At 41.5% G+C, this 72,089-nt stretch overlaps 2 protein-coding genes across 3 annotated transcripts; both read left to right on the plus strand.

The window, feature by feature from the left end:
• The first annotated feature begins 22,148 nt into the window (after window positions 1-22,148).
• Window positions 22,149-33,552, plus strand: IFRD1 (interferon related developmental regulator 1). Of its 2 annotated transcripts, XM_082280594.1 has the most exons (12): window positions 22,149-22,455; window positions 24,166-24,270; window positions 25,218-25,299; window positions 25,717-25,841; window positions 26,142-26,299; window positions 27,656-27,706; window positions 27,801-27,979; window positions 28,083-28,191; window positions 30,154-30,288; window positions 30,983-31,111; window positions 32,020-32,115; window positions 32,859-33,552. In XM_082280594.1, exons 1-12 carry the CDS (start codon window positions 22,410-22,412, stop codon window positions 32,946-32,948), a joined length of 1,305 nt encoding a protein of 434 aa, XP_082136720.1. In that variant the 5' UTR covers window positions 22,149-22,409; the 3' UTR covers window positions 32,949-33,552. The 2 variants fall into 2 exon arrangements, with proteins under 2 accessions (XP_082136720.1, XP_082136721.1); XM_082280595.1 differs by lacking the exon at window positions 27,656-27,706.
• Window positions 33,553-35,718: 2,166 nt separating this feature from the next.
• LSMEM1 (leucine rich single-pass membrane protein 1) lies at window positions 35,719-43,593 on the plus strand (the record flags this gene model as incomplete). Its single annotated transcript, XM_082279893.1, has 4 exons — window positions 35,719-35,815; window positions 38,285-38,416; window positions 41,485-41,622; window positions 43,406-43,593. The coding sequence occupies exons 2-4, from the start codon at window positions 38,290-38,292 to the stop codon at window positions 43,591-43,593; spliced, it is 453 nt and encodes a 150-aa protein (XP_082136019.1). The 5' UTR covers window positions 35,719-35,815; window positions 38,285-38,289.
• Between the last annotated feature and the right edge of the window lie 28,496 nt (window positions 43,594-72,089).

The raw sequence follows: 72,089 nt of genomic DNA on the forward strand, positions 1-72,089 counted from the left end.
GGAGGTGCGGCGCTGCTGCACGAACAGCATGCGCGCACTGGCACAACGGGCAGCACACGCAGAGCTCCGAACCCGACAGAGCATATGCTGCCTCTTGGGCTGCCAAAAATATAGAGACATGAGAAGAAGATAAAGCACCACAGTTAGGAATTAGGGAAAACATGATGTACAGAAATGAGGGAAAGAGTAAGGGAGACAGCAGAAATCTGGCCAGTGTTAGATGAGAGAGAGTGCAGAGACTGTGAGCAGGCAACCAGGATGATCATGTGTGGGAGGATGTGCGGGGACATTTGAAATGGTCTGTAGGAACTAAACTTTGTCCATAGAACAACCACTTGGAATTAATTCTTGTGTGTTGATGTAACTGCGCACCTGGGAAAACTGCTGGATTGGAAAACATGGCAACCCTGATCCCTTCTTTAGATGGAAGAGAGGTATAACAGAGTCAACAGCAAAACAACATTTGCCCCATTTGTAAGAAATACATTCAAGGAAGGGTGAGCCTTGCCTCCTGGGGTCAGTGCTAAAATTACTGAGCAGTATAAGTGCAATGGAAACATTTTGGAAAGTGCTCTGACCCTCACTTGCACTACCCTCGAATATGTGTGCTTCCAGCATTCCTCCCATTCCCTGTGCACACACACAGCTCACTGAAGTGCTTTGTTCAGGCTGTGATCCACCTACAAATGCTCCCAGGCATCTGCCTCTGACAAAGATATGGGGAGTTTTCCCACAGGTATGTCTGCCATTTATAGTGGTTATGAAAAGACAAATAAACAATAAATATTTAATATTTTCTGTGCACCTTCATTCTCACCCGTTCTTTGAGAAAGCAGTAAGTCTGATGTTCACTGCTGTAAGCAGCCTTGAATCACACCCGCCCACCACCATGGCTGTCACAGTGCATTTCCTGTGCCATTCCTGCTCATCCCGTCATTCCCCATGAATTCTTCATTAGGTCACAGCTGACTCTAATGAGTGCTAATTCTTCTCTTGTCCACACCTTCTTAATGTGACACATGAACTAGGAAGGCCATAAGTGGAGCGAAGAGAAGTCCATCGTTGGTTATCTTATTCTGAATAGCAGTGATATCATATACAAAGTGAGTCCAAATTTGACCATGGTTATTCTTGAGCAGTTTCATGAAAGCCAGTTGTATTTCACATGGCATTTGATAGTGTGATTAAAAAATAGAGATTTAAAGGTAAAAATTACTTAGTTCATTGAGTGGCGTAGGGGTTCCTACAGAACATTTTATTGAGGACCATTACTTTACTCCACAAAGCAAAGAAAATAGCTCTGCTAAAAGGTTAGGTTTTACATTTCTGGGGTTTGCATTCATTTAGAGATGAAAATATTTTTTGAGCATAAATTACTATCTCCAGGGAGTGCCATGCACTGCCAAATCATTTTTGATCCCAAAATAATTTGGTCTGATCATATGGAAACCATTCTTAACATCCAGAAACCTGGATGCCATATAGGCAGGCTGCCAGCCAGGGTAAACCAAAGATACTCTGTCCTTGGAGTGGGAAAGGTACACGGTTCGCACAAACTCTTAGAAAAAAAAATCAGCATCAGGAAGTATCTTGGCCAAGAGGAACTTGGCAGAGCAGTATTTTAGCTTTGCTGAGGGACTGTGTATGCCCATTGAAACAGTAACATCTGTGGAGGAAGGGCAGAGCACCGGGATACAATGCAGTTTTATGGCAGCACTGCTTAGTCAGGGAAAGGGACTCCAAAGGGAGCTGATGCAGCCAGCTGGCTGGCTGATGAATGGAGTAACGATTGTGGAAGAGATAAAAAAGCTATCAAGTGCTCCATCTTTCCCATAATGAATTTCTGAGGATTAGTGAAGCTTGCAGTTGAAGTATGTAGGTGTGATGTCAGGAAATACTGAGTGGTTTTTGCATCTTTAAATTATTAAAAATTAATTTGAACTCACAAGCAAGCCAAAGCAATGACAAAACTCTAAAGAATCTGAAATTCAGCATGAAGGAAGGGAATACAGACAGAATACTGTGCTTTTGTTCTCAAAATGAGAGAAGAAATTTAATGTATTTTCTATTGGTATGATGGATTCCCACTGGATTCAGCTGTGCACCTCATGGAGTTGCTCTCTATGCAGAGCACAGAAAAGCCTATTTTTTGGCAGTGAAATGTGTTGAGTATGCAACAAAAATAGCACCTAAAGATATTTATTTATTTATTGCTCAGGTCACTGAATTTCTTATTTTGTCTTTACTAAACTCTAGGAGATTTATTAATTTATCTTTCATTTACCACAGTTACCGAACAACAGCAATTATACGGGCGCTCTCAGGTGATCAGTTCCAAAAGTGTTAATTAAAAGCATTTCTAATCTTGTACCTCTCCTTGAACTTTCATGGGTAATTGCCATTGTTAAAGCATTAAGCATTTACCTGCTTAAACCTCAAAATGTTCTCTTTTTTCCTTCTCTGAAAGAGCCCTTCAAACAGCAGAGAAATTACTTCAGCAAAACCATAAAATTGATTGCAGAGTCATTATGTCAAATGTCTACCAAAACACAGAGAAATATAATTATTTTTTTAATGTTTTCTAATATCATCATGGGTGTTACATCGGTACTACAACAACGAGCAAGGCAGTTCCAGGGAGCATTGAAATTTCCATCTGGCAATGGTGCTTCTGATGTGTATTATCTTTTAAGATGCTTTCCTGGCATCTACCAGCTGCCTTCAGGAAAATTTATATGCTATTTTAGTTTGTTTAATTTCTCTTCCGTGCTAATGTGCCTTTGTTATTGCCGTGTGGAGTTCATTAATTGCGCCAGTAGATGGCAGCAATGGAAACCACTTTGTGCCCTCCATTCATAAAGGATCTTTTGTGCTGAGCGACAACATGATTATCAAGCAACGTTTAAAAATTGTTTTGAAAAACCAAGAAAAGCAGTCTTCACAGCTGTAGACACTGAAAGTTATGAAAAAAAGGAACTATGAAACGTGAAAGGAACTATGGGGTCCCTTCCCAGGATTGGAAGGTCATTTTTTCAACACCTAAGTTGCAAAGGCCACAGATGGACGTGAACATATAAAACTGTTGGAAGGCATGACTTTCCCTGACTACCATAACCAAAAAAGTCTAAAGTAGCTTTAATTCATTTGATCTTCATGGCAAGGAACAAAAAGCATTTGAGTCTGGAGCAGGAGAGGACTGGGGAAAGTCTGGAAAAAAATCATTAAGATCAGAGATGGCACTTGGGGCTGCTGGACTTCAACCCACATGTCTGATTTGGTGAGAAGAGGCACAGGGAGCAAGCTTCTTATCTAGTCGTTCTTATAAAACAGGCGAAGGGACACGCAGAGCCAGATAGAGCATCTACTTAGGAGAAATGAGTGTTTACACAGGCAAATTACCATACATATTTCCCACAGGACACAAGCATTATTAGACCTGTTACAAACTTTGTCAGCAACCACCAAGGAAGAAAAGAATCTTATTTACCCTTCTAAATACAGACCAGTCTTCAGGGCAATACAGCTGCTAAATTTACTGGCATGGATGCCTATGATACAGCCAGGATTTATCAAGCGTAATAAATGCAAAACTGTCTCAGCTTCGGTTACAAGCTTTTGTTCCCAGCATATTATTTATTTATTGCCCAAAATTAAGAGCATATGGGGAAAATGAGCTTCCCCACCAGGGGATAATGTTTGTGTGCTGTTGAGCAGAAGGAGTAGTGGTGATGCCATGAAGATATTTTGCCTTTTCTTTTATACCCCTCTTATACCTTTTTACAGCTTCTGTATTCCTAGTGCTTTTTGTCTACATTCTTGGACTTGTTTGTCAAGCTGAGAGACTCAACATTTTAGAGGCTTTGTAGGTAGGGGTTAGTGTGCCCCAGACCCCAAGGTCCTCTCCAGAACACATTCTGTAAGCTAAGATAGAACCATCCAGGGGAAGGCTCCTTGGAGAGGGGGGCTCACTTGAGCCTCTCATTGGGGAATCTTTGATAGATATGCTAATTAGTAAAGCCTATAATGTTATACCCAATCTTTTGGGGTGGGTATTTTTTGTGGGGTGCATTTTGGTGCATTTGACCTGGACGTGTGCACCTGAGGATCCTTAAAATAAATACCAAGGTAAAATCCCTTTTCCCCTTCTAGCCATGTTTGACTCTTGATTTTAAGACCAGGAAAAGGCATCAGTGGAGGTGGGGGCTGTGGCAAAGTCCCAGTTCTGCTCTGGTCCATGTTTATCAGCACAGCTAGGACAACCCTGGGCACGTGTCCCCATGAAGGGTTAGGAAGCAAAGGCTGCCAGTTATGTGCTCTCCTAAAAAGGAACTGGAGTGGTGAGAAAAGACACAGCTCCTTGTCATGTTTCTTGTTGACTTTGGGGCTGTAAGTTGTCTTGCTGCCTTTGTGAATTAACAGGAACTCCCATCCTGGAGAAACATGTGCTTTCATCATCAGTGTATCCTAACAGAAAAGTCTGTAACACTTAAAGATTTGGCTAATTGCTTGTTTTAATGAGACAGATAATAAAGTAAATCATGTTTATGGAAATCAATCTGTCCTGCATCTCACTCTTTCCATTAGTGAGAAATTAGTTGTGACTACTGGAAACAAATGATGTTCTGAGGTTTTATGGGGCTTGCTTGAGTTAAAAAGGCTAATATTGCCAGGAGGAATACATGGGTTTTGTAGCTACAAGCCACTTCAATCATGGTGGAGACTTCCAAGCAATTTTGCCTTCTGTAAATTAAAGACCCACAGCCCTCAGGGTGAAGGGAGCTTTATTGCAAGAAAATCTCACTTATACTTCTCAGAAATGTCCCCTGTGCAACACAGGCCAGTGATTATTTTGATGTAAAGCAGCATGGTTTAAAAGAAATGCAGATCAAAAGAAGCCTCCTTTAGTTATATAAAAACATGTAATTATGAGGTTAGTTGATTTTCAGTACAAAAGATCACGACCTCTGGGGTTTGTTCATAGTTGAATATACTTTGTGACTGAGAGCACAAGAAGAACATGGACTTTTACACCTCTAATTGTTCCTGTGGTTAGTTTGTATGAGAAGCACCCTCTCTTAAACACCTCAAATGCGATTATGTCCTATTACTACCTGTGTTAAAAAATTTATTACAAGGTACGGTAAGTATTCATCCTACGTGGGTCTGTAATACTCTAATATGTAAATGTGTTTCTCTTCCTTATTTCTAGCTCCTCAACTGCATCAAAAGGCAACATGATTTATATTTTCAGTATGTTATCCTACTGGTCTTAGGTGCTTTTAATAAAAAATGGAAGGGAAGGTACATGTAGCACTACTGGTATGTTGTTGATCTATAGGGTATGCCTCATTCCTCCAGCCCTAATTATATAACATATAAATAGACTAGAGAGATTTAAAGATATTTTAATAATCCTAGGTACAATTATAAATAGAAAAATTCTGTGATGCAGGAAAACAGTGTCTAACTGCCCTCTGAGCAGATTTTCTTAACGCTAACCAAAAAGGCCTGCAGAGGTATGGTATCACACAGAAGCACGGAGGTCCTGGGCAGCAGCATCCGTGAGGGGCCTGCTCTGGCTTTTTTGCTTTTCTGGCTTTGCCCTGCAGGAGGAGGAAATTGCAGTTGGAGGCTTGTGAGCTCCACCCCTCTCCCTGCTTCAGTGTGGGTGCTGGCTGCCTTTTAAAGCAGCAACACAGAGCATTTCTGTGAGCCTCCTTTAAAAATGAGATGCCCTCTGAAATGCCTGAACTTAGAAGCAGATTTATTATGCAGGCTGGAATAGTGATTAGCTCTCACCAGTGTCACCAGGCACAAGGGAGCTTTCTTCAGATTCAGTAATGAAATCTAACGTCAACAACCACCACCAACCAAAAAAACCACACCAACAAAAAATACACAAATGGAAAACAACCTGATAGCATGACCTTGTCCTGCCTTGCCACTTGATCAACTTTCATAACCACAGCAGTAATATCTTACACAATACAACAGTGCATTGTGTTGTATTCTATCTTGCAGTATCTTATCTTTTCCATTATAGCTTTGCTCATACTGTTTTCAGACCTGACCCCACTGTCTCTGTCCTAGGAGTAGCAGGGAGACTAGTGGAGCGGAGCTGTTAGATGCAAGGACACCCCTTACCAGGCCTGATCCTGACCCTGCCACACATGCAGGCTGACGTCCCAACCCTGCTTTAGGCTGTCACCATCCCCATGCACGTGCCTGAAGGCTGGGAGTAGGGCTGCCAAAAAGTCAGTCAAGGTCTGAACAGGGCTTTAGTGCTGACCTTTTGTAGATGAGGATTCAGGTTGTAATGACATTACTGGCAGGTGTGGTGAGGTGCTGGCATCAGTCTGACTGGTTTAGGATGCTGACCTCAAGGCAGAGGAATGCTGCCGGCACTACACATTGTGATTACCACCTAAACGAGGCAGCTCATGAGGCACCACATCTCTGAATATTTCCACTGTGTCTCTGCTACACTATGCACAACACTTTCATCACAGGGCATTTTGAACCCCGCAGGGATGGGGGTGCCATCCCTCCACGCCACTGCCTGCAGGGACAGCTGTCAGAGGTGATGGCACGGAGGCCACAGGGGAATCTCGGAGTCTGCAGGCACATCATCTGTTTGAGAGATGCCATGTTCATGTTCCTCAGTGCATGGTGAGGGTCCAGCAGGCACTATGTTCAGTATGTTTCTCTATGAGGAGGCAAGCTGCTGGAGGCAGAAGATCTCCCTGTGGAGTCACACATGTGCAAATACTCAATTATGAAACTGATGCAGGGACACATTTTGTTTTCTTCTTCTTTTTTTTTTTTTTTTTTTTTAACAGAGTTTCCTTTTTCTGTTTCTGTCTTAAGGTTCTTCTGCTGGTAATAATCAGGAAGACAGCATGTTTTTTACCCACAGTCCCCAAACGAAATTTGGTATTTCTGACAGCAAACACGTTTGTATTTTCCAAAAGTTTCTCTTGGGGATGGATATTTACACAACACTTCTCATGATAAAATTCTGCTTGAAAAAATTGCTCACATGCCGTAGAAAAACCTTGAAAGGATGGGGACAGCAGGTGCCCAACAAGATTAAGAGTTTGTATTTCTGTGTCTTCAGGTCTGAAACATGCTTGAGAGCAGGTAAGATTTGTGTGGCAGATAGGCGCGTCAGTGCAGTGGGGGTGCTGAGCATGGATCCAGACCAAGGTGACAAAGCTAGGACGTGGTGTAGGCAACTGACGTGGCAAAAGCATTGTGGCTTGTCACGTGTCACTGAGTAGCTGGTTGTGAAAGACACTGTTTGAACAAACTTTGTGTACATTTCCATGTCAGTACCTGTCTGTCCAGATTCTTAATTTTAAAATGCACCTCTTAAGCATATTTGAATGAGTCATTATTTTTGGCCAGCATTGACAGTAACTGGAAAATCTGAACATTATTGCACTGTACATCCCCTGCACTCCATAGATTGCACAGCAGTTTTTTATATGGGTTGCATCCTACTTCTGCTCTGTCCACACCCTCGTTTCTCTATTTCCATCTGAGAGGACTCTTGTTTTGTCACAAAGAGCTCTCCAACTCCTGCTGGATACATACTTTCCTCCCCTTGGTGCAAAAGCCGTTCTGTATAGTTACTCTTTGAGCAAATGGTGACACTTAGCATTTGCAACTTGGTTCTGTTAATTTTTATACATCAGTGCTTGAAATGGCAACGCAGCTTTTGAGTCCTCATCTTTGGGAGCTGAAGCCAGGGCCCACAAAAATCCTTCATACCCATGTCTGCTTATTTATGTTTGCCTGTAGTAAGGTAACTGTACAACATGGCATACAATCATTGACAGAGTATTGCAAGAAAATTACAGACATCCTTGGGTGTTGCAGCGCTAGGTTTGGTTTAGCAAGCTGCCGCTTTCCTGTACAGCACAGCTGGGCTGCTTAGGGCAGGGCAGACATTCTGCCCTCCCGTAGTCCTTTTGGACTTCCCTGAGCTCCTACTCCGGCTAGCTGGGCTCTGCAACACAGTGACAGCAAAGGAGCCAAGAAGGGTCTCTCCATCAGGAACCTTTCTTGTTTCATGTTGGTTCGCTGGTTCCCAGAGGCAGAGAGACCCTGTGATCCGGAAACAGGGGGGTTTTCTCAGATCGCCGGGGCGTACATGGGCACAGTTGGGGTACAGGAACCAATAGGGAGAACCAGAGGGAGTGGCCAGGACTAGGGGCAAGGGAAAGTGGGGGGGAACAATATGGGATAAGAAAAGCAGTGGGTGAACAGACTTAGGCAGGAATTGCCTGATTTTGAGACCAGTCAACCAAAAAGCAGTAGTTGGAGCTTCTAGTCAGCACGTCCCGCACTTCCAACAGCAGTTGGAACAGCCCACCTCTGAGAAAATAAGTTGATGAAATTATTGAGAATATCCCAAATCTTCAAGGTGTTCAAATAAGCCTGTGAAAGAGAAGGGGAGCAGGATGAAAGGGAGGAAACTCGTGGTGGCCATTGTAAGGGAAAAGGAAACAAGGGACACTGAACCACTTGAGGAAGGAAAAGCGTACTCAGATGTGGGTGGGATACAAGCCCTGGAGTGAGGGAGGGCTTGGAGACAGTGAACAGAGAGATGAGAAGGGAGTCACACAGTCATCCGGTGGGGAAGAGAAAGGCAGGAATTCAGAAGCATCTGGGATGTGCCAGGATTTTGATCTTGAGGTAACCATAAGGCATACAGCCTGGTACTTCCATGCTTTGACTTCAGTAGAATAAAAGCCATGAAGCTATCATCTCTCTTGATACCACAGAAAAAGACCAGCTCTCCTTTCCTGGGAAATGACCCTTTCCAATTCTCTCCCTGTCTTGTTTAATCAGCTCTCTGTAAGCCAGCAGCTGAAACAATCTTTTCCCTCCAACAATGAACCACTCTTCATATTTTCAGGTTTTGGTGTAAAGAGAAGCATGAAGTCTATATATCATTCAGAGTGTAGATCACGAGCTTTGGCAGGTCCCAGCAGCTTCGCTGTGACTTGCAGTGAGAAATCACCTTTCATATAAGCAGCAATTAAATAATGATCTTTCAAATAAGCAGCAGTTGCCAATGATGGAATGGAAAAAGAGCTGCAATTGCATGGTAGACAATAACAGCCTTATTGTTACATTCCCCTCCATTTCAAGAAAAAAAAATATGATTAAGAAACAACACCTTTCAACACTCACTATTTGGGCAGCCTGGCAAATGTATAAGCAACAAGTGGGTGACTGTGCAACACAAAAATGTGGACTTCTGACAGGAATTTCTAGCTCTTGAGAGGAAGCAGCCTAATGCTGACACTAATTACCAGGACACCAGAAACAAGGGGTTGTTAATGGAACTTAAAATTGCCATGTAAATTGGAAGGTGGTGCCTTTATAAAGGAGGTTTTAAATATTGCCTAGGAAGAACTGACTATGAAGTCCAGGCTGACAGAAATACAGTAAAAATTAATAACCCATGGTGAAAGATCATGGATTTCAGGATTAAAAAAAAATTCAGGTGTCAGATAGGGAGTTACTGAACTCTACCCCATGGGGAGGAAGGAAGAAAATACAATACAAATTTCAGGCCTGTTTAAAATAAACATAATAGCAAACTATTTCACACAGGGTACTTCTGATTGACAGAGGGGTGGGAAAGCTATCAATGACAGTTAGGAGAATTCATCTGGAATACTGGTCATCTATGTTCAAGAAGGAATTGCCATGGGAACCCGTGCAGAGAAAGACTTCAAGACTAGGCAGGAGACAAAAACCAACAGCACTGAAGTCTAGATTCATGCTGTCCAACTTCAGGCACTTCCCAAAGATACATAAAATAGGAGCACTGTCACCAGGGTCTCCTGTAGTCAACGGAAGGAGATGGGCCTCTCCAGTCATTCAGCCTTCCTAAGTTCTGACTTGGTTTCTAAATTAGATGATTTATTTAAATACGCTAACTACAAAGGAAGCATATTGCTCTAGGGAATTTGCATGGCACCCTGAAAAACAGAGGGTCAGAAAAAAACCAGCTGCTCCCAGAACTGTAAACACCACAGAAGAGGTCAAGGTGAGGTTTAGCAGCAAGACAAACTGATACATGCTAGGCATAAATAAACTTTCTTGATAAACAGAAGGCTGACCTTTGGAAATAGCTTTCCATATGCAGATGGGGGAATAAGAAACTTGCCTAGAATTAAATGGCACCTGAATGAATTCAGTTAAGAGGTTATATGATGAACATACCTGAAAGAACAAACATTTGGACTGGCAGATACAAAAAGTTCCTTTCTCATCTGTTTCAATATGCTGTTTTATTTGGATTTTTTCTTACTGAATACAAACAGGACTAATCCTTTATACTGGCATAAAAGGGACTTCTTGTAAAATCACATGTGTTTTGAAAAAGAATTATTGGAAGGTACCGCCCCCTTGTCATTCTCTGTTGGGTGGAGTCGCGGGAGACAAGCACTCAAGGCATGATGTTCAGCAAGTCTCGATTTATTTTTCAAAACTACACTTACTTATAGTACCTTTAATTAGCTCATACATATTGCAAAAGTTGAGCTCCTCATTGGTGGGAGCTATTCCGTGGGATCTACAAACACGGTGGTCTTATCTTTCTCTTCCATATGGTTTCTGTCTTCTTTCTTATCTGAATGCACACTGTTATTTATGCAACCTCTTGCTCAAGGACTCAGTGTCTGCATCTTTTCTAAGCCTCCTGTGTTATCATGACCTTTGCTCTTTAGCCATTCTTCAGAAAGACTCTCAACACTTCCCCTGTTTTCTTTTTGCATGATCATAGTCATATTGACTGACTTCGAAATTAAATTTTTTACACATGACATTATACAGCTAAGCATAAGTAAACCAAGCAAAACAATTATTAGCAACAACATTAAGGATTTAATCACACTTTTCATCCATCCTTCTAAGCCCATCCACTCTGTAAGTCCTTCTAATCCGAAAAATCCGGAGTCTTTTTTTATTTTTTGGGAGTGTTCAATCAAATTCTTAATTTCGGCGTGGATGGACTTAGAATGATCCTCAAGATCCATACAGCACATTCCTTCAAAGTCTTCACAGCCATGGCCGTGGGCTAAGAGTAGAAAATCTATAGCTGCTCTATTCTGAAGCAGGGCGTGTTGGACTGAACTCAGATCTTCTGCAAGTTCAGACAACACTCGGCTGGTACCGTTTGCCTGTTTAACTACCCAACATGCCAGTTTTTCTAAGTGACGATGGGCTCGTGCCGCAGCTGCACCAGGAACAAAAAGGGAGGTAAAAAGCACTTCTGATTTGCTCCATAGCGTGAGGTCATCCTGACATTCAGGTGTTATAGTTTCTGTTAAAGACCTCTGCCATTGTGTTCGGTGTGTAGCATTAGGATGGTGCTGTGGAAGTGCAAGACTCAGTTGGCCAAAGGTACAGGGCCCACCTACAGGCCTGGATGGAATACCTGACCAGGCACGATTCCCACAAATTAGGAAAAACCCTCTGGGTAACTTTCGAGGGAAAAACGTTCCAGGGGCTGCAAGAGATCGATTTCTCACGGTAATGTTGCACCATTCTAAATCCCACTGTGAAGCATTGCCAATAGGATAAATCAAGGTGGGGTTGGATTCATTCAGTCGACAGCCATTAAGGCTGCCCTCTTGGCATAAATTACGTGAACTATTAATATAAATACAGGCTGTAGCGTTAAGAGAATCAACTAGTTCTATCTCTTGTGGCTCAGGGCCCACCGGGAGTTTATCATCCCAGCTATCATACTTCAGTAGGCCAGCGGTAATATTCATTGTGGATTTTAATGGTCTAATAATTTTGAACTGGTTCTGGGTCTCGATTACGAAGTTACGCCATGTATTATCTGTTAGTGGTACTCCAACTAAGCATGTCAAAAATGGGGTACTGGGTGTGGCTAAGGAGGCACAGAATGTTGTGGTGTTCAATTCACGTGCCAAGGAGACCCAGATATTATCTCTAGGGTCAAACACCTTAGGAGGATAGGAAAGGGGGTGACCCATTACTGAGCCTGCGATTAGCAGCACGATGCTTAAACCGCCGGCAAACATGATCCCACTTTCTTGGGTCAACTTGCCACTGAATGGGGACCCCGATATTTGGTTGGCACGAGGATTGCAAAATTACAGAGTAGCTATCGGCTAAGATCTTTTTTGCTAAATGCTGTACTGACCACTCTAATTCTCTTAGCCGCAGATCTTCAAGATTTTCAACTAATTGCAAACTGTCAATGATATTTTTGCCTGTGAGTTGTACTAATGCTCCTTGAGCCGTCTCACGGTGCCAGTGAAAACTGCAAGACTGACACCAAAACCCTTCTGATAGATGTTGCTGGTGGACCCACCACTGTAAATTACAGCCTCCGCAAAGCAATCTTACCCACGCCTTATGATTGTTACAATTACATGCAAAGCAAGCAGATTGGCAAAAGCGCAAAAAGTGTCTCTGCAAATGTGGGAGGAGATAACCCTCTATCTCCTGTTCAGAGTCCACAAGGAAGGTAATGCAAAACCGCTGCTCAACTTCCTGCAGGATCTGTGAGATCTTCCTCTGTACCCTTCTTTTCTTCTTCTGTTGTGGGTTGCTCATCAGTGACAACAGGCTTAGTCTATTTGGCCGGAACCCATAGGGGACCTGTCGGAGTGGACACACATAAGTAACCTCTTCCCCAGTACAAGGTTTTTACAGGATCCTGCCAAAGTCCCGTCTTGGGGTCTTTGTAGCGCACCCAAGGCATGGGCGTCGGGGGTTGAGGATAGGTTCCAAGGTGATGGACTCTGCCTGATGCAGCAGGAGACAACGCTTCCGTGGGCGGGAGGTGAGATCAATAGTGAGTAAGGTCAGAGATCCAGTAGAGCCAGGACTTGGCTGACACCTAGGTGCATCACAAACAGGCGGAATGCTTGAAGCCAGATGTGGTAATGGTACTAGTTGTGCTAACTTTTGTCCTGCCGGGATCTTAACGGGAGGATAATCGGTATGTGCTAAAATAAAAATTTCTCTAGCGGAGTCAGCATCAACAAGACCAGTCTCTACTAGGAGTCCCATTGTAATTGCAGATGAATGACTTACAATAAGTCCTCCCATAGCTTGGCCATTAATGTACACAGGTCCGATGACACCAGTGGGAATGCGATGGATTTCTGATGTTAGCAACTCGGTATCTACTGAGGCTGCCAGGTCCAGGCCGAGACTTCCGCTTGTCGCTGGGCGGGGACAGGTAGAGGTGCTGGAGCGGTTACTTGTGTCGTCGCGCGGCCGCTGTTCGCGCTGGGTCGCTAAATTCTTGCGGCTGTACATTCGCGACGAATATGACCGAGTGTCCCACAGCGATAACACTTCATGCGGCCACCTGGAGCTGGGCGGGGACGTGCTGCTGCCGCTTGGAGAGGAGCAAGGGCTGCCATTACCTGATTTTGAGAGCTAATAGCCTGTTCTTTAAGCCCTTCACCTAATTTTGCTAAGGCTTGTGCTAAGAACAGCTGAGAGCCAGTGGGCATGGTAGCAGCCTTTTCTAGGAGCTGCTGGACAGTCCAATCCCCTGGGGTGGAAGTAATGAGGGCACGGGTGGCTTGATTGCCATTTTGTAAAAGGCATTGCTTAAGTAACGGGTCATGCATATGCTCTTGAACCCCAGCTTTTGAGATGGCTTCCATAACTTTGTCAACAAAAGAGCCTAAAGATTCCTCTCTGCCTTGCTTAATGTTCATATACATAGGGATCCCACCCGGGGCTCGGACTTTATCCATAGCTTTCTTAGCAACTGCTATAGCTTCCCGCAATTTAGCAGGGCCTAGTGCAGCCTGAGCCTCAACCCTCATATGTTGACCCTGTCCTAGTAGTTCATCTACAGTGATATCTGCTAACGGATCTCCCTGGGGTCTAGCGAGATCTGCACTAACAGCTGCCTCCTCCCTCCAGCGAGCCTCAAAAAGCAGTCGCTGATGCGGGGTATACATGAGCTTAGTAATGCCTTTAATGTCAGCAGGAAGAAGGGTAAAAGCGTTAAAAATATAATCAAGCATCTGTTTAACTGGTTCACTGGTGACACCGTAATTCCCCACCGTTGCTCGTAGCTGAGCTAACAGCTTCCAGTCGAGGTTAGTAACTTGCGCAATATTGCTTCCCTGTGGATTAGGAACAAACAGAACAGGGAAAGCCAAGCTTTCCTGGGCAGCCGCTAGCATCTCTGCATCGCCTTTATGCAAACCGTCACGAGCGAGAGCTGCCCACAGCTCTCTATGACCCTTGGCCATGGCCTCCGCGAGGTCAGAATCCGCCCCAGGGACAGGCTCATGGCTTAGGAAAGGGTTTTGCGAACGAGAGCGATCCGGAGGAACAGACGGCTGCGGCGGCGGCGGCTGCTGCGGCTGCCGCGGCTGCTGCGAGGGGGACGGGGGCGGGGACTGCAGGGGAGGATCAGGGGGCGCAGAGGGTGAGTGTGAAGCCGGGCCGGAGGCAAATGCCTCAGGCGGAACCTCGACTGTAGCAAAGGTGGGGGGGTTAGGGGCAGCGGAGTAAAGGGAAGCAGCAGAATCGTAATTACGGTTTTTATCATGGACTGCCTTAATTTTTTTCTGCTGCCCTTTACTCTGCTTGTACCATTAAAAGTTCATTATAAACAACTCTCCATAGTTTAGCTATCTTTTTAGCTGGCTTATCGTCATCTAAGACAAGATCCCAAAGTTTATCACTATACGCGCGCCACTGACTTAATTCATGAATGGAGTGGGGGTCAGTGAAAAAACCGTAAGAGCGCGCATGCGTTAAAAGAGCGGGGAGGTCTTTATCAAGATCAATCCCTTTAAAATTACGCTTAAGTAAAAAAGCCTTGAAAAGTTCCTGTGCTGCTTGCCTTTCCATACTTACGTCGGTACCGTTGCTAGCCCCTCCAGGCTTCGGCAGCACGTATCGGCGAGCCCGCCTGTGCGGTCGCTCGGGCGCGGAGGAAATCGTTGCAGTATACGAGACCTCTTTCGCCGTCCGTCTAGCTGCGGGACCCGACCCCAACGCAACTCCCCCGTCACATAAGGCTAGGGCAACTTCTCCTGTTCGGGCGCCAGATGTTGGGTGGAGTCGCGGGAGACAAGCACTCAAGGCATGATGTTCAGCAAGTCTCGATTTATTTTTCAAAACTACACTTACTTATAGTACCTTTAATTAGCTCATACATATTGCAAAAGTTGAGCTCCTCATTGGTGGGAGCTATTCCGTGGGATCTACAAACACGGTGGTCTTATCTTTCTCTTCCATATGGTTTCTGTCTTCTTTCTTATCTGAATGCACACTGTTATTTATGCAACCTCTTGCTCAAGGACTCAGTGTCTGCATCTTTTCTAAGCCTCCTGTGTTATCATGACCTTTGCTCTTTAGCCATTCTTCAGAAAGACTCTCAACAATTCTCTATCTGCATCAAGGGGAAGGACTGGAAAGTCTGTTTCCTGGGACCAGAATTGCTCAAGACCAAAACCAAGAACAGCTACAGCTGAGCAGCTGACCTACACTCAGCAAACTGAGAAAAATGCTTCCTGCCCAAGGCAAGGGAGGCCAGCTCTCCTAAGTGATGGGCAAATACTGGGCAAGGTGCTGTTCAGAAGGAACAGAAATGCTATCAGCAGGTTCCTAGTTGTCACTGGCACAGGTAGTGTGTGCAGTAGGGTGTACAGCTGATGGCAAGTTAGGCAAGCCAGCATCTTTCCACTTTATGGTTGTTGCAGCAACAGAAACTCATTGTCCATGGAGCAGCCCCACGTACAACCTGAAGTGCTTGAACCACACAGTTAAAAGTGTCCAGCAAATACAAACGCGGACTATCGATCGCAGCTGTGTATTGCCAAAAGGGTGGGAGAGCACAGCCAAGGGCCTGGCAAACAGATAGAAGAGGACATGGGAATGCAAGCATAGAAGGATTTTGGCAGGAGCATTGGCAGAAATGAGACTGGAGCATTGTCTCCTGCTATTTAACCCTTCCTAATTTTCAGTGGAATGAGCCTCTATGCAAATTGCCAAAAAATAATGTGGCAGAAACAGAGATATATCAGATTCTTCTACACTGATATTGGCTAACCAGTTGGGTCAACAGCATTCTAATGCAATAGTAACATGTGCTAAGAGAAACAAGATGTATACTCCTGATTATTGTATTGCATGCTGGGGAATGGCTGTGTCACAGTCCCCTAATTCTCTGCAACCCTGGTATTTTGAAAATAATTTGGAAGGATAGAAGTAATTTTGAATTTTATGTTTAAATCTGAGCCTGTGTCTAAAATTATATATATATTTCATTTCAGAATAGCAGAAAGTAGTGATTTTCCTGGGTAATACTTAGCATTAAGTTAGTGGTTGATATTAGGAAACACAAAATTTTGCAAAAGGCAGAGAACCAAGTGAAGCAAGACACAAAGTGACAACATACAAGGCCTTAAGAGGCATGACATACATGATTTTATGACACAGTTTTACAATAGCAATTACATTTATTATTCTAAATCGTTTGTTTGCTAAAGCTTGCCCCACAAGAAACAATAGAGACAAATATAGAGTCATATACATTTTTTATTTAAAAAAATGTGCTAATCCTTATTCCAACAAAATCTTGTTAGCTATTGCAAAATGTTTGCAAGGGCTTTATGTTTGACAGAGTCTTATCTTTCTTTTTCCATGGGGTCACAGTTGCTCTGTAATGCCGTTACTGTTCAGGCTAATGTTTGTGGTCAGTTGCTATTGGCAGTGACAGTCGAAGTTCAGGTAACCAAATTTAGACATGAAATTAATAATGGCATATGTACCAGAGATCTTAAGTATGCATTGTTTCTTCATGACTTACCAGGAAAAATTCTTACTGAGATCCAAGAAAGCTTGGCATGAATAAATCATATATATGGAGTGAAGGATCTGCCTTCAATGGAGGTAAAAATGGAGGTAAGTGTACACAATGGAGGTAAAAATGGAGGTAAGTGTCAGTATAATCTGGATAAAAGGAGACAAAATATCTGGAGTATGAATGTAGCTGGAACCCCTGGCTGTGGAAAGCCTGGGTAGTGTGCCACTGAGGATGTGCTCAGCTGCATAAATACACAGTGTTTCCTAAAGTCCACATATTCTCTACTGCAGAAATTGTTAATTTAAAAAGGATTGGAATTTGACCACAATATATGCCTCTAGCACCATATATATAATATAAACAGTACCAAGGCTGTGGAGATTTTTCTGTGACCACTAAGAACTTGCCTGATTTGCACAGTCACGCCTCTGTCTCAGCAGGCAGACTTGCTAAATCCATCTGCTCACCATAAACAATTGAACTTCTTTCCTGACTGCTTTCTTTTCCCTTCAAAATGTCCTCTGTGTGTCCATACACACAGGGCTGCTGAAATTAGAGAAAAAAGTATGACCTGTTTATGTGTCACCTTACAGCTTTGGACTTCAGCCACCTATAGACACCATGACCTCCCCTCAGTGTCTGAAGTTAATCCTTCAACTAAGACCAAAACTCCCTCAGGAACTAATAATAGTGACTCTAGTAGTGAGCCTGCCATCACATTTATTTTATTCTGGACTTGGGGTTCTTGGACGTGCTTGGACCACAACTGGCCAGGCTTCCAAAATATAAACAAGAAGACAAGAGGTAAATAATGTAAGAAATCTGAAAGGACCTCCAACACGGATGCTGTGTATTTTTTACTACAGTGTAATACTCCTGAAATATCAGGAACTGCTTAGGCCTCCAATATGTATTCCAGCATTCAAAGCGAAAAAAAGCTGCAGCTCTTGGCTACTGCTCTCCATTAAAAATTCATGTCACTTGCAATTGCTATCTCAGAAATAAGAGGAGTTCTGTGGGAACTGATCAGATACATCTTGCATGTATACCCAGAAGTACATGCCTTCATCTGAGCACCTTCCCAGTGAAGACCTCACATGAGCTTTCCCTTCTAAGTCTTAGTTTTTCTTCCACGACACAAGACCAGGTGCCCTACCTATGCAAAGGAAATGAATGAGTTTCTTTTGCCTGCAGTCAAGTCAGCCCCCAAGCAAGCATTCCACTGTAGCAACAGTAGCCAGAATTGAGGGGGCTGTGGCTGTAATTTATCACAGCAATTTATTTTGGGCAGTGTGACTACATGTCAGTGCTGACAGCATTTGTAGCATTAAGTGTTCCAGAGAGAGGACCATGGCACTGCTAGCAGGCACACACTCTGAAGGCCTGTCAGTTCTGGTAGGTCACTAAAAACACAGACATTTTGCAGTATTTGTTCAGGGAATGCCTTAGCATGGCTCATTTTTCAGGTTTGCATGAGCCTGGGATCCTCTTCTGGGTTCAAAGACAGTCATGTCCTAAGGACCAGCAGAAAGGAAAAAGAAAATCCAAAGAATTTTGTATGCAAAGATAACAGGAGCATTGTGTCAAACGAGGAGGAAAATACAGACATATGAATCAAGGATCCATATGATTCCCTCAATTCTGACTTCTTTACAGCATTTAACAGTGTACAGAGAATACGTCTGGCCATACCTTCAGTTGGTCGTAAATTATCATTGTTTACACATCTTTAAAATAAACTCTGGCATACAAATCCTAAACCACATAAACTGAGTCAGTCACACATGTATGTCCCTCAGCTGGGTGGAGTTCTTAATTAGACCTTTTCTTGGGGCCTTAGTCAGCATTAAGCTGCCTGTGCTCAAAGGCAGCTCTGCCAAGGTGCAGCTGAGTGACCTTGGATTAGACTGCTACGTGAGAAAGAGCTGTAAGGAGTGAGGGCCACTTACTTTGCTCAAAAGCGGTGCCTACATTGAAGAACTCTCCTCATTTCTTGCCTGAACTATGTCACGGGTATGACTCTGCCTGGCCACACACACTGATCCAGACTTTGACCCACCTGAGCTGATCTTGGATCCTTCCCATCACTGTGGGCTTGTCTGATGATGACCAGACTGGTGGCTGGTTGGTCCTGGTTATTGTCATTGAACCTGATCTGATCCTGACTCACTGACTTGACTTTTCTGGCTTGACCTCAGATCTCCTTGTCACTATGTTCACTGGGATTGTCACTGGTGATCTGTACTCTTGGCTGAACTTCTAGTCACCACTAGAACTGCTTTGCTATTCTTGTTTGGGTGCTGTGGTACTTGCTAGTGAAGCCACTGCCATGCATGCCTTACTATCACACTCCACTCCCAGCTTGCCTTGCAACTACATAAAACACTTTTCTCCAAAAGATGTCACCTCTCACCTACCCCTGGTATCATCGGTGCCAGAGGGACTGTGACACCCCTGACACCAGCAGTTCCAGCACAAGCCAGACAATAGGAACACAGATTGCCGGCACCATGTCACTCTGCATTTAGCCAAAGATTTTTGTTAGAAATCTGTCTTGAGCCAGCCTACTGGCGCCATGCATTCCTGCCAATAGGATAAATCAGGAGAGTGGGCAAGAAGTCAGCAATTGAGACAAAGAGTCTGTTCTGTCACAGACAGACAGCAAAACTGAGCAGTGTAACACAACTCCTCTTGTGTGACCTCACTTTACTGTTGGTCAAATAACCAGGGAATCTCAGTAACCTGGAGACATCGTATTTCACAAGCCCCAGTAAAATGCAAAGTGGTCACAAACCCAAAGTAAGCCGCAAGTTCTCTGTTTTTGTCACCTTTTGTAACTTATTTTAATTGTCTAAGTCTGGCAACAGCGTTTCATATTTTAGATGCTAATTTTCCCACCTCATCTGCAGCATTCCCTCCTCTCCCTCTCCAGGGCGAGATCTCTCCTAGCGAGAACATCTTCAAGCATACAAGGGCTACGACACTTAATTCTTCAAACTCCACCATGAGGTACCACTGGTGTTGCACCTGAGCTGCCACACGGACAGGCATAGTTCGGCATGTTATTCAGACTGTCATATCTGCAAGGATTTCAGCACTAAACCCAATCCTTGCTGGCAGCCTCAGACAGCAGTTGTGAGACAGGACTATCAGCAGGAAGGCAGCAATTTCAATTCAGTCGAGGCCAGTCAGCCTGCACCCCCTGAGATCAATCTGTATATTAAAAGGGTGAACGTACAGGAAATTGTCAGGACATGGCTGCTCTCACTCAGGTGGTGTTGGCATCTTGCAGCTCAAATACTCCCACCATACAAGTTTGCTTGGCTCCTATTGGGTGCTGCAGCATGTCCAGTGCTGCTCCCTTGTTCTAATATTGCCTTATGTACTCAAGAGTAGTTATGCCTTCTGCATTTAATTGCCACTCCTCTGCCGACTTACCTGGAAGGCTGTCCTTTGTTCTAACATTTCATCCTGAAGGAGAAAAACTACTGCCCTTGAGACATTTGTGTTGTCCTGTATAGATGCAGTATATACTGACTTCTGTCTTTTCTCTGCTCTTCTTAAACAGGATGCCTGAACAGCCTTCTCAGAAATTTGAACCTCCCATGCCCAAAGAATTGTTAGCCAGGAGCCTCATGCTGCGCGGCAGTGCAAAACATTGGGCTCAGGTAGAGCCAGCTACCATTTTCTAGAAATAGACACTTCCAGCATTTCCCAACCCAGAATGCACAAATGGGTCACTAAATACTTTGTTGTTTATGTAGCATATATAGAGAATTGTTATGAATGTTTACCTTTCTGGAAGTCAGTGTAAATACATTTTGTACACAACAGAATTCCAACAGTGTAATCACTATTGTGTGTTATGTAACCTTTCAGCACGTTCTGCAAAACTGCCATCCCTTCCTCAAACACTGCAGTTCTGATATGGCGTATCAGTGAGCATTCACAAACATTCACTGCTCAGAAACATAAACCAATCTGTTTGGTGGACAGGAAAGCTATTGTATTTCTATTAATTTAGTTAGTTAGTTAGTTGACATTTAGCAGAGAACATTAAAAAAAATCAATTTTGCATTAAAAAACATAAAATACAAGTCTCTAAATTGGAAGATGCAATTGACAAAACCCATTTCTGCATGTGGAAGAAAATCTGCTATGAAAGAATAAAGCATCTATCCTACATATCTGTTTTTAAGCGAGAGGCACACTGCGGTTCTGGGCTCCTCAGTACAAGAAAGACAAGGAGCTACTGGAGAGGGTCCAGCAGACACCCACAAAGACCATTTGGGGTCTGGAGAATCTCTTTTATGAGGGGAGACTGGAAGCTGGGCCTGTTTAGTCTAGAGAACACTGAGAGGGATAACATTAATGCATATAAATATCTCAAAGGTGGGTGCCAAGAGGATGGTGCCAGGCTCTTTCCAGTGGTGCCCAGTGACAGGACGAGGAGCAGAGCCCATACACTAACACTTAAGAAGCTCCCCTTCAACACGAGGAAACACTTTACAGTGGCAGAGCACTGGAAAAAGCTGCGCAGGGAGAGATCATGGATTCACCCTCTCTGGAGACATTCAATCCCCACCTGGACACGCTCCTGTGCCACCCGCTCCAGGTGACCCTGCCTTGGCAGGGGGCTTGGACTGGATGATCTCCAGAGGTCCCTTCCAAACCAAACCATTGTGTGATTCTGTGAATCCTTCCGGCATTCCCCGCCTACACGGCGAGTAGTGCCGGCGACGGCCCCGCACGCCCACAGAGTTCCACATAGCCCAGCCGAGCTCGCCCTTCCCACAGCCAGCCGCGCACGTGGCGCCGGGCCACAAACCGAGCCCACCGGGCACGGAGGGCCCCGCCGGGCACCCGGGGCCGCAAACCGAGCCCACCGGGCACGGAGGGCCCCGCCGGGCACCCGGGGCCGCAAACCGAGCCCACCGGGCACGGAGGGCCCCGCCGGGCACCCGGGGCCGCAAACCGAGCCCACCGGGCACGGAGGGCCCCGCCGGGCACCCGGGGCCGCTCTGTCCCCGCCCCCCGCGGCCTCAGACGCCCCCAGCGCCGCCCCCGCCCCTGCGGCCAGCCGCTCCCGGCGTGCACCGCGGCGTGGCGCGCGAGGCGCCGCTGACGTCCCAGCCCGCCACTGCGCAGCAGCGCGAGCGCGTCACGAGCTCGCGCGGCTGAGTCACCGGCCCGCCGTCGCAACGCCCGGCCATTGGCTGCGGTGAAGCGCGGCCCCGCCCCCGCAGCCCGGCGGGGCTATAAAAGCCGCTCCGGCGCCCCCTCCGCGCCTTTAGCCCCGGGTGTCTGAGAGGAGAAAGATGCATCGACTCCGCTCACGGGCCTCCACGGGGATTTCTGCCTTCGCCGCCGGTTCGCCCTCTGCCTGCTCTCGCCAATCACCTCCGCTGCCCCGGCCCGAGAAGTCAGCCTCGCAGAGGCGTTGGAGTAAAAAGCGCTCCTGCTCTTCTATCGGCTGATTGTCGCTGATTCCCGGGCGGGGGGGAGCAGAGAGACCGAGACCCGGAGAGGGGCCGCGGGAGCCGAGCCGAGCGCCGCTGCGACCATGCCCAAGCCTAAGAAGCGGGGGAGCAACCACCAGCGCGGAGCCGGTGAGCGCGGCCGGGCCGGCGGGCGGGGGAGCGGGGTCTAGACGGCGTTTCCCGTGGCCGCAGGAGGGTCGCCCCGTCCGGCGGTGCCCCGCCTCCCCGCGGGCGGTGGGGGTGAGCAGCGAGGCGGGCGCGGCCGCGGGGCTCTGGCTGGACGGGCCGGGGCCGGGCGGGTGACAGGAGCCGTCCCTGAAACCGCCACCTCACGCCGCTGCGCGCATGCGCCGGGGAGCGGGGGGGCTCCGGGCGCGGCCGCGCTGGCGCCGGCGGCGGCGACGGGAGCGCCCCAGGGCAGCGGCGGCTCGGGCCGCACCACCGCCAGCTGGTGTGGCTGTGTGCCACCTTGCTGTGCCCCGAAAGGCTGCTGTGTCTTTAAAAAAATCCCTTATTCTTAGCCTAAAATAGGATATTATAAAATAAACAGTCTTCATACAGATGCAGAATACGCGTGTCTGAAGTGTTGATGCTTGGGCAGAACGGAGATTCTGCGGGGTGGTGAGAAATTTCACTTCAGGCTAGCATAGCGATGGGCAGCCTCGGTTTCTAATACCAGTTTTTCAGGAAGTGAGCAATTTTTGGGGTGTTTCTGCAACTGCTGTTATTCTAGTTTGTGAAGGGCTTGTTGTCGTTCTTGTCACTTGTGTTGAAGTTCCCTGTTTGAATTAGCAGAAGTAAGAAGGTGGCCATGTCAGAGGTCTGAGCTTCCAACTTTCTTTGCTCATGCATTCGTTGGTGGGGTTTTTTTGGGTTATGGTTAATGATACAACTGGCTACAGCTGAAAGCAGCAAAACTTCCGGAGTGTGACTAACTTCATTGGAAAGCTCTTGGACACAGATCCAACTGAAGGTTGATTCTGCCTAGATAAAAATAGTTTTATGGGTCTTGGTAGTCAGGGAGCCTCCCTGAAGCTGGTAAGCCCTGTGTGTAACCTTCTAAATAATTTAGAACCAATCGTGCCACAAAAAATTAGCTGAAAGAACAGAATTCAGAGTTCTGTAAATGATTTTTTGGGAACTGTTGGAGAAATAATGGATGTGAAAAGAGAGGTGAACACTGGTAAAAATACTGCTATATTCAAAAAGTCTGAAGTTGCTGCACCAAGGCCTTCTTGGTCCCAAGAGGGAAAACTTTTATTCGCTGTTGAAGCATTTGATGTTCTGGGTTGTATACTTTTAATTCAGTATTAAAAGAGTTGGACATTGCTGATGCTGCACATACTATACTTAATCCCATGAATCCTGCATTGCACTGGGTAATGTATGTTTGCCTAAAGGTTTAACTTAGAACTGTGTTGAAGCTCCTCAAAATTAAAAAATAAAGACTGTATGGCAGTTTTTTTAGGTAGCTCATTCTAACAGTTAAATTAACATAGACCTATTTTTAAAGTATAGTCACAGAAAACTGCGTTAACATGAAGTTGATTGTTGAAAGATCCTAAATTTACAGTAGGAATTCAGCCAACATCTGGAGTAGGAATTGGACCAATACTAGGTGGGCCCTTCCTCACTGTTCACAAATGGTCTTCCAGGACAAAGCCAACTAAATCTTCAGAATAGGGGGGACTAAAGGAACCAGCAGAAGATGGGAATGTTCTTGCTGTGGGTGGGTCAGGGAGAGTGAATCTGCTGGGAGATTCAGCTCTACTTTTGGTGCTCAGATTTTCCCTTTCTGTATGAAAAATGACCAAATTATTGTGTTCATTTTTCCTTAAGGTGGTCAGCCCAGAAATGTGCAGCCTTTTAGTGATGAAGATGCTTCAATTGAAACTATGAGCCACTGCAGTGGCTTCAGTGATCCTGCTAGCTTCACTGAGGATGGTAAATTCTTTCATTTATATCTATTCATCTTTTTAAAAATGTAAAACTGAGCTGGTTTAGTAGTTCTGATGTAGTAGTTTTAAGTAGTAGACTGTAAGTAGCAGTAACAAAATAATGACATTACATTAACACTTTATGATGGTTAATCTGGTGGCTATTGGTTTTGTTTGGTAAGAATATACTCTAGGTTTCATGAGCCTTGTAAAACTATGAGGCTCTTTTCTATTACAATTATGGAGTGCTGATATAGAGACAGTAAGAATTTTAAGGTGTATTATAAGACATGGGTTTTCATAACAGGTAGTTGAAGCAGTAAGAACTGCTGAAGAGTTTAAGATGGGAAAAGTCACATTTGCCTGTTTTGAGCTAGATTTGTGCTTTGTCTCCTTTACCATCTTTGCAACCTGGACTGCTCTACTGTCATTTTATTGGGAGGAGGAGGCCTGAAAGCCTGCTACAGGGGGATAAGGCAGGGAGCCATTTCTGGGTATGTTCTGTTCTTAGCTGAGCTCCTATTGCAGAGGTATCTGAATTGATGCCGTATAGGACAGGCTGCTTTAACTCACTGCATCAGCTGTGAGCACCTCGGTGTACTCTAGGGTTAGACACAGTGGACTGAAAATTTGTTGACAGGATTGGCTGATGGTCATCAGGTGGAGAAAATTCATGTAAGACCTGAATTGCTCCCTCATTCATTCTTGGCACATGTAAGAAGCAGATCTAGAAACAGCGCAGATGTATCAGTAGCCAGTTTTTATAAAAGTATTTTAGGGTGCAGTCTGATTTAGTAGGTTTAACACCATTATGCTGCTCTAATACTGAACAATTCTGTAGCTGTTGTCTGTGTTGAACTGCTTTCTTATTAGTGTTAAAACCATTTTGTTGGATCTACTGTATCTGCTAATGAAATGTGTATCGGTAGGACTAAATTATTTCTTCTGGATTAGGGCCTGAAGTTGATGAAGAAGCCACTCAAGAAGACTTAGAATACAAGTTGAAGGGATTTATTGATCTTACATTGGACAAGAGGTATGGTCTGCTTGAAGAAACACATTCATACATTGCTCTCTTGCTTTCTCTGATTTAATAAGGAAAGTACACATGAAATCTTTTTATATGCTTGCTGAGATTTTCATGCTGGGGAGGACTTCTGGATCTAAAAAGACCTTTTTCCTTCCACCAATTTTTTTGGATGGGTTAGACTTTCGTAACATGTTGAAGAAGAGTGACTCTTTCTAACCTGCAGTACCACTGTGAACTTTCTCTCTGAACAAAATTCTGCTGTCCTTGAGTAAGGAAGTAATTCAGAGCATTTAATTTCTTTGTGGTACTTCTGTGGGTTACTTTGTTATTGAGTGCAGACAAATATAAACTACCATAAAGCAAAGGTGGGGGTTTAACTGATGTGTGCTGGTTTCAGGACATCTTCCTTCTCTCTTCTAATAGTGCCAAGACGAGACAGGCAGCCCTTGAAAGTCTGAAAAGTGCATTTTCTTCTAAAATACTATATGAATTTATCATGGAAAGGAGAATGACTCTAACTGATAGCATTGAGCGCTGCATAAAGAAAGGTAATTAACATGCATGCTATTAGGAAGTAATAATCCCTGTGAAATAGCACATTGTTTAAAAGAATTTAAGATTTTGAATGTTCTCTAGTACTTTACAGAGTGCTTAATAATTTAGGTAACATTCCTTTTTTTAAATGTAGGTGTCAGATTTTAACTGTCCTAGAAAATTAACTGAAATTGTCTTGTATCTGTTGGTTTCTGAATTTCTGCTTACATGCTTTCAGACTTATCTGTAAAGATAAAGATTAAATGAAGAAAGCAATGCAAAAGGTGATTGCTCATCACTGTGTTAATCCCTAGGTAAGAGTGATGAACAGTGTGCAGCTGCTGGACTGGCGTGCCTTCTGTGTGTGCAGATGGGGTCAGGAATTGAAAGCGAGGAGATTTTTAAGACCCTTGGTCCAGTTCTGAAGAAGATTGTCTGTGATGGAACAGCCAGTATCCAAGCCAGACAGGCTGTAAGTATGAAATGTTTATTTGCCAGGCAGGGACAGAGGGCTGCTTTTGACCAGTTCACTATTGTGTAATCCAGAACTAAAGGTTACCACGCTAGTGTGTATTCATAATGTTGACATAGGCTCTGAATGATGCATAGCAGTTTTCACTGGCTTAAAAAGTTCCACCTGAAGGTTGAATGTGATTCTTTCTTCAACCTAGGGCCCTCTTAAAGAGCTGTTACATGTAGTACTTTGTCAAGTGTCTGAACTCACTGTATTGCAGTCTCCTTACTGCAGTTCTGAGGGCTGATGTTGAGGTCCTAGAAAACATTTCCCACTTTCCCACTGAGTGATATAACCTTCCTGTATTAACTCTATTTTATTCTTGAAAATCAATTTTATTCTTAAACAGCATAGAAATGTTACTTAAGCATTTACATTTATTTATGGTAAAATCACAGCACATCTGAACTGCATAAACAATGCAGTCATACTACCAAAAGTATTTCTAAGTTACTTTTTCCTAGTCATCTCATCTGTACATCAGCGGTATGCCTGAAATAGTGAGTGAGGACTGTCCAAAGCTCTGCCAAAAGTTTTGCTTCTTCTCAAACTTCAGAGATTTAAGTAATATTCTCCAACTTCCCTTTATCATTGCATGGCTGGCTACTCCTATTCTAGTCAAGCTATGGCACAGTAGATACTGTCAGCTGCAAAAGGAGGTATTAGTTCAACAGCAGTTATTTCTACAAAAAACCAAAAGCTATTAAAGTTTGTCCTGTTTAAATGTAGTTTTGAGTCCTGTGTGGTTAGTGCAAACATCACTTTCAAATGTTTTTTTCCTTATTCTTTGTAAGAGAAATTGGAGTAGAATATGAGGCATAAGGAACAGATCTGCAGAAGTTGCAAAGTTCCGGGAAAGGCTTTTAAAGTGCAGAGTTTTCATGCCATTTAATTTTAATAGTGGTCAGAAGGGGAAGATATTTCCTGCAGCCATGAATAAATACTGTATGTTCATTACTGTTTGTCAGCATAATTTCTGCTAAATCCTAGTGAGATTTAAAATCTTTGGGTGAAAAGAGTGTTATGTGTAGCTTTCTCAAGGGCTTTGTAAGCTATTTTAAAATAATAATACGTGAGAAAATGAAGGCTTATGAGTAGCATATGTTGTAAAATCATCCTGAGAGTAGATGGGAATTGGGAGCTAAGTATTACAAAGAAGCTGAATTAAACAGAGTTGCAGACTTCTAGACTCTGCTAAGGTCTTAATCTCAAGTTTGTTACTTCAGATGTTAAATTTCAAAGGTCCGAAGTTTGAAAGTTTTGTCAACTGTAACATTGTCAAATACTGACTTTTTTTTTTTCTTTTGTGTCTAGTGTGCAACCTGCTTAGGGATTTGTTGTTTCATTGTCACTGATGACATTACGGTGAGGATGATTGATACCTTTGAGATGTAATAAACTGGCAGGATGAAAATGTGTGACTCTTAAGCCACTTCCATTATGTTTTTGCCTTGTACAGGAACTGTACTCTACTATGGAATGCCTGGAAAACATCTTCACAAAGGCTTATCAGCGAGATAGAGACACTAATGGTGTATCGAGTACCCATAATACTGTGCTTCATGTCAGTGCTCTCTTAGCATGGACACTGTTGTTGACCATTTGTCCAATGAATGAAGTGAAGAAGAAAATTGAAATGTGAGTATCTTTCTTGAAAAGCAGAATTTGTAATGACTGTTTATATGCAATGAAACAGTGTTAGCAAAATTTAGATCTTAATGGAATATAACTTACTCCTTAGGCACTTGCATAAACTTCCAAGTCTGCTGTCTTGTGATGATCTCAACATGAGAATAGCTGCTGGAGAAACACTAGCGCTTCTGTTTGAACTGGCACGTGAAACAGATGCTGTAAGTAAATGTCAACAGCTAAACCTTCTTTTGTCAGGACAATGATGAGACAAATTACTTAACCTGTGTTGCATAGCACCCTGGATCTCAACAAGTAGCAAATAATTCCATGGTTTATGTTCTTTTTAGTGAGCCTGTCCCAGTCTAAGTGGGTATAGCAATAATTCCTAGCTATCATTTTTTACACTTAATTTCTATATTGCAAAACAGGACCAATATAACAAAATGCATCAAATACTACTGAATAGCAACTAGAAATACGGAATGCAAGGTTTAAAATCTAAATCCAACACCTGCTTTTAAAATAAGATAAAAAATATCTCCAGAGATTCCAGGATAAAACAGTATTGTTTACTGTAGTGGGAGCACTCATCAGATGCTTACGCAGACAAGTTTGAGTAGTTCACAGTCTGCACAATTCTGCTCTCACAGCCAAAAACCTATCATCAGGTGGAAAACATGTTGACTTAAGTATTGTTTTTTCAGTATTCTTAGGTAAGAATACTTGAGAAGAATAACTCATATTGCATGATGGTTTCAGAGTATTTGACTATTTGTCAGTTAAGAACTAGGCAGTCACTTTAAGGAGGAGATTTTTAAAGAATTTGCACAAATTTTGCACAGATACCAGTATTACTATGTTTGGTGAGATTTCTTGGAGCTTGTTTTTGAATTGGATTAGGTGCAAGCTGCTCAACATTAGCTCGTCCACAGGTAAAGTTGTCTTTACATTCTTCGGTATACCTTATTAATTTTCAGACTATTTTCTTGACAGCTCAGAAGAACACAGCCTCCTTCTGCTTATGCATGGCAATTTGGGAGAGTTGTCTGAAGGACTCTCAGCTCAATCAAAGTGCTGTGCTTTGCCAGAATGCTGTCTAAAGTGAAAAGATAACTCATTTGAATCAGGAATCATGACACACTAGCACTGCATAATCTGAAACAATATGTTAAGGCTTCTGTATAAGTGCAAGCAGTGATTTGAGTGTCTTGGCTATGGAAGTCAGCTTTGAAAGGAGCAAAATAAATTGGGACCACAGCTTGATACTTTATTTGGTCAAGCTGACCAAGTAATTAAAGTCTTAAAATGTGCTAACAAACTAGACTGCATTCACTACAAATCTCTTCTGCTTCATTGAGGAAATGCCACTTTAATCATTACAAATTATTCTCATTGGATCCTTAACAAGGATCTTGTTGGATCAGTGCAGATTAAAAATACTTACTGTATTTGCCTTTGACCAGTTCCTCTCAGAAAGCATGCAGTGAACTCAATCTAGTCAGTTGACACGACAAAACATTCATATTAAAAACCCTCACAAACCACAAAAACTTGTTTTTACATAAGGATGCATACATTCATACTAGTCCAGGTGAACTACTGCCAAATTATTAAATGCAGTGGAGAAAATATTTATATGCATGTAAAGCACATATTATACTTTAAGTGTTTTGTTAAGCATTTAAAAAAACAAACCTGCTTTCTAGTTTCCCATTCCATACAAGACTTATATCTAAATATTCCATACCCTCAGTCTAATGGTGTCTCGCAATCTGCCTCCAGCAGCATGAATTCTGTGCTAACAACCTTAATGTGCTCTCAGCTTGTTGACAGGAGTAGTTCAGCAGATCTGTTAGATAGTTTGAGTCCCTTGGAATTACGGAGCAGAACAGATTAGCAGGTGTATATGGCAGGTTCACATGGCTGACTACCAAAATAGACTTTGTTAGTGCCCCTCCTGGTAAACTGGGTGCTGTGCCTTTGTTCCTGCTGGCTTAAATGCTGCAAATGGAACTGCAGAAGTGCTCCCTGTCTTTTTAAATAAAGTAAGAGATTGAAGAGATCTATGTGCCCAAAATTTAAAAGAGATCCATTTTCTTATTTGTGGGGAAAGAGGTTAAGGCCAGAAAATAAAACAAACAAAAAAAAACCACTAAAAATTTTTGTTGTTGTTAACCTAGGATTTCTTTTATGAAGATATGGACCTTCTAACAGAGAAACTAAGAGCTCTGGCTACTGATGGAAACAAGCACCGGGCCAAAGTGGATAAAAGAAAGCAGCGATCTGTCTTCAGAGATGTTCTACGGGCTGTTGAGGTGATTCTTTTGTCCCAGATACAATTTAGACCTTAAAAATACATAGTGTAAAATTTAGGGAAAACAATTTTACTATTAAACAGAAGTACTGTTTCAGTGAAAGAAACAGGAAAAACTATTTTAAGTGAGATTTCACAGTCTGATCACTTGTGTGAAATAGAACTGGTTTTCTAGGAATGTAGAACGACACTTGGAATAGGTAAACATCTTGGAAGCTAAGAAGAAGGCTTGGCATGATTTGAAATCACCTTTAAGATTCTGCCTGTAGAAGGATCTGAGTCACCTATTACCACATATTGTATTTCATTGTCCCAAATATGTCTACTCACACTTGTAAGGTAGAGACTAAATGAGGTTTACAGCCTGACTTAAAGGTGACTTCTGCACTCAGAACTGGCTTTTCTGGGGCTAAGTCCAATTCTTAAAGTAATTTTGAAGATAAAAGTTGAGCATTTGTTTTTTGAAAAGCTTTCTGATAGTGAAGAATATAAGCTTCAAATTCTACATGAGATTTGACTGTAGGTGTGCATCTGCTTTATGATCAAATACAGTGTTTAATATATTTATACTATATTATTTGGAAGGCTTTGGTGTGCCAAATTTATCAGTGATAACAAAGTTCACTGAGGTGTATAAAATTCCTTGTACAAAAGACTGTAAATTATATAAGTTGTTTCCTTTGATTTTTGCATAGGAGCGTGACTTTCCTACAGAGATGGTGAAGTTTGGACCTGAGCGCATGTATATTGACTGCTGGGTTAAAAAACAAACTTATGAGACATTCAAGGAGATTCTGGGGTCAGGGATGCAATATCATTTGCAGGTGAGCTGCTCTTTGACACTTGCTCAGACTGTTGCTCCCTGTCTGGCTTTGATGTAACTCAGTCTGAATTACAAAATCCCAAGTAGAATTTAGGGAAATGATGAGCTTTGCATTTGAGGTGTTAAAAGACAGCACTTAAAAAATAACTTCAGTGAGCTGAAATGGTCTAGGTAAGCTGCTTCTGCTGAGTTGTAGCCTGGGTGTGCTGGCTTAGTAATCGACTTCTCCAAGAAGTAAAAAATTTAAACTGAGTATCTTTCTAGCTTCAGGGTTTTTCCTGAATCCTTATGCTCCCTTTCAGCAGAGTGGTGTAGTTGTCTGGCTGCTATAAAGCTGCATGCCTCCACCCTTCCTGTGCAAGCCTGTAAAAGGAGGGCAGAGTTTTAGTCAAAAATCATGAACACAACTTGCAGCCCAATAATGACAGCATTCCAGAAGAGAAGGCATAAGTCTTTATCTCTGTTCTGGGAACTGCTTATTTACTAGTCATCTGTTTACATATGTAGCAAAAGCAGGAACTCTACCTTAGGAGTATATGCTGCCAAATTGCTGTGATAATCATGGCGTTAAAATCTGTAGTCCTGTGTTAGTTGAATTTCTATGTGACTGAGGGAGCTAGGGCATGTAGCATGTTTTTCAGTTTTTTCAAGTACTGCTTTCACAGCCAGATATCTTAAAACTGGTGTGTTGGGAAACTATACAGGTCTGTTCAGCTGCCTCATTGTTGTGTAGAACAGAACAGTGTCTCATTTGCTGGGACAAAAATATCAAAGGAGGCAGGAGGGGCTGTCTGTCTTCTCAAGGTGGCAGTTTTCGCTTTTAGCCTTATTCTGGTTAAAGGAGGAAGTGTTCTTGACTTGATTGCAAAAGATAACAGCAATTGACACAAATCTGTGTTTCTTGTTTAGTCAAATGACTTTCTTCGGAATGTGTTTGAGCTTGGTCCACCAGTAATGCTGGATGCTGCAACTCTTAAAACAATGAAGATATCCCGTTTTGAAAGGGTAGGTTATTGAACCTTAATGAATTTTCTTTACTTCATACTCTAATTCATTTCTCCTGCACTTCAGAAGCTGTCATTGTTACACTTTTCACTGTAGTTCTAAGAGTGCCTCATATTATCCTGAATGAAACCCAGCTTTGTATGCATCTATGAGCTCTTAGATTTTCCACTGGGTGTGTGTCTGCTACTGTGTTTTTTCCAAGGGGCCTGAAGGTTCATGTGGTTGCTACCAGATTCATGTTCCACACATGTGAAACTTGGTCTCTTCTGAGAGATACATGTTTTGGGGGGGGCACCTACAGGAAACCATGGAAATTGAGTCTTTCTAAAGACAGTGTCCCAAACTCAGCAGTGTGAAATGGGCACTAGGAGGTTGACTTTTTTCTGTTGATTGTGAATGCATTCATCCTGCATATAATTTGGGGAATGGTGCTACCAAGTTTAATCTGGGGGTAAATGTAACCTACATGGTATCTGTTTGATATTCAAGACTGACTGGCTTCCAGAATTGCTCATAGTTCAGCTTTCCTTATACAGGCTAAGTTTCTTTTAAATACATGTGTATATATATGCAAAAATTAAATCAGCCTTTGGTGCAAAGATAGCATACTATAAATTTCAGAAGGCCTACCAGTTTACTTCAAAGATTAATAAAAAGATATTTTCATTTGTAACATGAAAAATCTGTGAAGGGCATAAGCCTTATGACACGATGTAATTCTTTTTTCTTTTTTTATTTTGTAGCACTTGTACAACTCTGCAGCATTCAAGGCTCGGACAAAGGCTAGAAGTAAATGTCGTGATAAAAGAGCAGATGTGGGGGAATTTTTTTAGACTCCCTTTTCAATAGGGTTCAATTTTCATAATTAAAATGAACTTGTAACATTTAAATGACTTTTTTAACTTCTGTAGTCAGTTTGCAGTTGTGCACGGGTTTGTTACATAGTCTGTAAATATAATGCATGTTGTTGCTTAGTTGCATATACACTGTATATAGATTGATGTAACATTTGGTGCAGGGATACATTATAACACTTGTGTTAGCCCCCCACTAGCTCCAAAGGTCGATTATATTGTAACTGATACATTAAGTGGGGTGGATAACTGTAGTCAAATACGATGTGTCAGATTGGATTCTTTATATAAAGGTAAGGTAATTCATTGACTAAATGTTTTGTTAAGAATGTGCTAATATGAAAAAATGACCATGTTTATGTGAGATTATTTTTAGTAACTTTTTAAAACTCTCCAGTGGTAGATGGACAATGAAATTCCTATGTAAGTGTAACTTTATCCTGACAGGGACTGTGAAGTTCGGTAACTTCCACTGGCAGTCAAATAGTGAATGACAAATAGTTGTCTCCATGTAAAATAAAAGCAAGATTCTTGTGTTCTGAAATTGAATATTTAATTTTTGGAATAAAGATGTTTCTCACTGCCTGCTCTCTGTGTAAAAGTAATTATTCCATGAATGAAAAGCTGTAGCACTGCCAAAACCCCAAAGGCTGAAAGGGATGGGTTTATTTGCTGGTTCAAACACCTGCTTGGGGTACTCTCAGTGCTTTAGTAGATGCTACATGCAAGTCTACCTTGCTTTTTAAAGGTGTCTCATACATGAGGTCTGCACAACAGCCTCATCTTGATTTGTCATTGCTTCTCCAATGGTCAAAAGCTTTCTAGTACTGGTGCTGCAAAACACGTCGTTTATCTTAGAGGACCCATTCCAGCTACCCTGTGTTCATCATGTTGAAAACTACTCTTCTCAATTTCTGGTTCTGTAATTGAGAAACTGTCTTAGGAATAGTGGGGGAAAGGGGGGGTGTTATGTAATAAAGACTAAAACCTAGATAGCTGGAGTTTCTGAACCTGAATATAAGAGTGCTTGTTAGAATAAACATTCTTTAAATGTTTATCACCAGATGAAGTAAACATTGCATTGAAAACAAGACCGCCCCCCTGAAAACTCTTGCCTGCTCTGATAAGGGAAAGTTTGGGTTGGGGTGGAGTGTGGTTTTTTTTTTTTTTTTTTTTTTTTTTTGGTTGTGGGGTGTTTTTTTTGTTTGTTTTTGGGGTTTTTTTGGTGTTTTTTTTTTTTTCTCCTCTCCCAGTCTCTGGTTAGAGCAGAACCTATTCCAGAAAGTCCATGGATACTAATCAGTTGTACCTTCTCCATTACCCTCTTTCCCTGTCCTTCCGACCCCCCCCAATAATCCACTCTGTTCAAAGTTGTTTGGCTTATAAAACTGATCTCTTGGACTACACAAAGCCTTCAGCTGAAATTTATGATGATGAACATATGTTGTCAGTGTCACACCAGTGGCGAATAAACTTCTGATCCTTGCATGAGGTGAAGTTGTGTGCCTGTACTTGCCCAGCCCAAGACAGTTCCCTTTGAGCTAAACTGTTCCCTCAAGCCTGTTGGCCTCTCCTGTGGCTTCTGCATAGTCATCTTTGATGTCCCTTGCCAGGCACTTTTGATAGCTTCCTGCCCAGCATTTCTGCAGCACTTCCTGGCAGGGAGCCAAGCAGGTGGTTGCCTTTTTCTCTGTTCCACTGTGGCTGCCACCCAGAGTGACCTGCATGTCTTCTAGGGCTGTTGCAGAGGTGGGATCTTCTGCAGTCCTGCAGACATCCCAGGGGGTTGCAAACCTTTGCAAGTTTAGAACTGGAGAGGCCTGGGTTCTCATTTTAGGATTATGTTGGTGTCAGGAGTTTTTGGGGCATGGGCATCACAGTGATTTTTTTTCTGGCTTGCAATTCCTTATTTGGAGGGAGGACTTCCAGGAGACTCCTGCAGAAAGGGAGCGATTCTGGGCAGCAGAACTTGTCAGCTTAGGGTGGGGAGTATGAGTCAGGTGATCTATTCTCTATTGCTTCCTGAAAGAAATATGTTTATTGGCAGTTTAAAAGGGATTCAGAATTTTAGACATAGGATGGCTTCAGAAAGAATTTGTTTTGAGCTGCAGTCCCTGTGTGTGTCAGCTGCCTGTCAATACAATGTTCTGTAACATTCCCTTCTGCAATGCCAGCAAGGAAAAAAGTGATCACAAGAACTGTCAGCAAAGGAGCAATTACACTATTCACCACCGGTTCATCAGAATTTAATCTTTGAACGACTAAGGATGCCAGACAAATTAGTCCACCCCATAATACTGATGCACTTGAATTTGTAAAGTGTATGGGAGAAGGGGGAAAAGACCCTGTTTTTTCTAGTCTATGACTTTAAAATAGTCACGACTGTAACACTGTAGATATGACTCTTCTGCATAGCAAACTGGTTACTCATAGCTACAGTGTTGTAGATACAACCCTTCTGCATAGCAAATGTATTTTAGACAAGTACTAAACCTAAGAGGTTTGACACTAACCAAAAAGTTAGTGAAATACTGATCAGTAACAACCCTTGTTCTCCATGATGGGATATTATCATGATTCCAACATAATAAGAAAGATCTGTGTATGTGCTGATTTCTGTTTTAGCAGATGGATTTTGTGAAGTGAGTATACTTAGCCAAGTTGAACTCTAAATATAGACTGAAAGGGGCAGTCTGTTTCATAGCTATCTTTGTGGGTACTGCAGGGCTCAACAGGTTCCTATGGGAGTAAAAGTAGAGAGAGGAACTGCGAACCAAATTTTCTTCACATGATTTTCACTGGCTGATTTCTTCCGTACTGGCACATTACCTGAATGTAATTATGTTGTAAGTAATGTTTCATTCTCCTGATTTTTTAACCTTTAAGATTTTAATTCCTTTTTTTTTCTGTGAAGAATTTTCAGTGTGTTCTTGTTCTAAGTTTTTATTTTACCACAACAACTTAAGAAGAAATTTAAAAGTTGCATAGGGGAAAAAAGTCTTTAGGCAAGGTTAAAGTACAAGATAAAGTGAAGCCAAAGCTCACAATGTTTAGATTGGTTTGTTGGGAAAATAATAATACTTGTGTCCAGTGACACTGACGTTTGTATCCTTTCTCCTTTGGCATGTCAATGGAATCAAACAAACATAAACTTTTTTGAATTAGTAATGGTAATCTTCACTGTTTATATGTGCAAATAATTAAATGATTAGTAGTAAATGCAAAAACATATAATTCATAATACTAATGAATCAAAGGTACTCACATTTATTACAGTTCAAGTTGTTAAGAAGAGTCTTCCCTGAAGCTGCAGGGAGGCATTAATGAAAATACCCAAGAGAAACAACTGCTCTTCAGAATCTAAAAATAACCAAAAGCCTTTGTGCACGAAGTGGTAACTTTTAGCACACCGTTCAAATGCAGGGCTCCATGATTGCTTTGGCTGCGGATGTGAGTGTGGGGAGACAGCAGAGCAGAGCCAGCTCTGGTGAGGACGTGGCTCACAGACTCTGCTGCCTGGTGCCACGTGATGTTCTAGAGGAAGGACAGTGGGCACAGCCATCTGTCCTGAAGTTACTGCTGCACACCTAAAAATCATATGCTAGGTAAGGCTAACTCCTATTATGCCAGCTTTTCTACACTTTCTTTGTACTTTGAAGCAACAGTTCTGAACAGAGAAAAAAAAATAAGGTGTAATCTTTTCTTATGGGCTGTTAAAAAGAAATATGAAAATATCCATATAGTCCTGTCAATCTCCACTAGCAAGAGAACAAGCCCTGTTGTCAGGATTGATTTCAGTGCTTACTCTTCAGACTTACTGAGGCTCATTGAATGTCTACTTTGCTGTGTGCTCTCAGATTTGGGGGAATTACATACAGCAATCTTCTGTATTTGGTTTGATGAGGAAAGGAGTGAGTGTTTTCTGCAAACAATCAGGGCTATATTCCTCAAATTTTAGGTTTTTAATTTAAGTGTTATGTTAGGAAACTGGTCACACTGTATTCTTTATTCCTTGGAGAGAAAGAGAAGGCTCAGAAGCATGTCAAGAGGACAGTTCAACCCATCTAGGATTCAGAGATCACCCTTAGGTGATCAACACACGTCATCAAGGGAGGTTTGCATCCCATGAAGTGCTGATTTATGTTGGCAGGTAAACTTGAACTTGGGAGCTTTATAAAATGCTAAATGGGTAACATACACTCTACTCCAAATTTAACTGTGTGTTAACTCCGTCCTTACATTCACTAGCAAGAAAAAGGTACATTTAGGCCATGATTTTAAGGTGAGAAAGGCATATCTTAGAATGAGAGGGATATTACCTGGAGGAATGTATTTTTCTTCAATAATTACAGAGGGAGTTGTCAGTGACAAGTGTAGACAAACGTGCCTACTTAGAGTGTCTGCATCTCCTTATGGCTAGAAATGTAGTTTGTTTCTAGAAGACATTTTTGGAATCAGAGTGGTGTAAAGAAAAGAAAAAGACTGATAAGGAATTATGTGCAATACATAGAAGCAGCCTCCTCAGATATTGCTTCTTTTCTATATATAATCTTCTTTCAAAACTGTATTTATATGAAGAATCATTCACTGAGTTCATGTACCCAGACTCTACAGAGAAACTGTTTTTACTGATTGGACCTCATCCAGTGCCTTTTTTAAAGCAAGGGGTATTAGTCCGAAGAGAAAGCTTTTAAAATTTGTCCAAAATTGTGTGAAGTAGAACCACATTACAAGACTATTTTTTGTTCCACTTTTCACAAATAATAACGTCACAGTGATATTCTAAGGTATGTAAACAGACACATACTCTTGTTGCTTATCTCCCACATTCATACCTGCTTTCCCTGTTTTATCTCTAAATTATTTGATGCTGAAAGAAGAGGACTTGAGTGACATCCTTTCGGGAAGTGTTAGTGAAGGTTTGGCTTTCACTGTGGTCAGGATCTCACACCATCTCTTACCAAGTACTCACCAAATCAAAGGATAATATACTAAATAGGTACCATTCAAATCAATGCTGGAGCCAGTCAAACTGATTTTTCTCTTTCTCTCTTTCCCTATACATACACATATGTGCACAAACACAATGTAAAACCAAAATGTTTCAATCATCAAAGATTTCCAAGAATAAACAAGTGCTATGTACTGAGTTATCCCTGCCTTTAAGATCTAGTAAGTATGCTGGTCATACAAATCCCTTTATTTTAAGGATTGCTTAGGCTGCTCAGTATTTCCTTAGAACAGGACACCAACTGTTACCAGTTATTTCCCATAGCCGTGTGTTAATTTACCTTTTAAATTATTATTTCTTTTAGATACAATGGAGAGGGCTTCCTTGGAATTTAACCTGCCTGATACTCATGAAGAAGGAAAACTTTATGTAGTTGATTCCCTAAACAATCTAAACAAGCTAAATGTTTGTCCAGATGAATCCCAACGTTCACTAGGTATGCATGATAGGTTGTATGTGGATTTCTATATATACAATCCATACTGCGTGTCACTGATGTCAACAGCCTAATAGGCCAATATGTATGACAAGCTCTGTGCTGAAAAATGTAAGAAAAAGATTGAAAATGGCATAATTTAGAGAGATCAGACAATGATTATCTGCCCCTGCTGAGTATTTCTGCTTTAGGTTCTTGAAAATCCTTGCATTTAGTTGGGATTTACTGTCAAACCTGAAATTATCTTCCATTTCAGTCAGAATTTATCAGGTGATCACTTGCAGGATAATGTCTCTAGTAATGCCCAGTATACACCTTCTACATAAATAGCATCATAACTCTTCCCAAGCACTAAAATTCATAAGTGGCAATAGAAGTACCTGAGAATTTCTGTTTATTCCTTTAAGACACACCTCCTAAGAACTCAAACCAATTACCTGAAATATCCCATGAAACCTTTAAGCATTTTACTTTCCAGACTTTCTTTACTTATAGTTTCAGATATGGCTCCCACACTTCTACTGGTTTGATAAGGCTTTTGCCTTTGATTTCTCACAGCAACAAGAATATTTTCACCCAGTGATAGCTACAATGTATTTCAGTTCTTTGTGACCTGAAAATATCTTAAAACCTGGAGCTCTTCATCAGCATTCCACATAACAATATTTCAATCTGCTTTTATTTCCCTTACTGTAATGGGAAATTTGAGTGAAGAAATTTATAGATCAACAGCTGTGTTGAAGCATGTTTCAAGTGGCCATAACTTAATCATGCTTCTAGTTATGGGTCTTAAATGTGTTCTCATTGCTTCTGTTTCCAAGTCCTCTAACTTTTCCTAATCCAACTAACTAGAGTCGTGCTGGTTTCTGCATTTAATGCAAATATGTTAGACATAAAGTACTAAATTCTCATATGCTGATCTCATTCTGATATTGTCACTTCTACACGTAGAAAATGAGGCAATGGCATACATAGATATTAATGTCAAAGAAGCTTCTCTCAGTGTGACTGTTTTGCTTTCTTTTGCAATTTTTATTGGACAGTACTATTTACTTTTCAGATATATATACAAGGTTCTGTGGAAACATATGTGGTTCTCACATGCATGCATTCATTATTCCTCCCTACAATTCAGTAGTAAATAATGGTAGCTTAATAAGTATTTTATTCAAAAATTTGTAAAGTTTTTTGGTTCCTTCTAGGATTATTGTTTTAATGTAGTTTTTAAGCTTGGAGAGTCTGTAGATATCTCATACTGTCAGCTACCTCACTCAGCAGCATAAAACTCTGGTTCTCTTGCCAGAAAATCAGAGACACGCCAAAAGCTATTTAAAATGTATATACCTTTTGGTTTCTTCAATAGGAGCCATGCAGTAATTTCTTTATTTTAGGTGATAAAATGTTCCCACTGTTTGCAGTTTGACAAGAGTGTGTGCTCACCAATTCCTCACAACACTCCAGTCTAGCACATTCAGCCTGATGAAATAGTAAGAAGAATTCATTAAGCAGAGCGAGCTCAGACCACTTTTGAGACCACTATTGATAGCTTAGGATGCTTGGCAGGCAGCAGTAGCAGGCCCTGCCCACCCCTAATATTCTGATTAGAAAACAATATTGGTGCAGACACTTAGTGTATGGTGCATTTGTTATGAATGCTAAGGGAATAACAATAGAACCTCAAAGGACAAATATGAAAATATTTCAGCTTACTCCTGGACAGGAGTGTTTTAAACATAAAATAAAGAAAAATAGGATATTCCCAGAGATCTGCCATCTCAGTGAATTGCCTAGCTCTAGGTAGGGTCATTATTAAAGTGCTATAATGGCACATGCAGCCTTTCCTCAGCTTTATCACTACAGGCCCAGTTGCAAAGACCTCAGAGATTTGCACCAGCTAAAACAAGAACATGATCTAGAAATACATTTTCCACAGATGTACATGCTACTCTCCCTTTCAGAATGGCAAGACAGCAATTACAGAAGGATAAATTACAGTAATTTGCATGTAATTTTAGTATGTATGAGACTGACACCAAAATGAAATTACATTAGCTTCCTCCTCCCTCCAAAACAGAAAATAAATCTTTGCAAGTTATTACACTAGTGTACAAATTTAAGATTAAACCAATCTGACTCAAGTATAATTTTTTACATTCACATGAATTGCCTCATGGTGTTCAGCTGACTTGTTCTCTTTAGGGCTTATTACCACCTCACATTGATTGCAACTATTCCTATGAGAGAAACTACTGAGTTTCCCTATATATGCAACACACTCTTTATAAAGCAGTGAACTGGCTTGTTGAGCAGATTCAAGGTCAGCATTAAAAGTGCTTTTCCTTTTCCCTCTCATTCTTCCTGTGCTTAAAGGACAACATATGTAGTCCATATAGGAATGTGTTCCATTCTTGACAATTGGGAGGTACCTCATTTTTTCACTGGAATGAAACCAAAAATCCTAAAGATGAAGAAGAATATTGAAAACATTTGTTTTAAGATAAAACAGTCAAGACCTACATTCATTCTATCCAACATCAGGAGCTTAACTGAGGTGTTTACTTTGGGAAATTAATCATTCCAGGGATACTTCTCATTAAACAGAAACAGAAGCATATCTAGAGGATGAATGTGTATGATGAATCTGTACCTTGGTTTTCAATAGGAATTTTTCTCTCTTCCCTTTTGAAAAGGTTAAGTGCATTCAAGCCCTTACAAAGCTGCCTGATGAAAACTTCATTGCAACCTTTGTACATGTAAAACAGCTGTACAACTCTGAACCCTAAACCGGGTCAACTTCAACAAAACACTGTATTTCAACAAAAGAAATATTTTTGTTGAATATGTTCTAACAGCTATAACAGATGTATCATTTTTTATATTTCCTAATTCAAGCTGAATTCATAGAGTTGATTTCTTCCCTTTCCATGCAATATCACAGGAAGTAAAATCTGTTGGCCAAATATATGATGTACTCTGCATCATTTCATGAAGCCAGAAGTATTTTGTCATGCTTATCCTAACTGGCCTTAAAAAACTGTGTCACCAAATGATTTGTCATCTCTTAACAGATGAGGAGGAGAACACTGGTGGTACTGGAGAAAGGCTGGCAGGGAGCAACACAAGAAACCAGTGTTTGTTCTTTGTCATCTTTATTCTTACTTTGATCGTCAGTTTGGCACTTGTTTCATTTGTAATATTCTTAATACGTAAGTAACCAAAGAGTGGTTCTTAAAAATGTGGGGCCAATTGGAAAAAGAACTTTCCTGAAATGTGTCACACTACCTTACAACATGCTACTGCTGTATTTGCATGGTCAAAGGCAATTCTGGCTTTGGCTGGTTCTGGGCACTGGGTCCCAGTCCTGGGGGCAGAAGTACAGACAAACAATACTCTCTCAGGGCTAAAAGGCAAAATTTTATTCTTAGTGCTAAGGATTTGTGAGTTTCAGCAGCTGTGAAGAATTTATCTCAGCAGCATTATACTGTGTCGCTAAAAATGCTGAGTGGAAATGAAATTAAAATTTAAAGGTAATTGTATGGCAGTGAGATACTTTGGCAATTTGCCTTCCATTCCTTTCCAGATCAACCTCAGTATTGGGGTCATTCCACTGAAACTGGAATTATACCCAGGCTAACACTCAAATCAGGCTACCTGAAGGAAGACTTGAGGGTTGTCATCAAAGTACTGACTGGAAATTGGCTTGGAACTAAGAAACTCTTAAGCACAAGAAAAAAATTAGATAACATTTATGAAGATTTGCATGTAGTATTGAGTCTGTAGACATAATTACCGTTCCAGTTTTTTAGGACTGATCAGGTGGGTTTAGCTAAAGACATGGCTGGTTAATCAAGATGACCCCTGTCATCTTGGGGTTTTCTGAGCTAATAATATTGAACAGAATATGAGGTGCATTATTTCAGTGTACAAGTCTGTTTTGAAAGAATTGGAACCCATGTGAAATCAAGATTTCCTATATCCTATAGCAGGGAATTTGCTGGAACATAGCAAAAATCCTGATTTTTTTTTTTTTTTTTTTTGGACCAGGAAATCTAACCCCTGACTAAATTACCTTACAGGCACTCAAAGAAAGAAATACCAGACAAGTAAAGAACATAAAGTAGAGTTGAAGTGACATGATTGTAAAATCCTAATCAAAATACCGCATACTTGAATTTCAGATTTATTTAACAAGGAGCTGCTAAAAGTAGAGACTTGGTATAAAAAAATGAATATTGTCTTGCTCTAGTGGAAAAATGCTAAACTAAAGTGAAAAGCTTTCTTACAAGAATTAAAGCAATTTGCTTGGGCTCACGTTGGTGGAAGCCTGTGGTTTTTGAAAGTGATTTCAGTGGTGTTTCAGTTTATGTTACAATGTTCTATTAGATATACATAGATACAGACATATGTATGAGTGTGTTATATAATCTGAGATGTTTGAAAACCACATCCATAGATTCATTTAGCATTGCCACTATTGCACTTAACCTTCAAAACCTATGGGTAAATTTTTTAACTTCAGAAGGCCAAAATAAAAATAGTTCCAAAAGGGCATATTGGCATGCCAGAGGAGGCTGGCCTCAAAATGCCAGTATTTGCAAGAATTTTCCTTTAATGTAAAATAGAATACGTGCACATACTGACCACAAATTGGCTCTTGAAGCCCGTAAATAAGACATTTCCCTGTGGACATTAATGGAATGGATACACTCCTGAAAACTGCAAAAATTATCTGAGCCATATCTGATTTTATTGCTCTGCACTAAACTGAAAAAAAAAAAATCCAGAAAATAAACAAAAGAGAATGTAATGAGCAGGTAAACCCACCAGATGTATAACTTCTTATCATTAGGTTCTGCAGTTGTTCTCCTTTTTAATATATTTAGTCATCATAATTTTTTTACAAAGTCTCACAGGAATGCAAGTGAGAGTAGTGATGCTCTTGACTTAAGTCAAGTTGCCAATTTAATGAGGTACATTTTCCTTTTCAAGTTCAAACTAGAAATGAGGTGGACCAAATATCAAGCAGACTACTCTCTGAAAAGAAGAACATAGAAGAGCTGAAGAAAATTAACAGTATTATATTAAAGCATCTAAATCAATCAGGAATTAAGGAAAAGCCTTCTGATCTTCATGATTACCTCTTTACCCACGCTGAGCTCAAAGTCCCTGGAGAATAGATCTTCTTCGGAAAGAAATTCAGCATATTCACGACTCAGATATTTTCACATATGGCACACAGGTTGCTGAAACACTGCTGGAAAAGTCAGCTGAATGAAAAATATTAGCAAATAATATTTTATCCTGTTTTATGTGGACATAGTTTTGTAATACAAAGCCCATATGATTCACAATAAACAATGGACTGTCAATTTGGGGCAAGACTTCCAGATTCTCTGTGCATTGTAAATTGCAGGAGTAAGGGCCTAGTTTTACTTTAAATGTAAGTGAATGATCACAGAAAATCACAAGTTCTATTCACATGATTCCAGCATGACCTTGTTCACTTAATCATTCTCCTGTTACCTTTGTACAAGCTTTCTGTTTGTTTCTAGTATTATTTGTAATTAAGGATAACTTCAGATTTCATAACTTATAAATAAATCCATTTCTGCCCTAGAGTTTTATGGTTTTCCTTTCTGTGCATCTAAATATACTGATGTACTACTCTTTTTGTGAAAAAAAAAAACCGGACTTGAATAACAACAAACACTTTTATAAGATGCTATAGTCAGCCCAAATTTGTGTTGACAGAGTGCGTGTCCTATTGCCTTATATGGAAAATGGGTTTAGAGGACTCAGTCTGGTAACGTCAGAGCAGCATCACAGCCACTCTGTCTCACAGCACTGCCAATATGCTGTACTCACAATTTGCAGGTGAAGCCCAAGTGTTTTTATGAAGTGATGTGGGGAAAATGCTACATGTTCTTGTACTCTCCCCTGTAGTTGCTGCTGGCCACAATAGAGAAGGGCCAGATGAAATATGGTTGGAACCTTCATGGTTTTAATGTGGAGCAATACCTCAGAGGCTAAAAGGAGCCACTCTCTCTGAATTTACACCGTTGTGGAGACAGACACCTGAAAGTGTGATCACATAAGGGACTGCTGCGTAGCTTTCTCATTTTTAGTATTCAGAACCTTCTACTGAAATATGCATTAAGAAGGCATCTCCATAATCAATCAATAAATTTGTTACTCCCATCATAATGGTGGAATGGCAGTTGAAACTATGGAATATGTCCAACACCTTCTCTTTTACTTCAAGTTCTCATTCTCATCCAATTCTTTCTTATCTCTTCTGGACAGTTTTACAAACAAAAAAAAGTCACCAAAGTCAACAGCTTGCATTGCCGCCTGCTTTTCCAGAATGCATGATAGTCCTTTCGGTGATGACTACAACATTGTCTACAACAAAGTGAAGAGCTGAGTCCAGGAGAATTTCTTGGTATCACTCTGCTTGGATTTGCCTGCCAGTTCTATTCCTGCTATAAGGAGTGCTTTGCTTTACGCCTATGTTTTACATCACTTTCTTTCTATTTCCTGATTTTTATTTTGCTGATGTATTACTGTCAAGTTATTCACATGAAAATGGTGAAGATTGGTTTCAAGAGTTTATTACTCCTGCTGTTACTTCCCAGATGAAATTTTAGTTATCTCCTCTGGACATCACAAGTAGTTTTTACAAAGATGACTCTAATACAGCCATCAGAGAATGATAAAAGTAGGTGTAGAAAACTTGTAAGGAAAGGAACCCTAAAAGTCTAACCCAAACATTTTTCTGTAAATGCTGCTAAATGATAAAAGAAAGGTATCTTAAGACTAAAATCATGACACTTGCAGTGTTGCTTCTCTGTTCTTCTCTGAGCTGTCACCGCATTTTAGTGACAGTATTAAGTTCTCATCCCACCCACTCTCATTGTAGCCACTCTAACTGCTCTCAAGCTCCTGCCTTGCACTGACACACATCCATACTTGTGACCCAGGGAGAAATGCTAGTATTTGGCACTCAGTGTATCTCAAACATATGGATTTGTCACATCCTTCATTGCAACTGCAGTTATCAGAGCAGTCTGTGGTCCACTAGAAACTGATACCAAGAGCCAATAGATTTTTTTTTCCTGGCAGGAAACTGTAAATAAAATGTGTGCTACAGCAACAGTCCCAAAGAAATGAGTTTCCTCATCTCTCTGATGTTGTCCTCAATTACTCTTAATCTGGTTGCTAAATCAGTACTCATAATAAATCCACTTTTTCTGTCTCTGCTATTGATTAGAAATGTTGTTTCATTCCATGGTTTCCTCCTGCAGGATTCTGAATGACCTCAGCTTCTCCAGATTTATGACCAGCTGAGTCATAACAATGTACAGGCATGCTCGGTATCATACAGGACTGAGGCCTCAAATCATTCTTCTCATATTTAATTGCTTCTTCACTTACAGTGATCAACAATTAAGATCAGTGACTGAAAAATTGCAAAGGTCCAGTGCTGATCCTGCTAGTGCTGCTGAAACACACTGTTGGAGATACTTGCAGACATGGAAGACATGGGGCAGCACTGCTTATGGCTGCCTTTGGCTTCTCAGCTCAAGCTAACAGTAGTTGACAATATCCATTTACTGTCAGAACTGCTTCTATATGACATCAGAGCAAGGGTTGAGAGCAGAGTGCCAAAATCCCTTCATCAACACTGTCTGGAGGACCCCCTACAAGCTCCTTTAGGGGAACTTTTCTGTCTAATCTACTGACAGTGAAGTCGTCCCAAACAAACCAATACTTGACTCTTAAAACCTCCTACAAACCTGACCCTGAAGCGAATTTCAGCTCAGTTCAGAGGCCCATAATCCTTATCTCAAATAAACAGCTAAGTAAACTCCAAGCTCCAACTGCATGTGACGTAACCACTGTGCTGTACATGGATGTTGCAATGCCTCCTGCAGGCCTTGGTAAGTTCTCTCTTCCTGTATTGCTGCACATCTCAAGAGCCTTTGCAATGTCTGGTATTACAACAGGAGGAAGATGATCTGACAGGTTCATCTTACAGCAGTCACAGCTGTTCTTGGTAGTACTGCTTCTTTCCTTATTCTCTTATTTGTAGGCTGTAGAGGTATCTACCCAAAGTAACTCACCTTTTAGTAACTCTCTGAGTCCACTGTAATTGGAAAGAATGCATAGAGGGTTCAGATAGATTTCACAACATGCCACTGACACTCATCTGCTCCAAATACTGTCATTGGTGAAATAATAACATGGCTTCAGGAAATTTTCTGCTGAATAAACCTGGACAATATTAGAAAAATGCTGGTAAGCAAAGAGGAACATGTGGAAGATTTAACCAATAAGTTACCTCCACCTTCCAGCAAAGGCATTGTCATGCCAATCCCTGAAGTGTTGGCTGAATCTTTAGGTTGTCAGGTAATATCAGTAGACAAAATACTTTCTTGCCTTGGTTAGCTTGCTGAGAAATTCACTCCTTTGTTCCAGATACAGCCCATGTTCTTGTTAACCTCAAACCATCAGGGTCTGACTAGCGAATAGTGTCTGACTGTCTGTGGGAAGAATATACAGTACTAAATAGTAGAGGGTCAGCTGGAGCAGGCATTTGCTTACCTTCCTTGTGGTCATGTTACCTGGAGAATATCAGCTTGTACTTGGCCTTGTGCTGCTGTAGAATGAAACAAGCTCAGTATCTGCAAACAGCATGTAAGAACTGAGGGCAAAACATCCTTCATAGACACCTGTCCATGTCAAATGTTACACAAATCTGAACAGTGGGCACCTTCATCTGAAAAAGAGGCACAGAGGATAAAGAGGGATTTTGAGGGACAATCAAATCCATCCCTCTGCCTGACAGCAGCATTCAATTTACTCAAACCATTCCTGACAGAAGCTTGTGTATTCACACTGTAAAATATTCAAATAATGGACTGTCCCTGGGCCTCCCCTTCTAGTGTTCAACTAAACACATGGTTAAATCTATTTTTCCTGAAGTCTAACTAAAATTTTCCCCTATGAAATTTAAGCCCATTATCAAGTGACCAATTCCTTGTGAACATGAAAATTAGTTTGCACCTTCCACTTTTTCATTTATTTGATATTATACTAACTGCAAAGCATTTTTAACTTCAAGAAAGCTTTTTTCCCCTTTGAGATATTTTAATCTAATATTTATTCTTGAAATCTAGTATGAGTTCAGTTCATGTGCTTTGTTCACAGGTAACAATACAAAGCTGAACACGGGTAAAAAACAATAATGATGACGTGTGAACTCTGAATCTGGAAAAAGAGAAAATACCAGGAGGGGCAAAAGGATTGTCATAAGTTTGTTAGACCACATGCTCTCGAAGGTGATGTGGTGTGTGTGGCACACAATCCAAACTGTTCAGGAACACTAAATATGGCCAAGGTATTTGCAAAATGAGCAGAGTGGAATAATGTTGAACAAAGATGAACTATTGGCACAACTAGAAGTATATGAGGAACAAAATCCTGCCGCATGGGGTTTTGAAGACTTTGAAGATCACATATTTATTTTTGTTTTATCAAAGCATAGTCTTCTAAAATTAAACAAGACTGCCTACAAATGTGAATTTTCAGATCCCGAATTCCAAGTTTTCTTATTAATTTCACTCGGTCTGACTGGAGTTTCTGTTCTTGAGATACAGAACCTACCCCATTGGAAATGGCAGCAAAGCAATGTGCTGGGTGAAAGCTTTACTGTTTTAAAAATATCTGTTTTGACAGACAAAATTGCAACTAGTTCTAATTAGAACTCTGATTAAGCAAAACCTAGATAAAACAAATGCCAATTAGCAACTAAAAATAGATTTATGTTTTGACTAGTAACTGAAAATCATTTGTCCGAGAAGATGCTTAACTTGATCTTCTTATAGGCTGCTCGTACAATTATCTTGGACATGTTGGTGAATAATGAAAGTTAGATCAAAACCTTAGATCTCAGCCCAGTGCTACTGGGATTAAGGGGATTGTTCTTTTCAGTTAAGAAAAAATACTCAGCCTGTGTTACTCTTCTTATTTTCCTGAGAGATTAACAGGAATACTAAGATTTAAAGAGAGGGATGGAGGGGGTGAGTGTACTGTCACTTCCTCTGGGATACATAGGAAATAATAACACTGAGGCCAAAGAACTTAGTCCTATTCAAGAACCCAATCAATCTTAGAATTCGAGAAAAGGCTTTTATAGACTCTGTTTCCGATCCTTTCTCTGGTTTCTGGGCCACACTTCAGCAATCGCTGTGCTGTCCACGATTCACTGATGAGCCAGCAAAACCCCTGAATGGTAATGAGAACCTTCTAGTGAAACAGTCACAGCACAATGCTGCTGCTAATTTATCACTGTGAGGCAAACCACATTACACACAAGGGTGAAAGGACAATTTAAAAATCGATTGCCTGCCAATTTAAATATCTATTAATAATTATGGGTTTGCTTTTCAGTTCTGCACTGCTCATTTAATCTTAATATCTTCTTCATCACATAACTGACTTTGGAAAACAGTGTCTGTCTACAAGGTGACACGAAATGTTGAAACTCCCAGACACCCTTTGCTCCTCAGCAAAAGCTCATGGATAATTCATTAACTTCCCATTTTTAGGTTTCGTTTTTTTTTTTTTTTTTTCTAAGTTTAGTTTTTTTCTTAAAGCAGCACTGAAACATTTTCTTCAGAAGAAGTGTGAGTACTCAAAATTGTATGGGTGGGTATTCATCATGAACTAAGCTAATAGGACAAGGAGTAATGGGTTCAAACAGAGGAGAGAAAATTTAGGTTAGATATACAGAAGAAATTCTTTACTGTGAGGGTGGTGAGACACTGGAACAGGTTGCCCAGGGAAGTTGTGGCTGCTCCAACACTGGCAGAATTCAAGGCCAGGTTGGATGGGGCATTGTGCAACCTGGTCTAGTGGAAGGTGTCTCTGTTGGAACTAGATGATTTGTAAAATCTCTTCTAACCCAAACTATGCTGTGATTCTATGATTCTATATAGGTAATAACAACAATATTTTTAGTGATTTTTTTTTTTTTTTAACAGGAGGTATGATATGGATTCTGTGTCTTTCTGTGCATTCACATTAGTGTGCCTGAGCTGCTATTTTAATCTGAAATAGCTTTTTAAGTTGCGCTTCTTGCTTGACATGAATATGATGAATCAATGCTCCAGCTTCCCGAAGTCCTAGTATTTAGGACCTGGATTGAAACTACACTCAGCTTCATACAAAAATCTGCAGCAGGAGGATTCCCAGCTATGGACATCGAGTCAGCTCCCTGAAGTGCACGGAGGGTGAATGAAATCCAGGGAAGTGATTCAGCACCTATAAATAAATACTGATGGACTCACTTAAGGCCTTCTCCTCGAGGAAGGGCGGTACTGACAAGACTTCGAGATAAACTGATAAAAGAGGAAAGCCTCCAGAATTTGAAAGCTCTTCCCTAACGCTGTTCACGTTTTTGTGCCTTCCGCAAGAAGCAGCCTCCAGCCTGCGCAGATGCTTCGGGGCCTGTTTTCGGGCACCTGGGCAGAGGGAGCGGCAGGCACCGGCCAGAGCAGGCATTCCCGACCGGCGCGCTGGGAACGCGCCGCTTCCCTGCCCCGGTGCCAGCAGTGCCCCGCGGGCGATCCCTGGCGGCCCCGGCGGGGCGGGGGGCGGCGGGGACACCGAGGCACCACCTCGGCAAGGGAGGCACGATGGAAGGGACGGGGAGGGGGCGCGGCGGGGCCGGCGGGCTGCGGTCGGGGAGTCGGGGGCGAAGGTCAGCGAGTCGGGGCTGCGCGCCCAGCCAAAGGGCGCTGGGGGCCAGTCCGCGGGCTGGGGAGCCTGGTCTTCCTCAGTGGCTCTCCCCCTTTTTCCGTTCCTCCCCGCTCACTCCCCGCCACCAGCGCTAATGCCTTTTTAATGAGTTTTCAGATGCCTATTGCTATTTTGATGGGAATTGTCGAGTCACGTACTCAGCTGGCTTGCGGACGGCTACAAGCAAGAAGGCTTGGCAAAAGTGCAGCTGGTCAAAAGTGTTACCTTGAAAAGAGAGAAAATGATTGAGTACACGTGTAAGTGTGTACCATAAACATGTGATGGTGTCAGTATGCCTTTTAGTATTTGCAATCCAAGCACTGCTGACTCCATTACCCGAAGTTGGTGAAGCCACTCTGGTGTGGACTACAATGGTGCACCCAGGGGGGTCATGATCAAATCAAGCCTAAAAGGGAATTAAACAATGTAAGTGACCTTTGAAATGTACCCAAGCCTTTTAGCATTCCCCTTCACAGGAAGGAGGGAAGGAAGCAAGCAAGCAAGCAAGCAAGCAGGCAGGTGAGGCCTACACTGGAAGATGAACAGAGGCATTGTGTCTGACAATCCTGGAAAACATGGATCTCTCAAATATCTGCTTTGGCAATGTATGGGGCACAGCTGGGGTAGGGACTGTCATAGGAAGAACCTCATCCCATCTTGGAGGTGGGGAATGGGCATTTTTGTGTGCCTGGGGAAGGTCTGGGAGTGGGACCTGCACGAAAGCCTGTGGTGGCCCCATGGGTATGTGAAATGCAGCTCTGCCTGGGGACAGACTGGGCAGGAGCGCTGTGCTCAGTATGGAGCATTGGCCAGGCCTGGGAGCTGGGGTTATATTTTCTGAGAGGTAGTTAACTTGGATCTGCACTAGTCTATTCAGCATCATTTTTCCTTTCTTTAGACTTGTTATAAAATGACATTTTGCCAGTGACTGGAACGGCCATTCACACACTGATGGAGTATGTACTGCTAAGCCTATTAGACAATCATCAACATGGAGGCACACGCTTTGGCATATGCATTTAGGCATATGCATTGATTCGGGGGAGATGCAGGCCCTCTGGAAAATTATCATAATACAAGGGGCAATTTTATAGCCGTGATCTATTCACTCATTTTGAGATGCAGAATTTCTTATTAAAGAACCCTTCCCAGTGCACTATAGGGCTAGTAAAGATGAATCCAATTCTTTCAATAAATGTCCTCTATTATGCTTTATGGACCCTTTCTACATTTCCCTTTCAACAAGAATCTGGGATTTGTAGTTTAAATTTCTATCATCCTACTGAAATAGCTACACTAGCTGTCTCAATATGATATTATTATGCAATACCTGACATCCCAAAGTAGCCAACAAACTGCCTTGTTCTTCCCTTGAAAGGAGTAGTTAAACACTACAGTTAAACTGTTTGAGTTGGGTCTGTTCAAAATGGGCCAGTCCTCTCCTTTCTGAGAGACTGCAGTCTCCTCTGTATTCAGATTTCCTCCTAGGGGACCTCTGGTCTGGGCTCAGTCCTTGCTGGATAGCTGTCATCTGACTGATTTCTTTGTTCTGAGCAATTGAAACCTGTTGCAGCTTAAAATATTTCAAGACAGACTCTTGCTTGTCTCCTTAAAGCTGTCATCCTAGTATATAAGGAATTTTAGCTAGTATTTATAGTCAATTTATCTATCCATCTTGGCAGGAAGTGAAGCACCTTATTTGTAAGAGATATCATGATGATTCTGTGCAGCTCAGTGCAGAGTTCTGTTTCAATTTAAAGGACAGCAGTCTTCACATTTTTGCAACCACAAAGGAATTACACAGTGTAATTGGAAGGAACACTTACTCTTACCAGACTGTTGATATAGTCTCCTATCCTTAGGAATAGCAAGTACTAATACCATTACTTGGCATGCAGTAACTATTTGGAAAACTTTCCATCCTGGTTCTCCTTTCCAGCTCCAGGTGTCTTTGACAAGTAAAAAGTCTTTACGGTAGTTTCCAACAATTTATGTTGCATAGCTTAGTTCTAGTTCTTTGTTAGATATCTAAAAAAGCAATGGGATTTCTAATTTCTAATTAAGTTGCCTCTTCCTGGGGGATTCTTTTATGAGTACCACAGACTGTACTTCTCACCTGCTGTTAATTTCTTGCCAGCTAGTCATGCACTGTATTTTCTTGTTCCTCCTGCAAAAACATCAACTTCATATGAAAGTCAGAGAATCACTGAATGGGTCAGGTTGGAAGGGACCACAGTGGGTCATCTGGTCCAACCTCCCTGCTCAGGCAGGGTCATCCCCAAGCAAATGGCACAGGATTGTGTCTGGATGGTTCTTGAATATCTGCAGTCAGGGAAAATCCACAGCCTCTCTGTGCAATCTGTTCCAGTGCTCAGTCACCTGCACAGTAAAGTACTTCGGTTTCCATGGGACTCCTGGTTTGATATATGCGTGTTGCAGTAATCCCCGCTGCAACAAACTGGTGGAGGAATGCGGGCAAGACACCGATCCCTGAGGACAATTTGTGAGTAAAATAACCACTCTAGACCTCTCTCTTCTCATCTTGGTTTGGATATTCTCTGGACTATGGAAGAATCGTGGGAAATGGGGCTCTCTCAGCCACAGAGAAAAATGTATCTAGAAGTAAAAGGAATCCTTGAACAACAAAACAAAAAAGTAATGCAACCGGGAGATCTAGAACATTTCTTCATCTGGCTTTTCAAAAGGTTCTCCTATATTTTTCGAGATTTACTTTTTGATACTGAACCTCCTGTATCTTGTGAGGGGTGTTTCTGGGATGAGATCTGGGATAAGGTAAGGGATCAAAGAGAAGCTTTCCGTGCATACCTTATAATCAGGGAAGCTCTTGAGGAGCATGTGTATGGTCCCATTACCCCTAAAGCAGAGGATCATACTTATCCCATGGCTGAGGCCGTGCGGCCGCCATCCCGGGAGCACATGACTGCAGCCGTGCCGGCGGAGGTGCCTGCGCTGGATGCGCCCGGCCCCCTCGGGAACGCGCTCCTTATCACAGACCCCATCCCTGTCTCGGGGTCCCCGGCCACGCGGCCGCGAGTGAGGGAGCGATGCCGCAGGCGCCGCGGGTGCCATGGGCCACGAGCAGCCAGGAACCGGCATCGGCGTGGCAGCCCGCTCTGAGCACACGGCTCGAAGAGCCCTGCGGAGGGAGAAGCCGCGGTTTCCACAGCGACACGAGAAGCCGCGCAGCGCCGAGCCGGAACGGGGCCGCACCCAAAGCAGCGTGGAGTTGGCCGAGCGGAACCGCTCACAGGGCACGGAGCCAGCGGCGATGGCAACGCGGGGCCGTGCAGAGCCCAGACACGCCGGAGCAGCGCCGCTCGGAGAGCGAGGAGCAGCCGCAACGCGGGGGCCCGGCCGAGACGTCGGAGCCGGCGAGGCGGCGACCACACGGGACCAGCAGCCATGACGAACACACAAGCACGTGATAGGAGGAGTTATAGCAATGAAAGTCACAGGAACTGTGAAATGGTACAATGTAAAAAACAACTATGGATTTATAACACGAGATGATACAGGGGGAGATCTATTCATCCATAGAACTGCCATTAAAAGGAATAACCCTAAAAATTACCTGCAAAGTGTAGGAGATGGGGAGGTTGTACAGTTTGATATAGTGCAAGGAAAGAAGGGTTTACAAGCAGCAAATGTTACTGGGCCTGGAGGTATTCCCGTCAAAGGCAGCCGTTATGCACAAAATTATAAACAATATCCATCCCAGCAATTTCCCTACCCACAGCCTACTTCCCCCTTTTACCCTATACCCAATATGAACCCCTTCCTAAGTTTACCCTATCCCCAGTTTATTCCTAATCCGTTTTTCACCCCATGGCTTCCCTATACAATTCCATTTCCCTACAATTCCTCTCCGATGCCGAGGGGGGGATGAAAAGGGGGAGGGAAGAAATTAAACCCTCTCCTGCCTCAGTTTTCCCACAAAGCATGCCCAGAGAGTTCTGTCTCCCTTCTGTCAGCCCTAAAATGTTCCACAGAATCTGATTGGACATTTAAAGACTCAGGAGAGTGGCTTGTTTTGTCTTGAAACTGTTCTTGTTATGTTTATCCAGTTGTTTTCATTCTCATTTTATTAAAATAAAACGGGTGAGATGTTGGGGTCCCTCCCCTGCCATGGAGCCCTGGGAGAGGGGCCCTGGGGGGGAGACACGGGGTTTCCCTGCCCCTGGTCAGTCTCATTCCCCATTGGTTGGTTTGGGTTTCCCGGGGTGGCCAAGGACCCTGGGGTCCCGTGACCGGCGAGTTCCTGAGCTGAGCCCCGGCCATGCGGCTGGAGAAATAAACATCTCTGAAACATCTACCACGAATCTGTCCATATCTACTTCGGTTTCCACGGGACTCCTGGTTTGAAATATACTTGTTGCAGTAATCTCCGCTGCAACAGTAAAGAAGTTCTTCCTGATATTCAGGTGGAACTTCCTGTGCATCAATTTCTGCCCATTGCCTCTTGTCCCATTGCCTGGCACCACCAAGCAGTGCCTGGTCCATCCTCTTGACACCCTTCTGTCAGAGACTTACGAGCATTGGTGAGATCCCCTCTCAGTTGTATCTTCTCAACACTGAGCTGGCCCAGCTCCCCCAGCTCTCCCTGTAAGAGTGATGCTTCAGTCCCTTACTCATCTTTGTAGCCCTCCACTGGACTCCAGGAGCTCCATGTCTCTTTTGTACTGAGGAGTACAGAACTGGGCACAGCACTCCAGATGAGGCCTCCTTAGGGCTGAATAGAGGAGTAAGTTCACCTCCCTTGACCTGCTGGCCATGCTTTTCCTAATGCATCCCAGGATACCACTGGCTTTCTTGTCCCCCAGGACACACTGGCTGAGGGACAGCTTGTTGTCCATGGGACCTCCAGGTCCTTCTCCACAGAGCTGCTTTCCAGCAGGTCAGCCCCCAGCCTGTGCTGGTGCCTGGAGTTATTCTTCCCCAGGTGCAATCCTAACTGCTGACACTTTTATTTGAAACATTTTCTTTCTCAAATATATATTTTCCATGTAAAAGGTACAACTTTAACAGTTGTCACCAAGAGCCCTGTAGTTTGAGAGCTGTAGCCTTCACCTAGGAAATAGGAAGCAATAGCTGAAATCTCCCCATGCCTACCATAGGATAGCTGAGCAGCTTCTTATTGAGCTAGTGGGAAAAGTGGGAGAGGGGACAATAAGCCTTCCCACAGCCTTTCTTGTCCTATGTACACCATGATTCATCAGGAGTGCTCTGAACACTTGAGCAGATTGGGTAGACAGTGATGTGCAAACAACTCATTTCTGAATCCTGGCAGACCTTAATTGTGAGCTAGATGCTAACTGACCACTGTTGCCAGGAGAGGCTGTTTAGATGATCAGGAAAGTTTTCTGCTGCAAAGATATGTTCGCATACGTCCAATGTTACGTGGCAAATTAGCTGGAGTTTTGGAGATCTCAATTTTTAATACAGATGAATGAGATTAATAAAGTGACAGCTGGAAATAAGGTGGTGGCAAAAAGCTGCATGATGCTAACATTCAAAGAATCATTATGAGGATAAACTAAATACTGTGAGGCATCTAGTGATAAGAACCAGATAATGATGTTGTTTGGTTTGGTTTGGTTTGGTTTTGTGGTGGTGTTTTGTTGTTGTTGGGGTGGTTTTGTTTTTCTTTGGGGTTTGGTGTTTTGGGGTTTTTTGTTTGTTTTTTTGGGTTTGTTGTTTTGGGTTCCTCCCCGCCCCCCCCCGGAAAACAATAGGAAAAATCCTACTAGGATCAATGGGCACAGGATTTTTCTGTTCTATCTGGATGATGTAAAAGGAAGACAGCTTCTTAACCCTATTGCTTTGACTGCTGATCAAAGCTGGATCTGAAAACGAATTTTTTCTCTTCCAAGGCCAAAGGAAGCTTCTTGCTCATTTTGGAACAGGTGGGAAGGAAGAGGATACTCCATAGGTATGCAAGACTTTCCTGGCAGCAAATAGGAAGAGGTGATAATAGCAGTTGCATTTGCCTTTCCTTAACCTTCTCCTTTCTGGAAGTTTCCCCTGACTTGATTTGGCATTTCAGTCTCAGCGCCCAAAACACAGGGCATCCTGACACAGAAGATTGCCTGAATGAATACAGTGGGTTTTGGCACAGTTTGCACTTGAGGATGCACCTGAGTGGGGATGAGGGGTCCCCATGAAGCAGAGGAAGGGAAGCAGTGACACTGATTGGCAGATCTTCCTCAATTTTTTAAGCTTTTCAGTTTCCCTTTCACATTACAAACCACTGAACTGAAATCACAGACATACAGTTCTTCTATACTGAGACACATTTTTTGTGGAGTATATAATGTCTGACACCTTCAAGGAGAGTTTTATACAACTTGGCACATTCACCAGTTTGTGAAAAAAAAAGAAAAATACTTTGGTAGTAAGTGCTGGTAAAAGGGGCTTACAATGGGAAGGTTTAAAACCGGCACTAAGGGGAAATCTGAGCTAAGTTTTTAGGAGACAGTACATACTTTTCCCACTAGGTGGTGGAAATCTGCCACCATCCAGAGCTTTAAAAAACAGGAAAAAACCCACATAATTATGAAGGGCAGGCTGAATTAAGATAGAAAATAGCTGTAATAACAGCTTATGATGTATCGATTAAAATGAGTTCTCTGCCTGTCGAAGAGACAATCATAGAAAATTATTGTTAATGTTATCCTTGACACAAAGGCAAAAATGTCAGTTAGGGAGGTTTTCTGATGTTTTAGAAAAGGAAATGAAAGGATAATTTAATCTAAATGAATTCTCTCACCCCCTACAGAAGGACTGTCATCTGTAATTTCAGACCATAGGAACGCAGGAAACAAATCTCTCATGCATTTATTTATCTTCAACTGCCAAAATATATTTTTTAAATTAGCAATTTTAATTAACATGCATCATAGATCTCTTACAGCCCAGGAATTGCTGCCATGTAAGCATTGTTTCTAAAGGTGTCCTCATGGCGGCAGTAAAACAATCAATTATTTAACAACAGATTTGAAAATGACACCATTTTCTGTTGTTCTTGGCATGATTCATGGCTGGAACAGCAGAGACAAAGCACGTGCTCTGGTGCTAACATCACAGAAGAAACAAGGCTTTGGTAATTCTTCTAGTACAGCACCAACAGACAACCATTGCTGACTTTATTCCATGCATTTTCCTTCAAAGCTACTCCCAAGCCATACCTGACATATGATTCATGTTTTAAGATGAAAGCAACTATCATGGACACAGTTTTCAAAGACATTGAGAACCTACTATTTTCACTGAAATTCATGGCTCTTATCTCAGCAACACATCCCAGAGGTGAAGTCATCCACAAACCGTTTTGAAAAAAAAAGATGATGAGGTACCTTCAGCTACTGAGATGCAGCTAATTAGTCCTCTTTTGGTCCTCCCAGTGAGGGTCATACCAGTTCTACTTCTCCCTGTCATTGCCAGGGAACATGATTTTGCCTTTTGATCTCTGTCCTTGGCCTGCCTGTCTGATCTCTGAGCAGCCTCCGTGTTGCATGGCTACCCACTGCTCTGTGCAATGGCTGTGGTTCTTGCTCTTACCGCTTGAAGAGGTCTTGCTTTCCTAAGTAGGACCAGCACCATTTTCCCTGCCATCTTCTGAAATACCTTTCTCTGCTCTGTTCTTCCACGCTGCTCTCCTTTACTCCCAGAGTCAGACAGTGATTTCTGACTGTGGTTTATGCAGGGATGTGGCAAGCAGGGAGGCTGTGCAGAGCTAGATTAGCTTCGTACCCACTAACCTTGTAGCCAGAGTGTGCCAGCCCTTCTGTCCACACTTTGGCATGCCAGGATACCTGGATACATTTCCAACCTGTTTGCCAGACATTAATGGAGCATACAGTGGTTATTCTGAAAGTAGTGTAACCTACTCCACCATGAATTAACCATTCATGGACCTGGGTGGTTACTGAAGCTGATACAATGTTCTGGGAGGTTTTTTTTGGTTTTGTTTTTTTTGTTGTTGTTGTTGTTGTTTGTTTGTTTGTTTGTTTGTTTGTTTTTGGTTTTTTTGAGGTCAATATTCTGTTGATGCTCAGCTGAGATCTAACCAAACAGATATGCTGGCTACATATACAATAAAATAGTGTGCCCAGGTCAGAACTGAAATGCAGTGCTGTAGTGATGAATGACAGCAAATCTCCAGTTAGCTAGCTAGCAAAACTTAGACAGGTGTATCATAACTAGATTACTTTTCTCCTATTAATTAAAGTTGGGTTTTTTTCCCAGGGTGCTTTTCATGGACCGCTGCTAACCACAGAAAATAATACTATGTTGAAAATGCTAATAAAGAAGACGGATATCCCCTTTTTATTTGATTTCTGGAGTGTCATTCAAAAAGTTAAGTTTTTTTAAGAACTCAAGATGGCCTCTTTTTCTGTTCCATCTAAATATAAGGAGCAGGATTTCTGCATTCCACAGATACTCTCTAATAGTTTCCAGAAATCTATTATTCATTAAATGTTGCACCTAATTTTAGGTGTCTCATTTTGCAATGTTATCCTTCACCCTCAAAAATGTAGTATCACTTACATAAAGGTTATTTTTGAATCTTCTATTACACAGGATCACATTAGCAATCCAAACGATTTCTTCTCTGTGTGGAGACTTCCAGCCAGGGCTATATTATTAAAATGCAGGAGTTACAGTACTTTTCTTCAAATTTATTTGCCTTTTAACAGTCCTGGTAAAATACTTCTTCATTTGCAAATGTTTGTTATCATAAAAATGGAGTATATCAACACTAAATTGTCTTAACTCAGCTGTCTAGGATACACTTGAAGCAACATCTCTCTCAGATTGTAGTGCTCACCTAAGACATTAAGTAGCACAGGGACAAGCTGCTGCTGGGTGTTGTACTGTAACATCTACATTGCTCTGAGGAGCCACATGACTTATTTTTAAGTTAGTTCATATGGCTTTATGAATCAGGCATTTGTCTGCAGAAGAGACATGTTTCAGAGTCTATGATACCAATGGCCACAATCTGAATATAATCTCAGGGTTCAGGGCAGTTTCAAGTCATGGCATTAAACCAGCACTGTAACTCTGAAGAGAGAGAAGCACAACAGCAATCTGAAGAAATTGGGGTTTTTATCCCTTCTTGTATGTCTGATGTGATTAGGTAGCTCTCAAGGTAAAGTAGTTGCTCAAGCTATGGACAGGTGGTACACACGTTCCCTTTCCCTGCATCTATTTTTGGTGTAAGCTCTTTTCGGTAGGTGCTGGGTTTTTTGTCTTGTATGTTGACTAGAGCAGAGCAAATTCAAATTTAGATGGTCTTAGTTATCATAACTACCCAAATGAATGATATTCAAGTCAGGAACATGTACAACACATGCATGCATCAGTGGTAATTGGAAGGTGTTGCAATTCCCTTTGTACAAAAAGGAGAAAGAGAGCAAGGTAAGCAAGATGCCTGGAGAACAGAGCACTTCATATATCAGAGTACTACAAAGCCAATCACTCTGGCTGGCTGCTTCAGAGCTGTGATTTTTGTAATACATACCACTATGGCAAAAGAGGAATTTCAGGGCTGTGAACTGGGGGCACAACCAAAGGACAGGTAGAAAGTGAGAAGGAAACTTGATGGAGGAATAATTGTACTCTCCTAATTCCTATATTCTAAATGGCTGTCCATGTGTGAACCAGAAAATGGTAATACCTGTTTAAATAAGAGTATGAATGTGGAATTGAAGATAAAAGTATGAAATGAGTCAATAATAATAATAATAATAATAGTAGTAGTAGTAGTAGTAATTATACACTCGTGTCATTTGTTTGCATGAGTGTGTTTTCTGAGAGGCAGACAAGAATTGTTCTATGCATTAGTGGAACTAGCAGAAATCTGTATGTGTCTGTACAGAGCATTGTGATGCTTTGGGATATACAGAAATAGCATTTAAAAAGTAAAAAAGTATCTATTAGTACTCTTACTTCTGGGTAAGGGAGCTAGTGCTGGTGCACTGACAGCTTCCCTTCTAGCACTTTCTGATTTCTCAGTGTCTGAAATAGAAACCTGAATATTCTTTTGCTGTAAGTTTTTTATATTACACACAGACATAAGCATGTGTATGAACACGCCCAAATGCACACATGCAAACTATATTAAATTCACATACAACTAAGCACATAAAATAGAAAACTAAAAAAAAAGTTGTTGCTCCTCTAAAATGCCTTAATTCTTACAGATACAGCTGCAAAAACAGATTAAAAAAATCCAGAAATAGAGGGTCATACAGATGTAACATTTCATCTTAACATGTACTTTCTTAGGGAAAGTGATCACATTCAATCTTAATTTAAAAAATGCTTCTTTCCAATGGGGGCCATTTTACACTAGTCTGAAAGATTGCTTGGTAAGCATGAGACAAATTCCAAGTGTTAAGTGCTGTGTCTGACACTGAAATGATGGGAAATTGCAGACTGAACATGTTATAGGAGCAATTTTCTTATATTTCAAGGTCAGAATCACGTAAATCCATTATCAGGCTCCCTAAAGTTCTGATTAAAAGAAATGGTTTCACCTGCTCTTGTACTGAAAATATCTCCTCTTTCAATTTCTACCATTTTTCTTTCTACCATTACGGTGATTTGAAGAGGGTTTTTTTTATTTACTAGCCATCCTGATCTTAACTTCACAATACAAATGAAGAGAAGCACCTGTACCCACAGACACTGAGGGTACTTTAACCTGTTCAAAGGTAAGCCAATGGATTGATTTTCTGTCTTGTTCTATGAATTCTCAACAAATACTAACAATAATTTGAAACTTTTTTGTGTAGATTGCTGTCATGTGTCAGATCACAGCCACCAGCCATCACGGAAAGCTAAGACAGACATGGCTACTGATACAGGTTGCTTAAATAGTGAGTGCAAGATTGCATCAAATCTTCTGTAGATTTCTGTGGTGGTGAGAGCTACTGTTTTTTATTTGTTACATCTGAGTCAGTAAAAACTTCTACTCATCTGAGCACATCGCTCCCTTCACATAATGTTTTTCCTGTATGGATAAAAATGGGAGTTTTGTCACTGATTTCAGAAATTTTCACCCAGTTGTGTCTAGAACTAGGTGCAGATATGTACCCAGAAGCTCTTGGAAACTTGCCCAGTGACTGAAGCTGTATCTATCTCCCTGTGGCTCCTGGGAATGTTAGTTCTGCCCAAAAGACTGTATTCCCTAAATACAGGAAAATGCCAGTTGAGGCAATACACATAAGAACTCCTCAACTCCTTGTTGAGGAGTATGGACTAAGAGCTGGATCTTCCATATCCTCTTAGCAATGCTCTAGGTTGATGATTGTATGTATTTTTTTCAGTCTTTTATTCTGAATTTGTGTATGAATAATGAAATATTCACTCTTGGTATGAAGTTTCCAGTGTCACAAGAAGGACGGAGAATGTCTCGTTGTGCAGATTACTTGTAGCCCTGTAGAGACAGTGCTCAGTTGTGTGTGGGTTCCTGACACCCTGGATCCAAAGAGCTTAATTTGGATTTGCCTGCCCTGCTGCTCACTCCCTTAGGAGCGCAGAGACACAGGGGTAGTCCTGCTGCCTCGGAGATGGGCTGCAGGGTGAGTGGGCTGCCCAGTGCCACAGCTCCCCTGGGACCTGGAGCAGCAGCAGGGAGGGAGGTTTCTAGTCTTGCCCCATAAAACTGGCTTCAGAGCTGCCAAGGGAAGGGATGAATCCTACTCTGGATCATGTCCTTGGCCAACATTTACAGTTTCTTAAGACACCCCATGGCATGAGAACTATAAAAAAAGAACAGAGTTTGAGGGAAAGAGAAAGAAAACGGGTCCAACAGCAAAGGTGAAATGAAGAATATGACTGTATTACTGGGACATGCATGTGAAACAGAGGAGCAGAGCAATTTCAGTGCAGTCCAAATCATTTTATGCACTGTCAGCTCTCATATCAGATATTAGCATCATTCACTTTTTAGAAGAAAACTGATATAAGCAGCAGGTTTCACCATATGAACAGACTCAAACCAAACTTTGCAGTACTTTCTTGGTGTGCCTGCTCATCTGTTAAAAATACTTTGCAAGGGCTTCAAGTCCTGGAAGACCTCCAATCACTTTTGATGTGATTTTTGGGAAAGTTTTAATAATAAAAAATATTTTGATTATATAAATAAAAACATTCAAACATTCTTCAGATCTGAAGCTTGAACCTTTGCCCTTTTTCTGCTGTTTTGAAATCCAGAGACTGTTAAAAATATATTAAAATGCTCAGTGCTGAAGAGAATATTTTAGCATTCTGAAATCTCACTTGGGACTGTAGTTTCAGCCTTCCATTTTATTGATATCTTGCCAGAAATTATTTAATAAAGATTTTTAAAGGTTTTGAATATCCAGATTTACATATGAATGTGAATGAATTATATACTGAAAGTCCTGGAAATGATATCAAGTACTGTTTAGTACAAATCTAAAAAAAAGAAATCAAGGCAGGCTGAGATTGATTCTACTTTTTCAAATCTACTTTTAAAAAAGGTATCCTGGTATTTTGGGATTTTTATCCAAAACTGCATTATACCTTATTGGCTAAAAATGATAAAGTGTAGTTATATTAGAATGGGACGTTGAGTTGGTCATAGTATGTGAACTGTTACAAAAGAAAGAAAATGAGTACATGGAGGACAACTTAGCTGCAGGTTATTGCTTTACAGTGTTTTACCATCTAAGACTTTTTATGTAGAAATAGCTAAGGAGCTCAATCACTGTAAGCCTAGAAACGCCTTTTGAATTTTAAACAACAAAAAAATGAAAAGAGCTGATTCACTTTTATATTTTTATTATTCCTCTATGCCAGCTATTTCTAATCTGGCGGTTTGAAGGATCTAAAAATGTCATGCATAACAAACATCCTGAGCAACCTCAGGCTGGATACAAATGGCACGGTTTAATTGAAATTCCATTTTTGGTATCACTTCCTGCTTCCTAACAAATGCTGTGATGAAAAAGCTGTCCTTACATATCGAAGATTCTACCTTTTTGATGTATCCTCTGACTTCAGTGGTAATTAGGTGGTACCTGTCCAGGCCAAAGTTGTTCTTCCTCAAATACTTCTACTAAATACAGTTTGCACAGAAGAGCTGTGGAGATGCCTGTGGAGTTCTCAGGGGTATTGCTGGATGAAAGATGTTACATCCATGGACATTCCCACTTTGAGAAGACAAAACAGACATCAACTACCAAATAAGTAGGGTTCCCTGATGATGTGAGAAATAACAGGCTCTATTCACTTTGCAGGAGCAATGTCCAGTGTAATTCTACTTTTATGTGCAGAATTACTGGAGCTGCAGTGAAACAAAAGTAACAAGTATGAACTGGGCTTTGTGGTTTTAGTGTGTCTGTGAAAAGGTTAGATTTGAACAGAGAGGCTGCAGCCAAAAAAGATTGCTGCCTATTAAGGAGCAGTTTTGTGTTTGGTTTTACTTTAGAAAATTTGGGAAGGGCATAATTATGTGTAATATAAAATAAGGCCTTTTCTTCACTGTCCTGTGTAAGCTGTAGTCATTTGGTCAGTACAAATGGATGTTGATCGTTACAACTTTATGCTCACACCATGCAGGTCACCTTGAGAAATGCTGAGGTGGACAGCTAATGTAAGTAATATAAACTGTGTTTGAGCTAGGTAGAAGAGAATGTCCTATAATACAGGAAATATCTCCATATTACAATATATGAGTTTGAGGTTCAGTTGTGCCATTCTTTCTGAGGAAAGCATTGACTTAATCCCATTTTTGTAAGCAAAGAGAATAAAATACAACACTGCATATAATTTTCTGTGTTTTATTGGACACTTAACCAGCAAGAAGCCAATCCCTGGTCATTTCCCAGTGTCCTTTATATACCTCTCTTCAAAGAACAAGGATATTCAGGAAAAAAAAATACAAATCTGATATTTTTCTGATAGAGGTCTCCAGTGTTTAATCACATCAGGAAATCCATTAAAATACATGGTTATCTTGGCAGATGCATAGATAACAGCTGCTGTCCCTCACACTTCTCTGATCTGTGTGACAAAAATGTAAGTCTATTTAGTAGAAATTAATGGTTATTATGCTGATGCTTTTTCTATTTGGAGTTCCATTCTGTTTCCAATAAAATCTTTCTGAGGCTGCAGAATTAGAAACTCTTTCTCCTACTTGTATGTAAACATTCATTTTCTGTGGTTATATTTAGTATGATATGTGAATTTTAGTAATGATGAAGTTGTAGGAATGCTCGAGAAATTGGTAGTCTTTTAAATTTCTTTTCTGTTACTTACTTTCATGCATGAAAAACAGTTGTGGCTTCAAAATATATCCATAAATCAGATTAAACATTCCTGTGTTTGTAATTCTAGAGAATAAAGCAGTCACTATTTTGTCTGTGATGAACAAATCTGCATGGGGGTTAGAATTTTTTTTTTTCAGTAAGAACCCCAAACTTTTTAATGGAAAAAAAAAGAGCTGTCAGTATATTGAATTAGGTTACAGATATTTTTAGCTCTGATTATAGTATTAAATTCATACTACCTTTTTCCTTTCCTCTGAATGTCAGCCTACAGATGTTGTTACATTCTGAAAACAATATAGATCTAAACATTAGATAAGCATACAGGAACTACATGAATAAGCAAGTTCTAGTTAGAGAGAATCAGCATCAAGTGATGTCCAAGAAGGTTAGATTCCCTCATCTCCATGGCTTTTGAGGGCCGCATTACATCAACCCAGGCTCAGTCTGAACACATGAGTAGATGTAACAGAGCAAAGTTGGATAGCAGAGCACTGTAGCATTCTGAGTCTTAGACACAACTCCCAAGTGTCCAATGACATGTATCTGGCATGTCATTGAACACAGGAAAACAGAAGACTCTGGCAACATTATTTTAAAGCAGTGCCTCAAGAATCTTTCCTCTTTTACTCTGTCAGTTACGCTATTAAAGAAGTACCTACTGTGTTGGAAAGGATTGTCTTGGCTCAGCTTCCCAGGATGGTGTAGTGAAATAAAACTGAGTCCCCCTTTTTGGTCTACTGTAGCAGTTTTGGAAGTTGCTTTGTTTGCTGGGCCTTTTTGGACACTGGTCTGAATTGTTTAGAAATATCTTTTTAGTCCCCTGCTTAAGACAAAGGTTATTAGTCTGTTTGGCTACTTGCACTGGCAGATTGTCCCTTAACCGAAGAATATGTAGCAGAGTCTTCTACTAAGTGAAATGATTTTTGAGTTTTATTTTACCTGGCTTTGTCTGAGTTGCTTGTGTCCTTGTGAACACTAATATAAGGAAGGAGAGAGCAGGGGTGATGGTTCATGGTTAGAGCTTCAATACAAAGCATGTGGGAAAGTTTGATGCTTCTGGTCCTCATCCAGAAGATGAAGATCTGTACACACCTGGGTAGTTCAGAAAGTAAAGTTAGGAAGCAGCATTTGTCTTGGAAGAGGATGCAGGCAGGAACTGCTATCAGAGGAACAATCTAATATTGAGGACAGGTTTGTTAGACCAGGTGCTCCAGCACTGAAAACCAATCAATACCACAATGAAAATCTCCAGGTTATCTTAGCTTTTCTGTCCTGTTTTGTACATGCTTGTTCTGGTTTATCTTCACAAAACAAAATTAGATTTCGATAGCAATAGCAGCAGCTGCAATTGCAATCGCTGTAACTTTTCCTTATTGCCCGTTGAATAGGATAACCACTGCCCTCTAAAAGGCAACAGAAAAGAAGGAATATAATTAATACTTTCAGTTGCTAGTGCTTTCCTTTTTCCTCTTTGCCGTCTGCGCTTTGATAAAGAGAACGAAAGATTTTTAATGGCAGTCAACAGTAAGCAGGCTTCAGTAGCAGAACTGACAGATTATAAGCAACTATTGAATTTCATATTGTGACAGAGCTGTGTTAACAGTTTTAATTCTCAAAGTCTGTGCACTGCATCAAAATGAATCCAACAGCTTTAAAGGACAATTCTATTCACTTCCAGTATTGAAGGGAATTCTGGTCTGTGGATGTCAGTAATATTCTGACCGTATCTATCTAACTATCCCTGAAGTTTTTAAGTGTTTTGCCACAGAACAGGCTCTGCAGTCTTGTGCTCCTGTGCTCCCCACACACCCCACCACTGCCGTAGTACTGTTACAGCCAGGAAACACAGGCATGTAAGGTAGAAAAGGCCTGCAGGGAAAGGTGACATCTTTTATCAACAGGCTGGATACAGCTGGAACACCTGAGAGTGCCACAACTTAACCTGGAAAAGTCTGAGTGCCGATCTGAGGAAACTTCAACTGACAGAGGTGACTTAACCTTTAAGAAAAACTGAGTATCCACCGAAAGGCTTTAGAGTAAAGCCCTCCTACAGTTTTAATCCACACAGAGAACTTCATCCTGGAGCTATGCAATGACATTTTTTTTCTTGATATGGAGACAAAGCCTATGTAGGTGTTCCACATCCCCTGGGTGTGTCTAATGCACTGAAATACTCTATCTTCTACCTTGTGTTGACTTTGCAGTTGTGGTCAAAACGTTCACCAAGTCATCCCATGAACAGCATAGAAGAAATGCCTGTCTCTAGGTCCCTGAAAAGTGGGAGCTTCTGAGTTCTATCAAAATTAAGACATATCTCAGCCTGCCCAGAAATAGGCATTGAAGTATACAGGAGACAGTATCATAGAAAACCTTATACTTATCCTGTGTCTACTATGGCAAATTGGGAGCAACATTGAGAAAAGAATTCATCACACATCTTCCTGATCTTGAACTTTAACCATAGAGCAGTTTTTCTGTTTTCAAATATCTCTGCAAAATATTGAAATAAATAGAGAACAGTATTGTTCAAAGATTAATTTGCTGCTGAGATTGTTTATGCAAACTATATCTTCTGTCGAGTAGTTTAATGTTCTAGTGAGTCATATTGCAATTACATGTTTCCCCTTAGTTAGATGACAGTAATTAGCTATGCTACAGGAAATTGCCTAAATGGAAAATTTTATGTAAGCTTCCTACAAATTTATGGAATTTATCATGAAAATGGTTTTTCTATGCAGCTGAAAGATATAATTCTTCTCTTTCATCCCAATTTTACACTGTTTTAAACCTACTGATTTCAGGAGAGTTATGCATGGTTTACCCAAAAATGGCTTTTATCTTCAGATGAGAATAGAATCAGGTTCCTGCTTCTGTATCAGAACTGGTCATGAGGCAACATGTTGCTTTCTTTGCACTTTGAAAAAAATGTTAATGCAGTTGCTTGTGCCTTGGTGGAGTAAAAGCATTAGCAAATATAGAGTCTGATCTACCATCTCTACCTGGGATCTCATCTGTTTAGTCCATGGAGGATTATCCTGTGTGCTTACTCATCCTAGACTTTTAGATATAGCTATTAAAGTATTTCGCAACATCTTCATTTCTATTTGTGAGCAAGCATACAGATATACATACATACATTGCTAACCACATCCTTGAAAGGACAATAAAAAACATGCACATACAGTTCAGTACTGATAGAGCTGAGCAATATATCCTGATTTGGAACACATAAAGATTTTTAAAAAATTTAATAACATAAATTATTGTAATTTACGTTTTTAACTAAAGTCTAGTCACAAGATTTATTGATTCTAAGTGTGTAAACTCTGTGTCTTTGTTATACTCTGTTTAATGCAATGTAAAAGCAGTCTTAATAAATTCAGATATAATTATATTTTAGTCAGGAAGCAACTAATGGATTTATTTTTAAATCCTAAAAGCATTGAAACTGTGGGGGAAAAAAAGGGCTAAAGCTTTGGGGAATAAGAGTTGCATCTTACTTGTTTTTAAAAGGGAAATGGGTGAATTTCTGTTTTATGAAAAGAAACCCATAAAGTATGGTGACCAGTGCAAGCAGAGTACAAACTCTGGTGCCGCCAGTATAACTGGTGGATACAGAAAGGCTAAAGTACTCAGTCTAATACCTAATTAAAACTTCTGCAAAGGGAGTTAAAAATGTAGACTTGACTACAAAAAGTACAGGGTAATGACTTGAGCATCAGGTCAAAACCAAAAGAAGTCATGTCCTTTTTTCATGAATGCTGCTGTGGACTCCAGGGAAGTCAGTGCAGAGGAAGATAAAACACACTGATGTGGGCTCTGTTTACCTCTTACCTCTGCTGCTTCTTTTTTGTTCCTAATGCCTGTCCATGCTACATAATTGCAAGAGAGAAATTCCCTTTGTTTTCTGTCTAACCATTTTCAGAATGTGCCATGGAAAGTACATTTTTAACCTCATCTGAGCGTTACCTTGATGCTTACTGTGCTGCTAATCTTGCCCTGTGTTTGTATGCACTTAGTACGCTCATTTTAAAGTTATTGCATATTATATCTTATGCCAAAATTCTCACATTCTATTAAAATAAAAGCTAGAACATAGACTGATGCTAGTAGCAATCACATTTTAGCACCAGAAAATTTCCATCATCTGAAATGGTGAAAGGTCCTAAGTGCTCAGAATAGTGAGATTCCAGTGTATATGATCCTTTTAAGACACTTCCTGGGATTTAATTTTTATTAAAGTTAAGTATTGTTGTTACTATTTTAATAAAGACCTGAGGCTGGTAATCATCCAATGCAAAATCTAAGTTTGACTCTACTAGAGTGGAAGGTGTTTTCTGTATGATGCATCTATCAAAAAGGATAGCAGTCTTTATAACTTAGTATTTTTTGAGGAAGAAATGACAACATGAAAATCATACAATCAATAAAGTTACCATTTTTGTGGTTCCCAGATATGCTTTCAGCCTTTTTTTGGTATATCTAACTTTACTAATTGCATTCCTTCTGCAAAGCTTGTTACCTAAATGTTTTTCTGTGTTTAGTCCAAGACCACAGGTTTTGATGAAGCTAACCCAGTTGTGAGAGCACAATTTCTATTTAGTTCTTAGCACAGTGTCTTTTTGTGGGTCACCATACAAATTCATTAAAATGTTGATGTTTCTTGTTCTGGAATAATTAAACTTGTTCAGTGACAGATAGCTCTAAGTTCTGCTTGGAAAGAGAGAGAGTTATAGCCAGAGAATCTTCCTAAGTACATGCACCAGGCCCTATCTGTGAAGGAGACACACAGCCTACCTAGTGTTTTGATTATTTCTTACTGGCCCCATAATACATACATATAAAGAGACTCTATGTACTGCTTAAAATGATTTTCTGGGATACCTTTTTTATACACAATGCCATCTGTGGATCTGCCTATATTTTAAGTAATTTTGAGGGTCTAACAGTGTTAAACTTTGTGCATTTAAAAGCAGGAAATCTAAAAGGAGAAAACTAACATTTTTTAAATTGTGAAATTATCCTCTCCATTTATGCAGGATTTTTCTGCTTCTGCTGCCCAGTAAGCTATGAATATTTGTTTTGGAGAAGGACCTTGGTGCCTAACTCTTATGTTAGATACTGGCCTGTGATATATTTTTTACTGTTCTGTCTTGAAAAAGAAAGTGATGCTGTCGAGAAACAAGCAGCCTAATTATTTTCCAAGAGCATATAACAAAAGTTATCTTCATGATGTAGAATGTCTGTTTACTTCCCCATGCAGTTTGAGACACTGGCCTTGATCTGAAAAACTCCTGAGTCAGCTTGGGACTTTTCTCTGTGCTCTTATGCACTGGAACTCCTGGAATGGCTGGGACAGTGCGAGCACTAACAGTGTAACATTACTTGTTTAAAAACACAAAGAGCTGCCAGCTGAGAGTTTTCTGTAAAGGGCTCTCAGATTTGCAACCTGATTCTTTGTCTCATTAACAGGGGAGCAAAATACCAACATCCCTTTAGGGGAGCGAAATACCAGCATCCACTGATAATTAATGCTGGCAAGAAAGGATTATTAGTTCAGCACTAGGGTTTCACTACTTGATAATGGGATTAGGTATAAATGTATCCTATTATGTGATTCCTTTGCTATAAAACAAGGGAGCCTAGAACCTACAACCTCTAATGTCCTCTAATTCTGATTAACAAAGTATGTTCAGAGCAGCTGTATGGGAACACAAGGTCTCTGCACAGATGACTTTTGCCTCTGACAGCATTTCCAAGATCAATGTGGATAATGGAAAACTAAAAACTGCAATTTTTTTTCTTTTTGTCACAGAAAGTGAAAGAATCAAGTTTATTCTGTATTGTCAGAGGAAGGCTGTGATAGCATTTTCCCTGCTCTTGAATTTATGTTTCGTACCAAAAATAGGCTAAACATCATGTTCACTGTACTCCAGAGCAGGCTTCCATAATCAATAGAAAATGCTATGCAAATCTATTTTGAAAAATGACAAGGGGAGGAAGGTGTTTATATTTTTAAAGTAAAAGCATATAATGCTTAATACTTGTCTCGGTTTTGAAAGACAGGTGTCTGCTAAGGAAGGCAGAAGCCCCCCTTGAAGTGGCAGATATAACCCCTTTTCCCTCCAAGTTATTATATTTTGAAATCAAGGGCCTTTAGGCAACGATGTGGGAAATAGGAATAACAGTTCTTTACTATATATATATATATATATATATATATGTATGTGTATAACCAGTCAAACAAACAACAACAACTATGGCAGTAACAGCAAACAATCCCAAACCCAGTCCCAGCCTTCTCGGCTGTCAGGCTATTTCCCCTCGGGTGCAGTTCCGCTCGCAGCCGGCAGGGGCGCTGGCGGCTCCCGGTGAGCAGGGCAGGTGCGATGGTTCCCCCGCGGCTGCAGGGGGCGCTCCGGAGCGAGCTCGGGGAGCACGCGGCACTGGCGGCCTGGGATCCCGGGAAGGGATGGGACAAAGGCTTCACAAACCCCTGGGCAGCCGATCCCGGTGTCCGGCCGGACCCTCGGGAACAGCAGGCTGGAACTGCAGGCTGGAACGTCAGGCTAGAGCGGCAGGCTAGAGCGGCAGGGACGAACGCAAATCCCGGGTGGCAGGCGAGATGTATCCAGATGGGAGAACCCCACGGATGCCCAGGCAGGCAGGGCGAGCAGGGCTACAGCGTAGCAAAAGCTCGAAGCAGCAGCAGCGGAGCAGGGCAGCCACAGCTCGGCCTCCAGCAGGGCAGGGAAAGCGGCTTTTGGGGTCCCGGCGTTGTTTCCAGCAGGAAGAGAAGAACGGCCAAAAAAGAAAGAAGCAGCAGCTCCTTTCTCTGCAGCTTCTCTCTCCGGACGCTCAGAGCGAACTGCCCCCACACCCAGGTGTAGACAAAAAGGTAGCCAGGCCCGCCCCACTCCCTTTTTTTTGTCTTTCTTAAGTACAGCTATTTGTCCCCTAGCAACATGCATATGGGAGAAAATTCCTTTAACAGAAAAAAAACTAAGACTAAACTAAAACCCCAACAATACTGGATTGCACAGTTCAGCATCTCTCAAAATGATGTCAGTACTGCTTTTCAGTTTTTTAAATTAGCCATCTACTCTCTCTGAGTTGTTATCTTTTAGTCCATTTTTTATGACAGAAGCAGTATGCAATGTATTAAGATTTAATAGAAAAACATGCTTATCCACAGAGAGGAACACAAGGCCTTATTATGCTGTTTTTCAGGCAGAATATGAATGAGCTGATTTTTTTCCTGGTAGATTCTATGTTGGGTTCAGTGTCAAAGGCCTGACTCTCTTAATTCTTCATGGAGAGGAAGAGGGAGAATGTTGCATACAGCCAATTAGAGATGCTCAAATTTTAGCTGAACTGTGGGATCAACTGAAGGACTTTAAATATTTGATTTTGGAAGTAAAAGCATTCTATAATTTTTAGAATGATTTTTTAATTTTAAAAAACATCTCACATAATAAGTGATGGTTTTATAAAAATATACTTGTTTTTTGTGGATATATTTTTGATAATCACATATCTTTGTAGCA

The sequence above is a fragment of the Coloeus monedula genome (genome assembly GCF_965178545.1).
Source record: "Coloeus monedula genome assembly, chromosome: 4".
NCBI lineage: Eukaryota > Metazoa > Chordata > Aves > Passeriformes > Corvidae > Coloeus > Coloeus monedula.

Coding starts and splice junctions, on each gene's coding strand:
- IFRD1 (XM_082280594.1), top strand. CDS start 22,410: ATGCCCAAGCCTAAGAAGCGGGGGAGCAACCACCAGCGCGGAGCCG. Junction 26,300..27,655: donor GTATCCAAGCCAGACAGGCT/GTAAGTATGAAA, acceptor TTTTGTGTCTAG/TGTGCAACCTGCTTAGGGAT. Junction 30,289..30,982: donor ATGTTCTACGGGCTGTTGAG/GTGATTCTTTTG, acceptor ATTTTTGCATAG/GAGCGTGACTTTCCTACAGA.